The sequence below is a fragment of the Heterodontus francisci genome, chromosome X (genome assembly GCF_036365525.1).
Source record: "Heterodontus francisci isolate sHetFra1 chromosome X, sHetFra1.hap1, whole genome shotgun sequence".
Taxonomy (NCBI): domain Eukaryota; kingdom Metazoa; phylum Chordata; class Chondrichthyes; order Heterodontiformes; family Heterodontidae; genus Heterodontus; species Heterodontus francisci.
The window spans coordinates 15778623-15848629 of record NC_090421.1 but is presented as its reverse complement, the minus strand read 5'-3'; the positions used below and the strand labels follow the sequence as shown (position 1 = coordinate 15848629).

Genomic DNA, 70007 nt, shown 5'->3' with positions numbered 1-70007 from the left:
TAGTGGGGAATGGGGGGGGATGGGGAGTGGGGAATGGGGGGGGATGGGGAGTGGGGAATGGGGGGGGGTGGGTGGGGAGTGGGGAATGGGGGGGGGTGGGGAGTGGGGAATTGGGGGGAATGGGGGGGGGATGGGAGTGGGGAATGGGGGGGGTGAATGGGGGGGGTGATGGGGAGTGGGGAATGGGGGGGGTGAATGGGGGGGGTGATGAGGAGTGGGGAATGGGGGGGGTGAATGGGGGGGGGTGATGAGGGAGTGGGGAATGGGGGGGGTGATGGGAGTGGGAATGGGGGGGGTGATGGGGAGTGGGGAATGGGGGGGGTGATGGGGAGTGGGGAATGGGGGGGTGATGGGGAGTGGGGAATGGGGGGGGTGATGGGGAGTGGGAATGGGGGGGTGATGGGGAGTGGGGAATGGGGGGGGTGATGGGGAGTGGGGAATGGGGGGGGTGATGGGAGTGGGGAATGGGGGGGGTGATGGGGAGTGGGGAATGGGGGGGGTGATGGGGAGTGGGGAATGGGGGGGGTGATGGGGAGTGGGGAATGGGGGGGGTGATGGGGAGTGGGGAATGGGGGGGGTGATGGGGAGTGGGGAATGGGGGGGGTGATGGGGAGTGGGGAATGGGGGGGGTGATGGGGAGTGGGGAATGGGGGGGGTGATGGGGAGTGGGGAATGGGGGGGGTGATGGGGAGTGGGGAATGGGGGGGGTGATGGGGAGTGGGGAATGGGGGGGGTGATGGGGAGTGGGGAATGGGGGGGTGATGGGGAGTGGGGAATGATGGGGAATGGGGGGGTGATGGGGAGTGGGGAATGGGGGGGGTGATGGGGAGTGGGGAATGGGGGGGGGGATGGGGAGAGTGGGGAATGGGGGGGGATGGGGAGTGGGAATGGGGGGGGATGGGGAGTGGGGAATGGGGGGGGATGGGGAAGTGGGGAATGGGGGGGGGATGGGGAGTGGGGAATGGGGGGGGTGAATGGGGGGGGGGAATGGGAGTGGGAATGGGGGGGGTGAATGGGGAGTGGGGAATGGGGGGGTGAATGGGGGGGGTGAATGGGGGGGGATGGGGAAGTGGGGAATGGGGGGGGTGAATGGGGGGGGGATGGGGAGTGGGGAATGGGGGGGGTGAATGGGGGGGGGGGATGGGGAGTGGGGAATGGGGGGGGTGAATGGGGGGGGGATGGGGAGTGGGGAATGGGGGGGATGGGGGATGAGGAGTGGGGAATGGGGGGGGATGGGGGATGGGGAGTGGGGAATGGGGGGGGATGGGGGATGGGGAATGGGGGGGGATGGGGAGTGGGGAATGGGGGGGGATGGGGAGTGGGGAATGGGGAATGGGGTGGGGAATGGGGGGGGGAGTGGGGAATGGGGGGGGGATGGGGGGGGGAATGGGGGGGGGAGTGGGGAATGGGGGGGGGATGGGGGGGGGAATGGGGGGGGATGGGGAGTGGGTAATGGGGAGTGGGGAATGGGGGGGATGGGGAGTGGGGAATGGGGGGGGAGTGGGGAATGGGGGGGGAGGGAGTGGGGAATGGGGGGGGATGGGGGATGGGGAATGGGGGGGGAGTGGGGAATGGGGGGGGAGTGGGGAATGGGGGGGGATGGGGGATGGGGGATCGGGAGTGGGGGATGGGGAGTGGGGAATGGGGGGGGATGTGGGATGGGGAGTGGGGAATGGGGGGGAATGGGGGGGGGATGGGGGATGGGGGAATGGGGAGTGGGGAAGGGGGATGGGGAGTGGGGAATGGGGGGGGATGTGGATGGGGAGTGGGGAATGGGGGGGGATGGGGAGTGGGGAATGGGGATGGGGAGTGGGGAATGGGGGGGGATGGGGGATGGGGAGTGGGGAATGGGGATGGGGAGTGGGGGATGGGGATGGGGATGGGGAGTGGGGAATGGGGGGGGAGTGGGGAATGGGGGGGGATGGGGGATGGGGAGTGGGGGGGGGGATGGGGAGTGGGGGATGGGGAGTGGGGAATGGGGGGGGGGTGGGGGTGGGGAGTGGGGAATGGGGGGGGGGATGGGGAGTGGGGAGTGGGGAATGGGGGGGGGGAGTGGGGAGTGGGGAATGGGGGGGGAGTGGGGAATGGGGGGGGGAGTGGGGAGTGGGAATGGGGGGGGAGTGGGGAATGGGGGGGGGAGTGGGGAATGGGGGGGGGAGTGGGGAATGGGGGGGGAGTGGGGAGTGGGGAATGGGGGGGGGAGTGGGGAATGGGGGGGGGAGTGGGGAATGGGGGGGGGAGTGGGGAATGGGGGGGGAGTGGGGAGTGGGAATGGGGGGGGGAGTGGGGAATGGGGGGGGATGGGGGAATGGGGAATGGGGGGGATGGGGAATGGGGGGGGGATGGGGAGTGGGGAATGGGGGGGGATGGGGAGTGGGGAATGGGGGGGATGGGGAGTGGGGAATGGGGGGGGGATGGGGAGTGGGGAATGGGGGGGGGGATGGGGAGTGGGGAATGGGGGGGGGGATGGGGAGTGGGGAATGGGGGGGGGGATGGGGAGTGGGGAATGGGGGGGATGGGGAGTGGGGAATGGGGGGGGATGGGGAGTGGGGAATGGGGGGGATGGGGAGTGGGGAATGGGGGGGGATGGGGAGTGGGGAATGGGGAATGGGGGGGGATGGGGAGTGGGGAATGGGGAATGGGGAATGGGGAGTGGGGAATGAGGGGGGGATGGGGAGTGGGGAATGGGGTGAGTGGGGAATGGGGGGGGGATGGGGAGTGGGGAATGGGGGGGGATGGGGAGTGGGGAATGGGGGGGGATGGGGAGTGGGGGGGATGGGGAGTGGGGAATGGGGGGGGATGGGGAGTGGGGGGGATGGGGAGTGGGGAATGGGGGGGGAGTGGGGAATGGGGGGGGAGTGGGGAATGGGGGGGGATGGGGGATGGGGAATGGGGGGGGAGTGGGGAATGGGGGGGGGAGTGGGGAATGGGGGGGGATGGGGGATGGGGGATCGGGAGTGGGGGATGGGGAGTGGGAATGGGGGGGGATGTGGGATGGGGAGTGGGGAATGGGGGGGAATGGGGGGGGATGGGGGATGGGGGATGGGGAGTGGGGAAGGGGATGGGGAGTGGGGAATGGGGGGGGATGTGGGATGGGGAGTGGGGAATGGGGGGGGATGGGGAGTGGGGAATGGGGATGGGGAGTGGGGAATGGGGGGGGATGGGGATGGGGAGTGGGGAATGGGGATGGGGAGTGGGGGATGGGGATGGGGATGGGGAGTGGGGAATGGGGGGGGAGTGGGGAATGGGGGGGGATGGGGGATGGGAGTGGGGAATGGGGGGGGGGATGGGGAGTGGGGGATGGGGAGTGGGGAATGGGGGGGGGTGGGGAGTGGGGAATGGGGGGGGGTATGGGGAGTGGGGAGTGGGGAATGGGGGGGGGGAGTGGGGAATGGGGGGGGGAGTGGGGAGTGGGGAATGGGGGGGGAGTGGGGAATGGGGGGGGGGAGTGGGGAATGGGGGGGGAGTGGGGAATGGGGGGGAGTGGGGAGTGGGGAATGGGGGGGGAGTGGGGAATGGGGGGGGGATGGGGAATGGGGAATGGAGGGGATGGGGAATGGGGGGGGGATGGGGAGTGGGGAATGGGGGGGGATGGGGAGTGGGGAATGGGGGGGGGATGGGGAGTGGGGAATGGGGGGGATGGGGAGTGGGGAATGGGGGGGGGATGGGGAGTGGGGAATGGGGGGGGGGATGGGGAGTGGGGAATGGGGGGGGGGATGGGGAGTGGGGAATGGGGGGGGGGGGATGGGGAGTGGGAATGGGGGGGGGGATGGGGAGTGGGGAATGGGGGGGGGGATGGGGAGTGGGGAATGGGGGGGGGATGGGGAGTGGGGAATGGGGGGGGGGATGGGGAGTGGGGAATGGGGGGGGGATGGGGAGTGGGGAATGGGGGGGGATGGGGAGTGGGGAATGGGGGGGATGGGGAGTGGGGAATGGGGGGGGATGGGGAGTGGGGAATGGGGGGGGATGGGGGGATGGGGGAGTGGGGGAATGGGGAATGGGGGGGGGATGGGGAGTGGGAATGGGGAATGGGGGGGAATGGGGAATGGGGAGTGGGGAATGGGGGGGGGGGATGGGGAGTGGGGAATGGGGAGTGGGGAATGGGGAGTGGGGAATGGGGAGTGGGGAATGGGGGGGGGATGGGGAGTGGGGAATGGGGGGGGATGGGGAGTGGGGGGGATGGGGAGTGGGGAATGGGGGGGGATGGGGAGTGGGGGGGGATGGGGAGTGGGGAGTGGGGAATGGGGAATGGGGGGGAATGGGGGGGGGATGGAGAGTGGGGAATGGGGGGATGGGGAGTGGGGAATGGGGAATGGGGGGGATGGGGAATGGGGAATGGGGGGGGATGGGGAGTGGGGAATGGGGAATGGGGGGGGGGATGGGGAGTGGGGAATGGGGGGGGATGGGGAGTGGGGAATGGGGGGGGGATGGGGAGTGGGGAATGGGGGGGGATGGGGAGTGGGGAATGGGGGGGGATGGGGAGTGGGGAATGGGGGGGGGGATGGGGAGTGGGGAATGGGGGGGGGGGATGGGGAGTGGGGAATGGGGGGGGGATGGGGAGTGGGGAGTGGGGAATGGGGGGGGGGATGGGGAGTGGGGAATGGGGGGGGGATGGGGAGTGGGGAATGGGGAGTGGGGGGATGGGGAGTGGGGAATGGGGGGGGATGGGGAGTGGGGAATGGGGAGTGGGGGGGATGGGGAGTGGGGGGGATGGGGAGTGGGGAATGGGGGGGGATGGGGAGTGGGGAATGGGGGGGGATGGGGAGTGGGGGATGGGGGATGGGGAGTGGGGAATGGGGGGGGATGGGGAGTGGGGAATGGGGGGGGGATGGGGAGTGGGGAATGGGGGGGGGGATGGGGAGTGGGGAATGGGGGGGGGATGGGGAGTGGGGGAGTGGGGAATGGGGGGGGGATGGGGAGTGGGGAATGGGGGGGGGATGGGGAGTGGGGAATGGGGGGGGATGGGGAGTGGGGAATGGGGGGGGGATGGGGAGTGGGGAATGGGGGGGGATGGGGAGTGGGGAATGGGGGGGGGATGGGGAGTGGGGAATGGGGGGGGATGGGGAGTGGGGAATGGGGGGGGGATGGGGAGTGGGGAATGGGGGGGGATGGGGAGTGGGGAATGGGGGGGGGATGGGGAGTGGGGGAATGGGGGGGGATGGGGAGTGGGGAATGGGGGGGGATGGGGAGTGGGGAATGGGGGGGGATGGGGAGTGGGGAATGGGGGGGATGGGGAGTGGGGGAGTGGGGAATGGGGGGGGGATGGGGAGTGGGGAATGGGGGGGGATGGGGAGTGGGGGATGGGGAATGGGGGGGGGATGGGGAGTGGGGAATGGGGGGGGGATGGGGAGTGGGGAATGGGGGGGGGATGGGGAGTGGGGAATGGGGGGGGGATGGGGAGTGGGGAATGGGGGGGGGATGGGGAGTGGGGAATGGGGGGGGGATGGGGAGTGGGGGAATGGGGGGGGGATGGGGGAATGGGGGGGATGGGGAATGGGGGGGAATGGGGAATGGGGGGGATGGGGAGTGGGGAATGGGGGGGATGGGGAGTGGGGAATGGGGAATGGGGGGGGGGATGGGGAGTGGGGAATGGGGGGGGGATGGGGAGTGGGGAATGGGGAATGGGGAATGGGGGGGGATGGGGAGTGGGGAATGGGGGGGGGGATGGGGAGTGGGGAATGGGGGGGGGATGGGGAGTGGGGAATGGGGGGGGATGGGGAATGGGGGGGGAATGGGGAGTGGGGAATGGGGGGGGAATGGGGAGTGGGGAATGGGGAGTGGGGAATGGGGGGGGGATGGGGAGTGGGGAGTGGGGAATGGGGGGGGGATGGGGAGTGGGGAATGGGGGGGGGATGGGGAGTGGGGGATGGGGAGTGGGGAATGGGGGGGGAATGGGGGGGGATGGGGAATGGGGGGGGGATGGGGAATGGGGGGGGAATGGGGAGTGGGGAATGGGGAATGGGGGGGGGATGGGGAGTGGGGAATGGGGGGAATCGGGGGGATGGGGAATGGGGGGAATCGGGGGGATGGGGAATGGGGGGGGGATGGGGAATGGGGGGGGGATGGGGAATGGGGGGGGGATGGGGAGTGGGGAATGGGGGGGGATGGGGAGTGGGGAGTGGGGAATGGGGGGGGATGGGGAGTGGGGAATGGGGGGGGATGGGGAATGGGGGGGATGGGGAGTGGGGAGTGGGGAGTGGGGAATGGGGGGGGGAGTGGGGAATGGGGGGGGAGTGGGGAGTGGGGGGGGATGGGGAATGGGGGGGATGGGGAATGGGGGGGATAGGGAGTGGGGAGTGGGGAGTGGGGAATGGGGGGGGAGTGGGGAGTGGGGAATGGGGGGGGAGTGGGGAGTGGGGAATGGGGGGGGAGTGGGGAGTGGGGAATGGGGGGGGAGTGGGGAATGGGGGGGGGATGGGGAGTGGGGAATGGGGGGGGGATGGGGAGTGGGGAATGGGGGGGGGATGGGGAGTGGGGAATGGGGGGGGGGATGGGGAGTGGGGAATGGGGGGGATGGGGAGTGGGGAGTGGGGAATGGGGGGGATGGGGAGTGGGGAGTGGGGAGTGGGGAATGGGGGGGGATGGGGTGGGGAGTGGGGAATGGGGGGGGATGGGGAGTGGGGAGTGGGGAATGGGGGGGGATGGGGAGTGGGGAGTGGGGAATGGGGGGGGATGGGGAGTGGGGAGTGGGGAATGGGGGGGGGGGGATGGGGAGTGGGGAATGGGGGGGATGGGGAGTGGGGAGTGGGGAATGGGGGGGATGGGGAGTGGGGAGTGGGGAATGGGGGGGATGGGGAGTGGGGAGTGGGGAGTGGGGAATGGGGGGGGATGGGGTGGGGAGTGGGGAGTGGGGAATGGGGGGGGATGGGGGAGTGGGGAGTGGGGAATGGGGGGGGATGGGGAGTGGGGAGTGGGGAATGGGGGGGGATGGGGAGTGGGGAATGGGGGGGGATGGGGAATGGGGGGGGATGGGGAGTGGGGATGTGGGGAATGGGGGGGATGGGGAGTGGGGAGTGGGGAATGGGGGGGGATGGGGAGTGGGGAATGGGGGGGGATGGGGAGTGGGGAATGGGGGGGGATGGGGAGTGGGGAGTGGGGAATGGGTGGGGAGTGGGGTATGGGGGATGGGGAATGGGGAATGGGGGGGGATGGGGAGTGGGGAATGGGGGGGATGGGGAGTGGGGAATGGGGGGGGATGGGGAGTGGGGAATGGGGGGGGGATGGGGAGTGGGGAATGGGGGGGGATGGGGAGTGGGGAATGGGGGGGGATGGGGAGTGGGGAATGGGGGGGATGGGGAGTGGGGAATGGGGGGGGATGGGGAGTGGGGAATGGGGGGGGATGGGGAGTGGGGAATGGGGGGGGATGGGGAGTGGGGAGTGGGGAATGGGGGGGAGTGGGGAATGGGGGGGGGATGGGGAGTGGGGAATGGGGGGGGGGATGGGGAGTGGGGAATGGGGGGGATGGGGAGTGGGGAATGGGGGGGGGGATGGGGAGTGGGGAATGGGGGGGGATGGGGAGTGGGGAATGGGGGGGGGATGGGGAGTGGGGAATGGAGTGGGGAATGGGGGGGGGATGGGGAGTGGGGAATGGGGGGGGGATGGGGAGTGGGGAATGGAGTGGGGAATGGGGGGGGGATGGGGAGTGGGGAATGGAGTGGGGAATGGGGGGGGATGGGGAGTGGGGAATGGGGGGGGATGGGGAGTGGGGGAATGGGGGGGATGGGGAATGGGGGGGGATGGGGAGTGGGGGGGGGGATGGGGAGTGGGGAATGGGGGGGGGGATGGGGGGGGATGGGGAGTGGGGAATGGGGGGGGGGATGGGGGGGGATGGGGAGTGGGGAATGGGGGGGGGATGGGGAATGGGGGGGGATGGGGAGTGGGGAATGGGGGGGGGGGGATGGGGAGTGGGGAATGGGGGGGGGGATGGGGAGTGGGGAATGGGGGGGGGGATGGGGAGTGGGGAATGGGGGGGGGGGATGGGGAGTGGGGAATGGGGGGGGATGGGGAGTGGGGAATGGGGGGGAATGGGGGGGGATGGGGGAGTGGGGGATGGGGGTGGGTGGGGGGGGATGGGGAGTGGGGATTGGGGGGGGATGGGGAGTGGGGATTGGGGGGGGATGGGGAGTGGGGAATGGGGAGTGGGGAGTGGGGATTGGGGGGGGGATGGGGAGTGGGGAATGGGGGGGGATGGGGAGTGGGGAGTGGGGAGTGGGGAATGGGGAGTGGGGAATGGGGGCGGATGGGGAGTGGGGAATGGGGGGGGAGTGGGGAATGGGGGGGGGATGGGGAGTGGGGAATGGGGGGGGGGAGTGGGGAATGGGGGGGGGAGTGGGGAGTGGGGAGTGGGGAATGGGGGGGGATGGGGAGTGGGGAATGGGGGGGGGATGGGGAGTGGGGAATGGGTGGGGAATGGGGGGGGATGGGGAGTGGGGAATGGGGGGGGGATGGGGAGTGGGGAATGGGTGGGGAATGGGGGGGGGATGGGGAGTGGGGAATGGGGGGGGGATGGGGAGTGGGGAATGGGGGGGGGATGGGGAGTGGGGAATGGGGGGGGGATGGGGAGTGGGGAATGGGGAGTGGGGAATGGGGTGGGGAATGGGGGGGGGATGGGGAGTGGGGAATGGGGGGGGATGGGGAGTGGGGAATGGGGAGTGGGGAGTGGGGAATGGGGGGGGGGATGGGGGGGGGATGGGGAGTGGGGAATGGGGAGTGGGGAATGGGGGAGGGATGGGAGTGGGGAATGGGGAGTGGGGAATGGGGGGGGGATGGGAGTGGGGAATGGGGAGTGGGGAATGGGGGGGGGGGATGGGAGTGGGGAATGGGGGGGGGGATGGGAGTGGGGAATGGGGGGGGGGGATGGGGAGTGGGGAATGGGGGGGGGATGGGAGTGGGGAATGGGGAGTGGGGAATGGGGGGGGGATGGGGAGTGGGGGAGATGGAGAGTGGGGGAGATGGGAGAGTGGGGAATGGGGGGGGAGATGGAGAGTGGGGAATGGGGGGGGGAGATGGAGAGTGGGGAATGGGGGGGGGAGATGGAGAGTGGGGAATGGGGGGGGGGAGATGGAGAGTGGGGAATGGGGGGGGGGGGAGATGGAGAGTGGGGAATGGGGGGGGGGAGATGGAGAGTGGGGAATGGGGGGGGGGGAGATGGAGAGTGGGGAATGGGGGGGGGGGAGATGGAGAGTGGGGAATGGGGGGGGGAGATGGAGAGTGGGGAATGGGGGGCGGGGAGATGGAGAGTGGGGAATGGGGGGGGAGATGGAGAGTGGGGAATGGGGGGGGGGGAGAGATGGAGAGTGGGGAATGGGGGGGGGGGAGAGATGGAGAGTGGGGAATGGGGGGGGGGGAGAGATGGAGAGTGGGGAATGGGGGGGGGGGAGAGGGAGAGATGGGAGAGTGGGGAATGGGGGGGGGGGAGAGATGGAGAGTGGGGAATGGGGGGGGGGGAGAGATGGAGAGTGGGGAATGGGGGGGGGAGAGATGGAGAGTGGGGAATGGGGGGGGGGGGAGAGATGGAGAGTGGGGAATGGAGGGGGGGGGAGATGGAGAGTGGGGAATGGGGGGGGGAGATGGAGAGTGGGGAATATGGGGGGGGGGAGATGGAGAGTGGGGAATGGGGGGGGGGAGATGGAGAGTGGGGAATGGGGGGGGGGTGATGGAGAGTGGGGAATGGGGGGGGGGTGATGGAGAGTGGGGAATGGGGGGGGGGATGGAGAGTGGGGAATGGGGGGGGGGATGGAGAGTGGGGAATGGGGGGGGATGGAGAGTGGGGAATGGGGGGGGGGAGATGGAGAGTGGGGAATGGGGGGGGGAGATGGAGAGTGGGGAATGGGGGGGGGAGATGGAGAGTGGGGAATGGGGGGGAGATGGAGAGTGGGGAATGGGGGGGGGGAGATGGAGAGTGGGGAATGGGGGGGGGGAGTGGGAGTGGGGAATGGGGGGGGAGATGGGGAGTGGAGAATGGGGGGGGGAGATGGGGAGTGGAGAATGGGGGGGGAGATGGGGAGTGGAGAATGGGGGGGGGGAGATGGGGAGTGGGGAATGGGGGGGGGAGATGGGGAGTGGGGAATGGGGGGGGTGGGGAGAGTGGGGAATGGGGGGGTGGGGAGAGTGGGGATGGGGGGGGTGGGGAGAGTGGGGAATGGGGGGGGTGGGGAAGAGTGGGGAATGGGGGGGGTGGGGAGAGTGGGGAATGGGGGGGGTGGGGAAGAGTGGGGAATGGGGGGGGGGTGGGGAGAGTGGGGGAATGGGGGGGGGGTGGGGAGAGTGGGGAATGGGGGGGGTGGGGAGAGTGGGAATGGGGGGGGGTGGGGAAGAGTGGGGAATGGGGGGGGGTGGGGAAGAGTGGGGAATGGGGGAAGAGTGGGGAATGGGGGGGTGGGGAAGAGTGGGGAAGGTGGGGAATGGGGAAGGGGGGGGAAGAGTGGGGAATGGGGGAGTGGGGAATGGGGGGGTGGGGAAGAGTGGGGAAGAGTGGGGAATGGGGAAGGGGGGGGAAGAGTGGGGAATGGGGGAATGGGGAATGGGGGGGGGAGATGGAGAGGGTGGAATGGGGGGGGAGATGGAGAGGGTGGAATGGGGGGGGAGATGGAGTGGGGGATGGGGAGTGGGGGATGGGGAGTGGGGAATGGGGAGTGGGGAATGGGGAGTGGGGGGATGGGGGGAGTGGGGGGAGATGGAGAGTGGGGAATGGGGGGGGGGGGAGATGGAGAGTGGGGAATGGGGGGGGGGAGATGGAGAGTGGGGAATGGGGGGGGGAGATGGAGAGTGGGGAATGGGGGGGGGAGATGGAGAGTGGGGAATGGGGGGGGGGAGATGGAGAGTGGGGAATGGGGGGGGGAGATGGAGAGTGGGGAATGGGGGGGGGGGGAGATGGAGAGTGGGGAATGGGGGGGGGGAGATGGAGAGTGGGGAATGGGGGGGGGGGAGATGGAGAGTGGGGAATGGGGGGGGGAGATGGAGAGTGGGGAATGGGGGGCGGGGAGATGGAGAGTGGGGAATGGGGGGAGATGGAGAGTGGGGAATGGGGGGGGGGAGATGGAGAGTGGGGGAATGGGGGGGGGGAGAGATGGAGAGTGGGGAATGGGGGGGGGGGAGAGATGGAGAGTGGGGGAATGGGGGGGGGGGAGAGATGGAGAGTGGGGAATGGAGGGGGGGGAGATGGAGAGTGGGGAATGGGGGGGGGGAGAGATGGAGAGTGGGGAATGGGGGGGGGGGAGAGATGGAGAGTGGGGAATGGAGGGGGGGGAGATGGAGAGTGGGGAATGGGGGGGGGGAGATGGAGAGTGGGGAATGGGGGGGGGAGATGGAGAGTGGGGAATGGGGGGGGGAGATGGAGAGTGGGGAATGGGGGGGGGGAGATGGAGAGTGGGGAATGGGGGGGGGAGATGGAGAGTGGGGAATGGGGGGGGGTGATGGAGAGTGGGGAATGGGGGGGGGGGAGATGGAGAGTGGGGAATGGGGGGGGGGGAGATGGAGAGTGGGGAATGGGGGGGAGATGGAGAGTGGGGAATGGGGGGGGAGATGGAGAGTGGGGAATGGGGGGGGAGATGGAGAGTGGGGAATGGGGGGGTGGGGAGAGTGGGGAATGGGGGGGGGTGGGGAGAGTGGGGAATGGGGGGGGTGGGGAAGAGTGGGGAATGGGGGGTGGGGAAGAGTGGGGAATGGGGGAAGAGTGGGGAATGGGGGGGTGGGGAAGAGTGGGGAAGAGTGGGGAGTGGGGAATGGGGAAGGGGGGGAAGAGTGGGGAATGGGGAAGGGGGGGGGAAGAGTGGGGAATGGGGAATGGGGGGGGGGGAGATGGAGATGGAGAGGGTGGAATGGGGGGGGAGATGGAGAGTGGGGAATGGGGGGGGGAGATGGAGAGTGGGGAATGGGGGGGTGGGGAGAGTGGGGAATGGGGGGGTGGGGAGAGTGGGGAATGGGGGGGGTGGGGAGAGTGGGGAATGGGGGGGGTGGGGAAGAGTGGGGAATGGGGGGGTGGGGAAGAGTGGGGAAGAGTGGGGAATGGGGAAGAGTGGGGAATGGGGGGGTGGGGAAGAGTGGGGAATGGGGAAGGGGGGGGGAAGAGTGGGGAATGGGGAAGGGGGGGGGAAGAATGGGGAATGGGGGGGGGAGATGGAGAGGGTGGAATGGGGGGGGAGATGGAGAGGGTGGAATGGGGGGGGAGATGGACAGGGTGGAATGGGGGGGGGAGATGGAGAGGGTGGAATGGGGGGGGGAGATGGAGAGGGTGGAATGGGGGGGGAGATGGAGAGGGTGGAATGGGGGGGGAGATGGAGTGGGGAATGGGGGCGGGGAGATGGAGAGTGGGGAATGGGGGGGGGGAGATGGTGGGGAATGGGGGGGGGTAGATGGAGAGTGGGGAATGGGGGGGGGGAGATGGGGAGTGGGGAATGGGGGGGAGATGGGGAGTGGGGAATGGGGGGGGGAGATGGGGAGTGGGGAGTGGGGAATGGGGGGGGGGAGTGGGGAGTGGGGAATGGGGGGGGGGGAGTGGGGAATGGGAGGGGGGAGTGGGGAATGGGGGGGGGGAGAGGGGAGTGGGGAATGGGGGGGGGAGATGGGGAGTGGGGAATGGGGGGGGGAGATGGGGAGTGGGGAATGGGGGGGGGAGATGGGGAGTGGGGAATGGGGGGGGGAGATGGGGAGTGGGGAATGGGGGGGGGATGATGGGGAGTGGGGAATGGGGGGGGGAGATGGGGAGTGGGAATGGGGGGGGGGAGATGGGGAGTGGGGAATGGGGGGGGGAGATGGGGAGTGGGGAATGGGGGGGGGAGATGGGGAGTGGGGAATGGGGGGGGGGAGATGGGGAGTGGGGAATGGGGGGGGGAGATGGGGAGTGGGGAATGGGGGGGGGAGATAATGGGGGGGGGAGATGGGGAGTGGGGAATGGGGGGGGGAGATGGGGAGTGGGGAATGGGGGGGGGAGATGGGGAGTGGGGAATGGGGGGGGGAGATGGGGAGTGGGGAATGGGGGGGGGAGATGGGGAGTGGGGAATGGGGGGGGGAGATGGGGAGTGGGGAATGGGGGGGGGAGATGGGGAGTGGGGAATGGGGGGGGAGATGGGGAGTGGGGAATGGGGGGGGGAGATGGGGAGTGGGGAATGGGGGGGGGAGATGGGGAGTGGGGAATGGGGGGGGGAGATGGGGAGTGGGAATGGGGGGGGGAGATGGGGAGTGGGAATGGGGGGGGGGAGATGGGGAGTGGGGAATGGGGGGGGAGGTGGGGAATGGGGGGGGGAGATGGGGAGTGGGGAATGGGGGGGGAGATGGGGAGTGGGGAATGGGGGGGGAGATGGGGAGTGGGGAATGGGGGGGGAGATGGGGAGTGGGGAATGGGGGGGAGATGGGGAGTGGGGAATGGGGGGGGGAGATGGGGAGTGGGGAATGGGGGGGGAGATGGGGAGTGGGGAATGGGGGGGGGAGATGGGGAGTGGGGAATGGGGGGGGAGATGGGGAGTGGGGAATGGGGGGGGGAGATGGGGAGTGGGGAATGGGGGGGGGAGATGGGGAGTGGGGAATGGGGGGGGGAGATGGGGAGTGGGGAATGGGGGGGGGAGATGGGGAGTGGGGAATGGGGGGGGAGATGGGGAGTGGGGAATGGGGGGGTGGGGAGGGTGGGGAGAGTGGGGAATGGGGGGGTGGGGAGGGTGGGGAGAGTGGGGAATGGGGGGGTGGGGAAGAGTGGGAGGGGAATGGGGAGGGGGGGAAGAGTGGGGAATGGGGAATGGGGGGGGGGAAGAGTGGGGAATGGGGAATGGGGGGGGGAAGAGTGGTGAATGGGGAATGGGGGGGGGAGATGGGGAGTGGGGAATGGGGGGGGAGATGGGGAGTGGGGAATGGGGGGGGGAGATGGGGAGTGGGGAATGGGGGGGGGAGATGGGGAGTGGGGAATGGGGGGGGGAGATGGGGAGTGGGGAATGGGGGGGGAGATGGGGAGTGGGGAATGGGGGGGGGAGATGGGAGTGGGGAATGGGGGGGGGAGATGGGGAGTGGGGAATGGGGGGGGGGAGATGGGGAGTGGGGAATGGGGGGGGGAGGTGGGGAATGGGGGGGGGAGATGGGGAGTGGGGAATGGGGGGGGGAGATGGGGAGTGGGGAATGGGGGGGGAGATGGGGAGTGGGGAATGGGGGGGGAGATGGGGAGTGGGGAATGGGGGGGGAGATGGGGAGTGGGGAATGGGGGGGAGATGGGGAGTGGGGAATGGGGGGGGGAGATGGGGAGTGGGGAATGGGGGGGGGAGATGGGGAGTGGGGAATGGGGGGGGAGATGGGGAGTGGGGAATGGGGGGGGGAGATGGGGAGTGGGGAATGGGGGGGGGGAGATGGGGAGTGGGGAATGGGGGGGGGGAGATGGGGAGTGGGGAATGGGGGGGGGAGATGGGGAGTGGGGAATGGGGGGGTGGGGAGGGTGGGGAGAGTGGGGAATGGGGGGGTGGGGAGGGTGGGGAGAGTGGGGAATGGGGGGGTGGGGAAGAGTGGGGAATGGGGAAGGGGGGGGAAGAGTGGGGAATGGGGAATGGGGGGGGGGAAGAGTGGGGAATGGGGAATGGGGGGGGGGAAGAGTGGTGAATGGGGAATGGGGGGGGGAGATGGAGAGGGTGGAATGGGGGGGGGGGAGATGGAGAGTGGGGAATGGGGGGGGGAGATGGAGAGTGGGGAATGGGGGGGGGAGATGGAGAGTGGGGAATGGGGGGGGAGATGGAGAGTGGGGAATGGGGGGGGGAGATGGAGAGTGGGGAATGGGGGGGGGGAGGAGTGGGAAATGGGGGGGGGAAGAGTAGGGAATGGGGAGGGGGGGAAGAGTTGGGAATGGGGGGGGGAAGAGTAGGGAATGGGGAGGGGGGGGAAGAGTGGGGAATGGGGAGGGGGGGAAGAGTGGGGACTGGGGGGGGGGGGAGATGGAGAGTGGGGAATGGGGTGGGGGGGGGAGATGGAGCGTGGGGAATCGGGAGGGGGAGACGGAGAGTGGGGAATGGGAATCGGGATTGCAGGTCAAGGGAGAGAGGGGGACTCGGAATGGGACAGATAAGGGGCTTGTGGGGATTGTGTCTCAAGTGCATGGCATGAGTGTGGGACCAGCATTACTGTCAGAGCCAGGAACAGCAGCAGTAATGTGGTGAGTGGGAGTGGCACCGAGAGGAGAGCAGTCAGTGAAGAGTGAAACCTAGAGACTTTATTGTGAGTAAATGGTGAGAGATTTTTTCTAGTGGTGGGTGAATGGACAAGTAGGGGAAGGTGTTTGAGGATTCTCACTGGAAGAAACAAGAAGGAAAGTTCAAGGGCTGTTAGGCTATGTGGTTCTTCGCCACATATGGCTATTGGAATACAGACTGAAACTTCATTTCAGAAGGAAATGGGATAAATATTTGTAAAGGAGAAATATGATAGGATCTGGGGGAATGTGGTTACACGAGAGCTCCAGCACTGGGGGTCGAATGGCCCCCTCCTGTGCTGTAATTTTTAGAATTCTATGAAAACTTTTCTTTTAAAAATCTGAAACCAGGGTGTGGTTTTGAAACGATTGGTGCCAAGTTGAGTTTGGGACGATGTGTCCTGTGAGAAATGCCCCAAACACCAAGCTTGCTGCCCTTTGTGCGATCTCTTGTTTTTATTCATTCATGGGATGTGGGTGTCGCTGGCCAGGCCAGCATTTATTGCCCATCCCTAATTGTCCTTGAGAAGGTAGCGAGCTGCCTTCTTGAACCGCTGCAGTCCATGTGAGGTAGGTATACCCACAGTGCTGTTAGGAAGGGAGTTCCAGGATTTTGACACAGTGACAGTGAAGGAACGGCATATGTAGTTCCAAGTCAGGATGGTGTGTGACTTGGAGGGGATCTTGCAGGTGGTGGGTGTTCCCATGTATTTGCTGCCCTTGTCTTTCTAGTTGGTCGAGGTCGCTGGTTTGGAAGGTGCTGTCTAAGGAGCCTTGGTGTATTGCTGCAGTGCATCTTGTAGATGGTACACACTGCTGCCACTGTGTGTCGGTGGTGGAGGGAGTGAATGTTTGTAGATGGGGTGCCAATCGAGCGGGCTGCTTTGTCCTGAATGGTGTTGAGCTTCTTGAGTGTTGTTGGAGCTGCACCCATCCAGGCAAGTGGAGAGTATTCCATCACACTCCTGACTTGTGCCTTGTAGATGGTGGGACAGGCTTTGGGGAATCAGGAGGTGAGTTACTCGCCGCAGGATTCCTAGCCTCTGACTTGCTCTTGTAGCCACGGTATTTATATGGCTACTCCAGTTCAGTTTCTGGTCAATGGTAGCCCCTAGGATGTTGATAGTGGGGGATTCAGCAATGGTAATGCCATTAGATGTCAAGGGGAGATGGTTAGATTCTCTCTTGTTGGAGATGGTCATTGCCTGGCACTTGTGTGCCTTGGTTGAGGACAGTCTGTGCTCACTGCTTTTGATGTGTGAGGTCCAAGTACAAATTAGGTCTGACGGAGGCTCCCAGTTCACATTGAACCAGAGTCCAAGGAGATAGGGAGAGATGGGGCCTATTGAAAGTGGCATAGACTGATGATCCTGACTACACCTTGTGCAGTACAGGGGGATTCTGACTATGGTTTCAGGGTGAGTAACAGCCGGTTATGGGATTACTACTAGTTACAGGTAGGATACATCTATTACTACCTGTTACATACAGACTATCAGTGAGTTATTCTGTTGCTGTATGTTATGAGAGGCATCTGAGTTAACAGTATTATTTATCAGTGCAGTTTTAGTGAGTTACCATGAGTTACTGGTGGAATCAATATTCCTCCCAGCCCTGGTTTCCCCGTCTATGAATCGATCGCATGTATTCAGGTTCCCTCCCCCGCTCACCTACCACAACCCGAGCCACAGAACCTGCTCTCTCTGACTCAACCTGTTCACAAATTGAGATCTGGCTTTTCCAGAGGCCCCAAGCCCTGGAGTTAAAATTGCACTTAGAACTTGATTTTTTAAAAAAATTTTACAGCTAATTCTGGTTCGATAAACTTTTCGGGACAACTTCTACATATATTTGGTGGATTGGAGGAGGTGCAGTGCCTGCCTTCTCTGTTCGAACTTTGTACAAGTACTGAAAATGAGACTGCTTGCAAATAATGTGTGCTGATTGGCCACAAACAGAAATGAAAAGTTGCTTTTTCTCTTGCAGGTCAGTCACCATTTCCAAGTCAACAAACTCCAAATCAACTGATGCCCAGTAACATGCCAGTTGGCATGCCTGCGAACATGTCTGGTAATATGGCTGCTGGTATGCCTTGTGCTGTGCCAGCCGTTATTGCATGTAGCATGGGTAGTGTCATCACAGAAAATGTTCCAACTAACCTCCCTGCTAGCATGCCAAACCCAGTGCATGGTCATATACCCAGTAGCATGTCTGGGGGCATTACTGGCAACATGTGTACAGGGTTGCCAGCAGGTTTGCCAGTAGATCTACCTAGTTCTATACATCCTAACATACCAGGAAACGTTATCCCGCCCTCCATGTCTCTAACTTCCACCCCAGCGTCGGCAGCTGCCCAAAGCCCTGCTATTGTAGCTGCCATGCAGGGTAACGCAAGTCCATTGCCAGGTGAGAAGTGATGCTTGGCATTTTATTGTTGTGGTTGTATTAGATTGTAAATATACTTAAGAAAATGGTTAATAAGGCATACATGATCCTGAGATTGATAAATAAATGTTAAATTAAATGAATAGAGGCATAGAGTACAAAACCAAGTTATGGTAAACACTGGTTCAGCCTCAATTGGAGTGTTGTGTCCAATTCTGGGCATCGCAGTTGAGGAAGGATGTGAAGGCACTGGAGAGGGTGCAGATACGATACTTGCCCAACTCAAAGTAAGGCTATATTAAATGCATAAGAGATCTATAGGAGTGCAATTATCTCAACTGCACAAAGTAGGGTTCTTTTTTATGACCTAAGTTAGGCCTAAGATAAAATCCCAGTCTCAAAGGATGTCAGCATTGGGTTTCCACCGAGCACAAATTTGCTCATTTCTGCAATATTATTTGAGTAAGAGCGAGGGAATGATCTGGAGAGGGTCCTTCCCATACTGCTGTAGGCCATCTATCTGGAGCATGAGGAAGGCACATAAACTCTGTTTCTGTTGAGGCTACTTGGGTAGGAGAAAAACAAAATCAAAAAGTAATTAAAGGCAGGTGGGATAGGAGGCAGCAGGTTAGATGCTCTCACACTCTGGGACTGGGTGGTACAGTGGGTTATCACACTGTCCTTTCACACTCTGGGACTGGGTGGTACAGTGGGTTATCACACTGTCCTTTCACACTCTGGGACTGGGTGGTACAGTGGGTGATCACACTGTCCTCTCACACTCTGGGACTGGATGGTACAGTGGGTGATCACACTGTCCTTTCCCACTCTGGGACTGGGTGGTACAGTGGGTGATCACACTGACCTTTCACACTCTGGGACAGGGTGGTACAGTGGGTTATCACACTGACCTTTCACACTCTGGGACTGGGTGGTACAGTGGGTGATCACACTGTCCTTTCACATTCTGGGACTGGGTGGCACAGTGGGTGATCACACTGTCCTTTCACACTCTGGGACTGGGTGGCACAGTGGGTGATCACACTGTCCTTTCACACTCTGGGACTGGATGGTACAGTGGGTGATCACACAGTCCTTTCACACTCTGGGACCGGGTGGTACAGTGGGTGATCACACTGTCCTTTCACATTCTGGGACTGGGTGGCACAGTGGGTGATCACACTGTCCTTTCACACTCTGGGACTGGATGGTACAGTGGGTGATCACACAGTCCTTTCACACTCTGGGACCGGGTGGTACAGTGGGTGATCACACTGTCCTTTCACATTCTGGGACCGGGTGGTACAGTGGGTTATCACACTGTCCTTTCACACTCTGGGACTGGGTGGTACAGTGGGTTATCACACTGTCCTTTCACACTCTGGGACTGGGTGGTACAGTGGGTGATCACACTGTCCTCTCACACTCTGGGACTGGATGGTACAGTGGGTGATCACACTGTCCTTTCCCACTCTGGGACTGGGTGGTACAGTGGGTGATCACACAGTCCTTTCACACTCTGGGACCGGGTGGTACAGTGGGTGATCACACTGTCCTTTCACATTCTGGGACTGGGTGGTACAGTGGGTTATCACACTGTCCTTTCACACTCTGGGACTGGGTGGCACAGTGGGTGATCACACTGTCCTTTCACATTCTGGGACTGGGTGGTACAGTGGGTGATCACACTGTCCTTTCACATTCTGGGACTGGGTGGCACAGTGGGTGATCACACTGTCCTTTCACACTCTGGGACTGGATGGTACAGTGGGTGATCACACAGTCCTTTCACACTCTGGGACCGGGTGGTACAGTGGGTGATCACACTGTCCTTTCACATTCTGGGACCGGGTGGTACAGTGGGTTATCACACTGTCCTTTCACACTCTGGGACCGGGTAGTACAGTGGGTGATCACACTGTCCTTTCACATTCTGGGACTGGGTGGTACAGTGGGTTATCACACTGTCCGTTCATACTCTGGGACTGGGTGGTACAGTGGGTCATCACACTGTCCTTTCACACTCTGGAACTGGGTGGTACAGTGGGTCATCGCACTGTCCTTTCACACTCTGGAACTGGGTGGTACAGTGGGTCATCACACTGTCCTTTCACACTCTGGAACTGGGTGGTACAATGGATTTTCACACTGTCCTTTCACACTCTGGGACTGGATAAGGGTTTCAGTGACGGAGAGGCTTGTGAGATGGACCATGTTACTGAAGAGGAAGTAAGTAGTTTGGGTGAGGGATAGGAGACAGGGTTTGGAACTCAGCTGAGAGTCAAGCAGAACATTAAAGTTTGGCAGTGTGGTTCAGCGTTAGCAACTGACTAGATAGGGTGGACTGGGAGGTATCAACACATTCAAGGAGCATTGAGAGGAAGGGGAGATTGAGTTGGGGTGGTAATTGGAGAGAACAGTAAAGGTTACGGTGTGGCTGCACGTTATTTGCAGTGTCAGCTCGCCCAGGGTATTAGTTGAGGGGTCAAGACTCTCAGGGAGCAGTAAACAATCCCTCCTCATCCTTCGCGACCTGTCTGCAGCCTTTGACATGGTTGACCACATCATCCTCTTCCAACACCTCGCCACTGTTTTCCAACTGGGTGACACTGCTCTCACCTGGTTCCATTCTTATCTATCTAATTGTAGCCAGAGAATCACCTGCAATGGCTTCTCTTCCTGCTCCCACACCGATGGCCTTCTCCTAGTTCTCATCTACATGCTGCCCTTTGGTGGCATCATCTAAAAACATATACTTTCCACATGTACGTTGACGACACCCAGCTCTACCTCACCAGCACCTCTTTCGACTCCTCCATTTTGCTAAATTATCAGACAGCTTATCTGATATCCAGTACTGGATGAGCAGAAACTTCCTGCAATTCAATATTGGAAAGACCAAAGCCTTTGTTTTCAGTCCCCACTCCAAACTCAGTTCCCTAGCTACTGACTTCATCCCTCGCCCTGGCAACAGTCTGAGGCTGAACCTTGGTGTCATATTTGACCCTGAGATGAGCTTCCGACCTCATATCTGCGCTAGGACCACCTATTTCCACCTCCATAACATTGTCTGACTTCACCCCTGTCTCAGCTGATCTGCTGCTGAAACCCTCATCCATGCCTTTGTTACCTCGAAACTTGACTGTTCTCACATACTCCTGGCTGGTCTCCCATAAACTTGAGGTCATCCAAAACTCTGCTGCTCGTGTCCTAACTCACACCAAGTCCCGTTCCCCTATCAACCCTGTGCTCGCTGACCTACATTGGGTCCCAGTTAAGCAACGTCTTGATTTTAAAATTCTCATCTTTGTTTTCAAATCCCTCCATGGCCTCGCCCCTCCCTATCTATGTAATCTCCTACAGCCTCACAATCCTCTGAGATATTTGCGCTCCTCTAATTCTAGCATCCGGAGCATATTCGGTTTTAATGGCTCCACCATTGATGGCTGTGCCTTCAGTTGCCTCAGCCCTAAGATCTGGAATTCCTTCCCTACACCTCTCCACCTCGCTCTCCTCCTTTAAGACACTGCTTAAAACCTACCCCTTTGACCAAGCTTTTGGTCACCTGCCTGAATATTGCCTTATGTGGTTTGGTGTCTAATTTTGCTTTGTAACGCTCATACGAAAATACAAATTAGGAGCAGGAGTCGGCCACTTGGCCCTTCGAGCCTGCTCTGCCATTTAATATGATAATTGATGATCTGATTGTAACCTCAACTCCACATTCCCGCCTACCCCGATAACCTTTCACCCCCTTGCTTATCAAGAATCTATCTACCTCTGCCTTAAAAATATTCAAAGACTCTGCTCCGCTGTCTTTTGAGGAAGAAAATTCCAAAGACTGAGACCCTCTGAGAGAAAAAATTTCTCCTCATCACTGTCTTAAATGGGCGACCACTTATTTTAAACAGTGACCCCTAAGGGTCCCCCGCAAGGGAAACATCCTTTCCACATCCACCCTGTCAAGACCCCTCAGGATCTTGTATGTTTCAATCAAGTCGCCTCTTACTCTTCGAAACTCCACTGGATACAAGCCTAGCCTGTCCAATCTTTCCTCATAAGACAACCTGCCAATTCCAGGTATTAGTCTCGTAAACCTTCTCTGAACTGCTTCCAATGCATTTAAATCGTTAAATAAGGAGACAAATACAGTACACAGTACTCCAGATGTGGTCTCACCAATATAATAAAAGCAAAATACTGCGGATGCTGGAAACCTGAAATAAAAACAAGAAATGCTGGAAACACTCAGCAGGTCTGGCAGCATCTGTGGAAAGAGAAGCAGAGTTAACGTTTTGGGTCAGTGACCCTTCTTCGGAACTCAAATCCATTTGCCAGATCTTTGCCCACTCACTTAAGCTGTCTATATCCCTTGTAATCTCCTTATGTCCTCTTCACAACTTACTTTCCTAACTATCTTTGTATCATCAGCAAATTTAGCAACCATACCTTCGGTCCCTCCTATGAAGTGCCTTGGGATGTTTTATTACGTTAAAGTGCTATATAAATACAAGCTGTTTTTGATCTGGGGAGCAGAAGGGGAATCACATGGAAGATATGATTTTGGAGAGGGCATGTTTGGGATGGTGGGGAGGCAGGTTGAGAAACTACACTGTTTAATCAATTTTCTTACCATGTTTTTTTCTCCTTTTAAATTAAAAGCAGAAAACTTAAAAACTTTGCTGAGAGTTTTGGCCTGAAGGGTAACTTAGCAACAAAAATTAAGTTTTTTTTAATCTAAACTGGACAGGCTGTCATCACTTATTTATAAAGGCAATTATTAACCTGTTGTAGACTCTAATTGGTGTACTGCTTCTCATTTCCAAAAACACATTCATGTGTTTGTCTTAACTTGAATAGCCTGTGATAGGTAGCTGATGTAACAATGTGATGTGCAACCCAGACATCTAAGCTATGTTGAACCCATGTGAAACCTTTGGACCACTAGAGGTGTCCAGGACTCATTAATAGCTTAGTCGCAGACAGTGTTTTTCTGGATCATTGGCAATGGTCATCCCAGCTTTAGAAGGACTCTCTGTTACTGAATGTGAGCAGTGATTTTCTGCTGTGGATTTTGCATCCACTGGGAAATAGGCTGTTTTGTAACACCCTCATTTTATTTACGTCACAAGAAGTCAGAAAAGGAGACCCTCAGCTCTTTCTGAAGTGTTACTGTGAGACAGCCATTCCTATCATCCTCCCTTTGGTTTTAAATACCCACTTGAGGAACTATAACTGGCCTTGAGTGAAAATACACTCTGCTATGTCCGTCTCATTCTTTAACAAGACATTGATTTATTTTCTAGAGCAAGGAGCTACAATGCAGACAGAGGTGATGGCAACCCCATCAGCAGCAGTCCCCCCGTCACAATGAGGTGAAACATCTGGAGCAAGACACAGCATTCTATCTAGAATGAATATGATGTTCCTAAGTGTACCAGTGTGAAGAGCAGTTTGGGTGGATATGCTGAGACGTTCTCTTTCTCAAGTTTAATGTGGTTAAAAGAAACAACAATTCTGATCATTAGTGGAGGTGATTCTGATGTCAGTATTGTAAGAGGTGATGTGTACACTGGAAAGTGACAATGCTACACAGCCCAATGTAAAACTCATTGTATAATATTATGCTATATTGCTAACACCATCCACACTCTCAGTTTCAACAGCATCTGATATCTTTTGAAACTAACTAGGTTCCATTGCAAATATACCAAACTGTCATCATTAATCTGGGTGAGCATGCCCCTATTCTTTGTTCAATGCATTGTTCACGTTTGCTATTTTCCATATTGTGTCGATTGTGAAATCTTATTGTGCCAATTTGGGGGGAATTTGATGTTGAGAAGTCAGTAGCTGGCTGTGGAACTTTTTATTTTGTTCTTGCTTTACAATCAGCAGTTTACATACTAAGTATTTCTGCCTTTGGTCCTGGTCCATTTTATAAGTGTGGTAGATATTGTCAGGTTGGGCGAGGGCTAAGCCAAAAGTTTGAAATTCCAGGTTTTGCCCATGTGGAATACCGTACTTCAATACTTTGTCTTCCTTATTCATTCAGCAGGTTCCAAGATCATTGTGGTAGAATGTGAGATTAGGGCAAAGCAGAAGGAAGGCTGACCAGTGGCCCAGGACAGGAAGGTGTGCAAGTAGGGCCGGGACTGGAGCTTTAAATCTGAACTTTCAGTGTCGAATCCCTGGAAGAAGAAGGTTTTCAGGCTTAAAAGCACCTCATTCCAGTCCTGTTTCCAAAGCCTTTTCTGACTTTGGCAAAGAGCTTAGCTTCCTTTGATATTGATTGGCTGAACATATTCCTGTTTCATTTTAGTTAACTCATTTCAGTGGAAAGAGTTCTTGACTGTTACCGGTGCCAGTGAGATCCTCTGACAGATGATGGCATTGCTTCTCAGTGGTGTCTGTTCCTTTGTTTTCTAGTTTCTGTTCTCACGAGGCTGAAGAGAACCCTAATGTTGGATGTTTGTATTGTTGGGACTTTGCCCAAACCCAAAATTGGAACAAATGCAGACTGAGAGAGATCTTCCTGGGTCTTCACCTGAACGTTCCACCTGAGTGAACCAAGCACTAGACAGTCAGGTGACTGAGAGCACAGACCCGGGGAAAACTCCCCTTCTATTTCAGGTTATTACATTTTTTTTAAATCTGGGCAGCTTTTGTAGCCGATCTTCCTGAAAGCAGTGTGATTTCAAACAGTGGAGAATGTACCAAACCTCCTGATGTCGCAGTGATTCTTTTGTGTCCTAAGTATTGTGTAGGTTAATAAAGGTTGGTTGTTTCATGGCTGGTTGAATTAGTGATAGTAACCATGGAGGGATGTGCTGTTTCCAGGGGAAGATTGAGGCCAATTGTGCTGATATTGGGTGCTGGGCATTGCTATGTGTAGAGAGGGGTCCCAGGGTATCTTAGACCACTGTCAAGAAAGAAGTCACCAATGAATTTGTTCAGAAGAGAGACGTGAATAAAAGATCACACGATTCAAATCCAGCTTTTATATTGCTCATAAAATTTAATGATTTACACAAAAGTTTTGGGTTTTTACAGAGTGGCGTAAGGAATTACCTGTTTAAATATTCAGGTCCTTTTTTGTATTAATGTTTTCTCAAAATGCTGATAGTTTAGACACCGAGAGGCAGTTGGTCAAATCACCCCACCTCCATCCATAATAGCGAAACCTTTGCACGGCCCAAATATGCAATTGCTCAACTCCATGTTATTGGGCAGATTGCAGGAATTGGCCTCCTGCTGTTTCATCCAGAAAAGTATCAATTTTAAAGATGGTTTTCTTTCTCTGAAACAAAAATGGGGAGTTTAATCTTGTAATGAGATTGTTTTGTAAATTCCACTGATGGGATTATTAGAATGGAGTGACATGATTGTCATTGGGTTTAACTCGTAGAAATACATCCAGTTCCCTCCACGCTCCCCACCGCCCCCCCCACCTCCACTACGCACACAGACACACACACAACCCTCCCACATACACACACACACACACCCATATGCAAGCACAAATATATACACATAGACCCACAAACACACACGCAGAGATGCAAACACACAAGCTTAGAGACCCACGCACATACGCAAACTGTTTAAAAATACATATCTATATAGGTTAGAGTATTGCTTGCTGTCCTGTAGCCACAGCTTTCTGTTTGTATTATCTGGAATGGGCAGTTACTTATGCTTGAAAATGATTGAATTCTTAATATTTTACTATTGACCTGCTACAGTTACTATATCATTATCAGTCCTGCCCAGTCTTTCCTAATGTCAATGCCATTGTTAGACAGTTAGCATAGTGGAGAACAGCTTCTCCTGTACTGTAATCTGGAATTAGAAGCACCAGACCTATAGTGGCCAGTCGTTGCTCAGGTGCTGGATGGGGAATTGTCCTTCCAGTACTAGTGAAGAAGAGTACCAGAGGAATGAGCTCCTCATTACGCTGTAGAAATGAGTAGACGTGTCTGATCTTTCTATTTTGGGGATAATTCAGCCCCCTCTCCCTCCCCTGTAGCATTGGGGAAGTTGTAGCTATTCCGCTGGATAGTCACAGTAATACTAATGCAGTCATTTCCAAAGTGGTGCCAATAGTCACATGTTTGTTATCTGTTCTTCATTGTAAAACATTTTTGGAAAACAAGAAAGATGTATTGGATGATATCACAATGTTTGTTAGCCATTGAAGTATGGCCAAGGAATGGTGGGAATATGCGCAGCTTTACAGAGAATGTCTATTTTAGGAGTTCACTAGAATCATTTTCAGCGACTCCACTTCTCTCAGAAAAATCTTTCCTTCTTCATTCGATGTTTCAACCTGTCCTTTTGGAAACAAGTATGCACTCCCAGCCCACTGAAATTCAGCTGTTAATTCTTCTCATGCTCATCTGAATTGTTCCTGCAAACATTACGAAATGCTTTCCAAAAAAAGAATTTCAAAAATGAAGAAAATGAGGCCCCCAGACTGTGCCAATGTTGAGCTCTTTTCTCTGTCGCTGAAGGGGATAGAAATCTGTCAGATTCAGCATCTGGACTGAGATTAAATTAACAAGTAACATACCACATTTCAGTCTTGCCTTTCTACCAACAGAATAGTCTTATCCTTTTGTTTACGCTTTTTTTCCAGTTCTAGAAGCTTATAATGTTAAACAATTTTAGTTACACTTAACATGACTAGCGCTGGTCACATGAAGTGAGATGCTATTCTCCCAAGCATGGAGTGGTTTCCCCTGTAACATCTCCTGGTGATAATCTGTCTTTGTGTCAAAATTTCAGAAATAATCCAGTGTGTTTTCTTATTAATCTGTTCCTCCCACCATTTTAATAAGCAAGGTTGCAGTTGACTGAATGATGTAGGTAGCTCCACAAGCAGCATAGAAGCCCACTGTTCTGTGTATGGTGAGATTACCCATTCTCATTCAGAAGGTAGGTGTTGTGTAACCACTCGGCCGTCCATGGAAAGGCAGCAGTGATTTCTGGATGTGTCCGCTCCAGTCCTGTCCAGTACATCCAACCCAGTAAAAGAGCAGTGGAGCATTTAATATGTTTCCTTTAGCTTTTACCACCAGGCGAAGAACAGTTGATAGCGAATTGACGGCCCCTTTGATACCAGCCTGATTCTGCAGCATTGAATGAGGCTCCTGACTGATTCAGCCAAGCACCTCATAAAGGGCAAAATGGCGATAGGCAGGATTGGTGCAGGAAGGCAGCCTACCGCACTGGGTGAACTGAGTTCAAATTGACCTTGATATCTTCAAATACCAGAGGTGTTACTAACAATGATGTTATGTGGGAATCGCATGGCTGGGGGTCTGGCCTGCGTACACTTTTTGTTTAAAATGTGGCTTTTTATTGTATATTTGCTCATTTCTATATTAATATTTTACTATTTTTACGTTGGAATCACCCATTTGTGCACTATGATGGCCTGCATCTATCTGTGCTGTACATTCCCTGTCCTCAGCACACTACAAATTAGTTTTTTTTAAATAGCGTTTGAAGCTGATTTTTGAAACAAAGCAGTGTTTTGTGATTCATCAGATGGATTGTAACTGCCCCTGGAGTCATCCAGACTGACTCCCATTTTATCACCTTATTAGAAGCTTCCTTCTACATTCAAATAATTCATTATACATTCTGAAAATCGCAGTATTATCTGAACATTTTCACAACCTCTGCTGGAATTCATTTCAATGGGGTGTTAAGGAATCCATTTTGTTTTAAACTATGAAAATATCTGAACTGAAGACTGTAGCAGCCGATCATTGTGGACAGGTGTATCTGTTACAATAATTTGAAGTCTTCCTTTCACCGATTTTAATGGGGAGTGAGGTGTCACCTTTGAAACTTACCTTCTGACTCATATTGCCCAAGAAAGTTTGAATCATTTTAATGTGTTATGACAGTCAGATGTTAACACTGAGTATCTAAGTGTAAAACAAATTCTCGTCAAGCCCTTAAAAATGGACTGTTCTTTTTACAAATTGACATTTCAATTGTAACGTTTTGTCAAAATGTATTTAGTCTGTAACTCTGTAGTCTCTATAGCTTTCGCTATCATGGGAAACTGCTAACAAATAAACTGTACTTATTAAATATCAGAGCAGTACTGTATTTATTTTATGGTCAAACACCAAGTTCCAAGGAATGTTAAATTTGATCTATTATTTCCTCAATTGTCATCCCACAGGTTTCCAGTAATGGTTACTGTAGTTTCTGGCCAGACCTGCCCTGTAGCTGGGAAGCTTTGCTGAGCTTGGTGTAAAGATGGATTTACTTATAGATTGTTTATGATTGCGAGGATTTTAGTTCCATTTTTTTCTCACGTCTCTCTCTATCTAATCGCTTTACTTGTCCAAATCTCCAGCATTTAAATCCCTAGGTGTCAAAACTGAACTGTTTGAAACCTTCAAATCAATAATATCTCATGCACCATTCTAATTAGCAGATTTCTACAAAACAAGCATAAATCTAATTACGCAGTCAAAACTCAAAATACAAGTCTTGATTTACAGGAGATCAATGGTGGCATGAAAAACTGAGTCTTTTTCATCAGAATAACAACTTCTGTAGTGTCCTTATGTAATAAAACATCCCAAGGCACTTCACAGAGACATTATAAAACAAAATATTCCACACTGAGCCACAGAAAGCAATGTTCAGTCAGAGGTAGGTTTTAAAGAGTGTCTTAAAGGAAGAAAGCAAGGTAGAGATTTAGGGAGGGAATTCCAGAGCTTGGGGCCAAGGCACGGCAACCAATGGTGGAGCAATTAAAATGCTCAAGAGGCCGGAATTAGAAAATTAGTTAACTTGGAGGATTGTGGGGCTGGAGGAGATAGAGAGGAGCGAGGCCATGGAGGGAGCCAATATAGGTCAGTGAGCACAAGGGTGATGGAGGAAATGGGACTTGGTGTGAGTTAAGACATGGGCAGCAGAGTTTTGGATGACCTCAGGTTTACGCAGGGTAGAATGTGGGAGACCAGTCAGGACCGCATTGGAATAGTCAAGTCTAGAAGTAACAAAGGCATGGGTGAGGGTTTCAGCAGCTGAACTGAGACAGGGCAAAGTCAGACACTGGATGGAGGTGGAAATAGGTGGCCTTAGCGATGGCATGAATATGAGGTTAGAAGCTCATCTTGGAGTCAAATGTGACAATGATAGTGTTTAAAATTATGAAGGAATGGAATAGGGTAGATACAAGCAGACTGTGTCTGCCAGTTGAGGGTCAAAAAAAAAAAAACTTGCAGTTATACAGCATATTTCCAGAGCTCCGGACATCCCAAAGCACTTTACAGCCAAGTACTTTTGAAGTGTTGTAGAAAATATGGCAGTCAAATTGCACACACCAAGTTGCCACAAACAGCAATGAGATAATGACTGAATAATCTGTTTTCATGATGTTGATTGAGAAATAACTATTGGCCACGACACCAGGTCTTTATTAGCCGAGGCACAGAAAATAAAAGCTGGGCGGTTATGCTGGAACTGTATAAAACACTGGTTAGGCCACAACTGGAGTACTGCATGCAGATTTGGTCACTGCACTATCAGAAAGATGTGATTGCACTAGAGAGGGGACTGAGGAGATTTACGCGGATGTTGCCTGGACTGGAAAATTTTAGTTATGAGGAAAGATTGGATTGGCTAGGGTTGTTTTCTTTGGAACAGAGGAGGCTGAGGGGAGACCTAATTGAAGTGTATAAAATTATGAGGGGTCTAGATAGAGTGGATAGGAAGGCTCTATTCCCCTTGGTTGAGGGGTCTATAATCCAGGACATAGATTTAGTACAAGAGGTAAGGGGGGGTTAGAGGGGATTCAATGGGAACTTTTTTCTCCCAGAGGGTGGTGGTGACCTGGAACTCACTGCCTGAAAGGACAGTGGAGACAGAAATCCTCATAACATTTAAAAAGTACTTATATATGCACTTGAAGTGCTGTAACCTACAAGGCTACTGACCAAGAGCTGGAAAGTGGGATGAAGTCGGATGGCTCCTTGTCGGCCAGCGTGGACATGATAGGCCAAATGGCCTCCTTCCATAGAGTCAGCCATTTACAGCACAGAATCCCACCATGGTAGCTGGTGGAATTTATGTTCAATTTGTTAAATATTTAAAATAAAATCTAGAATTGAAAGCAAGTCTCAGCAATGGTGCTACAAAATTATTATAAAATCCATCTAGTTCACTAATGCCCTTTCAGGAAGGAAATCTGCTGTCCTGACCTGGTCTGGCCTACATGTGACTCCACACGCACAGCCATGTAATTGACTCTTAACTGCCCATCCCCAATTGCTCTCTAGCAAGCCACTCAGTTGTCAAGGGCAACTCAAGATGGGAAACAAATGCTGGCTTTGCTGGCAATGCCTACATACATCCCATGAAAGAATACAAAAAAAAATTCTAATGAAAGTTCACCGACCCGAAAGGTTAATTCTGCTTCTCTCTCCACAGATGCTGCTAGACCTGAGTATTTCCAGCATTTCTTTTCGTTTCAGATTTCCAGCATCTGCAGTATTTTCCTTTTATGCTTCCTTCCTCATTGGGCCAGAAACATACTGAGCAAGAAAATTCTCCTGAACACACTTCCTCTCTCTGCCCCTTTACTCTATAATTATCCTAATATAGATTGGGATAGTAGTCTTCCATCACTGCTACTTCCCCTAAATTCCACCGTGGAAGTTTGAACTCACTATGACCAGGTACAAGTTAAGGGCCCGTTTTTCTGCAGCCTCTTAAACCAGTCCTCAATACTGCTTTGTACCTCCAGTGAGAGTAGGCATCAGTATGTGAAATTGTAAGTGCAAAGCTTCCCATTCCATGGGAGGAACAGTAAAAGACAGAAGTAAAAAAAGAGTCAAGTAAAATCCATCCCTTTTCCCATACTTATGTTGGCCAATAGTACAGCCCCCCACCTCCATCAGTATTGCTATAACACTGCCCTCCCAAAGTGTCACTCTGCACATTGGTTACAGAAACCCAGTGGGTTTTATCTGTAAGGCAGTAGAAGTTCACTTCACTGAGCTTGCACTAAACACAGCCATAAAAAGTCATGAACAGTTCAGGAAAAAAAATGATCTGGTAGTTATCAATGTCACAAAGAAAACAGCTTGAAGGGTGAAGAATGTTGGCACTATACTGGGCTCTCCTCTAACAGCAGGCTGCTCACTTTCTTTTTAAACTAGAGTCAAGTGCAGAAATTTGAATTACTCTACAGCAGAGAACATTAACTCTTCATTCAAGTCCTGGATTGTATCCCTCTCCCCCTCCATATAAAGTCTCCTACCCGTAGTCACAACCAAACTTACCAGCTCCCAAAGCCTCACGATTCCCCTACTCTCACTCACCAAAATTATTACCATTTTTCAGCACCAATACCTTCTACACCCAACCTTGGGGAGAAACTCCCCCAGGACACTGGAGAGAACCCCTTTGCTTCAAATATTGCCTTGGGATCTTTAAAAACCACTCAAGGAGGGACAAAAAGCTTTCAGTGAACAATTCCCCCAAAAGATGACACATTCAGCACTCATTACCTAGTTAACATGCCTGGGTCCCTGGAGCGGAGGCTTGAACCCTCTGACTCCAAAGCAAGGCAGCAACCGCCAAGGCAGGGCTGACAGCTATTTGAATTGACAGTTTCATCACTGACTCTCCAATATTTTATTCCTCACTACACCAATAGTTGTTATGACCAGGTCTTCTCTCCACCTCCTGAATGTGATCAAAAGCTGTAAGCAGCACTTCTGCCAACAGCATCTTCAGGTCACTCACTTCTGCCAGAAATATTACCAGTTTACTGTACCAGAGTTTTGAAAAATATTTCCATTTGACAGAGGCAGGTAAACAAGCTGGAGACACAAGTTCATGGTGAGGTTTTATTACATGAAAAGCAATGAAATACAGAAGATAACTTAGGATTAAAAGGTGTGCAGATACGATCTGTGCAGAAGCCACAAACTTAGAACCACCTTCCCTTTTTGACTCTGAGGCATCCAAATTCCTCTTACTCCAATCAGCCTTTGTACAAGATTTTTTTTGGGGGGGGGGTAGGGCATCTCAATTAGAACCACATGGGCCACTCATTCCAACTGAGAAGATCCAGAAGCCTGCAGTGCATCAGACAATAATTTCCTCTCGATACCTATTCAGCTCCCATCACCCTCCAGATGGACTCCATGCATTAGATTCCCATTCTCTGGTCTGCGTGTGTGTTGATAAATACAAACAGAAGATAATTCATTTGGAAAGGGGTTTGTATAGGGGTGGAAAAGGCACTTAAAATTCAGGTAGAAAAGAGAACCATCAGCCGCTCATCACCATTCGGACCAGCTCTGTGAAGGAAAAGAAAGTAGTGTTAAATCACGACCATTGAGACAAGTGCAGAATTCAAGAAAGGTTCCGACTAAACCTCAATTTTATGATAAAGCAACCGGAAATCCAGGGGGAAAAAATTATATGCAAAACATGTTTTGCATATAGACAGGCAGCAAAGGGAGTCACATGCAAAATAGGACAGAATCATCCCAATTTACTATAACAAGCATCAAGATTGATGTGAAAAACTGAGCAATTTCTTTTAAGGGGATATATTATCTTAATAATTAGTCACTGGCTGAAATAGTAATCGGAACCTTTCGGAACCCCACCCCACGCTCCAAAGTATAACTGCAGAATCTATTGAGCAGTAGGTCTAGAAGTCAGTTTTCCAGTTTGCACTAACTACAGAAACAGCAGAGAAAAAAAAAAAAAAAACAGCAGCTCTCGACCGTCGGGTTGGCAAAGCCTAGCTGGATAAAAGAATGCAGGCATGTCAACTTACAGCAATACATTAGATACCAAAGAAAGACCATTTTATCCAAATGATCTCAATCAGCTGTTAGGAGCATTTGAAGCTCCCGTTTGCTAGCTTTGTGCCATTATTGGTTTAATTCCTTCCTTTATCAGTCACTGAAGTTATGCAGGTGTGGGGAAGATTAGGATCTTTGCCAAAGGGACCACGGGCATCAGTTGTTATTTACTAGTCCCTCTGAAAAGACTTGGGTTGGTAGTGTTGTCAATTCAAGTCATTTTTGACGGCGATTTTGGCGCAATAATTTTTTCACCAAAAGAGATATCAGATGGTGATAGAGAGCAAGTTTCAAAGGCAAACACTGAAATGAGACCATCTAACAGGCCTGCACAAAGCAGTCACAATTCAAATGGTTTTCCTTTAGTAGCAGAAATTCAAGTATAGTTGAGAACCAAAGATTACTCCCCCATCCCTGCCCTCCCCCACTACCAGTAATACCTAGAAGCCACATGCAGAACATGCCAAAGGAAAGAAAACAGGACAAAAATTGGCAGGGAAAAAAAAGGATGTGTCAAGGTGGCGTACCATGGGCTGCAGTCACCCAGACATGATGTGCCTGACAAAAGCTGTCAAAAGGAAGAAAAATGTTAAACTAAATGTGAAAAAAAGCGCAAATGCAGTTTGAATCAAGTATTCGACATGAAGTCAAGAAATGCAGGGGATTTGGAAATTTTTTTTAATCTTTCACAGGACATGGGCATTGCTGGCCAGGCCAGCATTTATTGCCCTTGAGAAAGTGGTCAGCTGCCTTCTTGAACCGTTAGTCCTTGAGGTGTCAGTACACCCACAGTGCTGTTAGGGAGGAAGTTCCAGGATTTTGACCCAGCGACAGTGAAGGAATGGCAATATAGTTCCAAGTCAGGATGGTGTGTGGCTTGGAGGGGAATCTTGCAAGTGGTGATGTTCCCATGCGTCTGCTGCCCCTAGTCCTTCTAAGTGGTAGAGGTTGTGGGTTTGGAAGGTGCTGTTGAAGGAGGCTTGGTGAGTTGCTGCAGTGCATCTTGTAGATGGTACACACTGCTGCCACTGTGCGTCGGTGATGGAGGGAGTGAATGTTTGAGGATGGGGTGCCAATCAAGCAGGCTGCTTGGTCCTGGATGCTGTTGGAGCTGCACCCATCCTGGCAAGTGGAGAGTATTCCATCACACACCTGACTTGTGCCTTGTCGATGGTGGACAGACTTTGGGAGTCAAGAGGAGAGTTACTCACTCCAGAATTCCCAGCTTCTGACCTGCTCTTGTCGCCAGGGTATTTATGCAGGTGGTTCAGTTCAGTTTCTGGTCAATGGTAACCCCCAGGATGTTGATAGTGGGGGATTCAATGATGGCAATGCCATTGAATGTCATGGGGAGATGGTTGGATTCTCTCTTGTTGGAGATGGTCATTGCCTGGTGCTTGCATGGCACAAATGTTACTTGCCACTCATCAGCCCAAGCCTGAATAATGTTCAGGTCTTGCTGCATACGGACATGGACTGCTTCAGTATCTGGAGTTGCGAATGTGCAATATTCAGCACCAAATCAGCAAGCATCCTCACTTCTGACTTTATGATGGAGGGAAGATCATTGATGAAGCAACTGAAGACGGTTGGGCCTAGGACACTACCCTTAGGAGCTCCTGCAGTGATGTCCTGGAGCGGAGATGATTGACCTCCAGCAACCACAACCACCATCGTGCTAGGTATGACTCCAACCAGTGCAGAGTTTTCCCAGATTCCCACGGACTCCAGTTTTGCTCGGGCTCCTTGATGCTACACTCAGTCAAACACTGCCTTGATGTCAAAGGCAGTCACTCTCACCTCACCTCTGCAGTTCAGCTCTTTTGTCCATGGTTTGAACCAAGGCTGTAATGAGGTCAGGAGCTGAGTGGCCCAGGCAGAACCCAAACTGAGCATCAGCAAGCAGGTTATTGCTAAGCAAGTGCCGCTTGATAGCACTGTCAATAACACCTTCCATCACTTTGGCCGGGTTGGATCTGTCCTGCTTTGTGTACAGAACATACCTGGGCATTTTGCCATCTTGGGCTGATGCCAGTGTTGTAGCTGTACTGGAACAGCTTGGCTAGGGGTGCTACTAGTTCTGGAGCTCAAGTCTTCAGTACTATTGTCAGGGTCCATAGCCTTTGCAGTATCCAGTGCCTTCAGCTGTTTCTTAATATCATGTGGAGTGAATCGAATTGGCTGAAGACTGTGATGCTGGGGACCTCAGGTGGAGCATGGATCTTCCACTCGGCACTTCTGGCTGAAGATGGTTGCAAATGCTTCAGCCTGGTCTTTTACAATGATGTGCTGGGCTCCTCCATCATTGAGGACAGGGATGTTTTTGGAGCCTCCTCCTCCTGTTAATTGTCCACCACCATTCACAACTGGATGTGGCAGGAGCTTCAGATCTGATCAGTTTCAAACAGGCCCCAATTCTTTCAGTAAGAACAGTTTTGAAGGCTCATTTCATTTAAAGTTCATGTGGAGGAGCTGAAAACAAAAAGTTTCTCCTACATCATACTGTAATGGTCATTGGAACTTTTAGGATCATGATATTCAAGCTACACTTGTTCTACTTGCAAATAGAGACTTGGAATTATGAAGACTATCTCAGCTATCAAAATGACCAAGTAGATAAGAGTGGTTCAGAGTCACTGAGACCAGAAGCTCCCAGGTTCAGTCCAGAGTCTTACCCCATGTCAACCAGAACGATAGCAGCAACACTACAATCTGTCTCATGCCGATGGGCTATGGGTGGGGAGGGAAGCGAGGCAGAGTTGCTGTTCAGAATCACAACCAAACCTTCCTGGGACATGCACCTGTGACTATTGGATGACAGGATCAGGCCCATGTGAAAGGCCCAAAATAGCCTCCCAACACTTGAGCAGGATCCAGGGGAGAGTCCTTCTTTCAGGGAAAGGAATTTATTTATTTATTTATTTTAAAGTTAGTCTCAGCCCTATATTAATTTTGAACTGTTGGTACATGGTCACAGGGCCATACGGAGTTCTTGACTATAGAATGCCCATGCAGACAAACACATTTCTAACTTGCACTATCTGCAAGCACTTGGGAAGGAGGGGTCCATACCAGTTAAAATAAATTTACAGGCAGTGCACAGTTCCAAGCTGGACTGGAAGTGTTCACTGTTTCTCTCTCCACTGGTGCTGAGTATTTCCAGCATTTTCTGTTTTTATTGCAGATGATGTGGGGCAGGGGTGGGGGTAGGGAGAGGGCAGTAGCAGAAGGGGGAAGAGGGATTCAGAATGTAAAATCAAGAAAACAACTTCCACTAGCCAGTAACTCGAGGGGAAAAATTTAAGATCACCATCAAAAAGATGGAAGAAAGGGGTTAGGAGTGTTTTTACATTGGACAGACCAGAAACAGAATTTTATCACTTTTTTAAAAAAAAAGGGAAGTAGATAAATATTTAAGTTTTTTAATAAACAGATGAGAAAAAGCAGGGAGCAGAACCAGGCGAGAACTCTCAGAGCCAGCACAGCACAAAAGGGTTCATGGGGAAAGGACAGGGGGAGTGGGATAACACTGTGCTGAGGTGATGGGCTGAAGTGGCCTCCTTCACTGCTGTAAAAATGCTGCAGTTTTTCTTACATTAAACATTGCTTTATAGAAGCCATACTATCTGCCAAAAGGCAGTGTGGGGTTAAATGTGGACAGAAATGCTTAGTGTGTGATAGTAACACACCATCCGTTTAAGAGACACCACAGATCGTGAAGGATAAAAAAAGGTAACAAACTCTTCCAAAAAAAAAATATTCTAATTTTTCAATAATTACTCAATTTAACATCCAAACACATTACAATGTGTCACAGGGGAAACTAGTTAATGGTACATTTCGGATCAATAATCAGGAGATTCTTCAGTGAATGTACTCCTGGATAGAGGAGGGGAGGATAAACTCAGTAATCATTTAAACACTCGGATTTTACAGTTGTAGTAGTATAGAGGCTTCCTGGGTGGATGAACTAAGAATGGCCAAAAAACCTCCCTCATCTAGGAATATAGTTATCAACTACCATTTGTAGTATTGCTCCTACTGTTGAGACAGTTTGGTGTGTGCTGCCAGTTTGCTCTTTCTGGCTTCCAGTCTGCATGCAGTTGTAGCCTGAAGCCAATGCTTGCTATTTTCTGGTACCACCAGGACCACTGATCTACTTCAGCAGCATTAACCCCATTTCTGTACAACACCATGTTTCCATGAATGTTTCATACAGGCACACCTATACTATACAACTACTTTTTGCAGTTAAACGATAGCAAAATTAGAACCATTCCATCGGGATCAATGATCAAAGTGGTGGGCAAACATTTAGTAACTGGTCCCATGCAGCTCATTGTTTAAGGTAGAGCCTGGCACTTACCCTCATAGTTGATGCAGCCATTGGCATCCTCATGACCAGCCAACAGAGTCTCCACTTCTTCCTCAGTCATCTTTTCACCTAGAAAACACAGACACATCTGCTGTAATTCTAAAAAAAAAAAAAATGGAAAACCTGAAAAACACTCCAGTCAGATCTGTTGAGAATAGTTGGGTAGGAACCTCATCATAACCAAAGAAAATAAAACAAAAAGGACAGGATGAAGCTGACAAATCATCCATCAGGCAGAAAGATTGGACAAGGAGGAGGAATTTACACTGCATCTTAGCAGAAAAACTGGTTCAGTCCAAGACTACGGCCAGGGAGGTAGATGTGAGGGAACAGAGTTTGAAGTAACCTACCCAATGTTTAGCTGGATTAAATTGTAGCTGATCCCAGACAAGTGGAACAGCGTGTATGTGGAAGTTGACCACATGAATGTGGATGTCACTAGGGAGCAAGTAGCGGAGGAAAAAGGGGCTCACAGATAGGTCCTGGGTAACTTGGGTCAATGGTGACGGTAGAAAGGGCTCTGGCCATGACTGGAACCAGGCAAGGGCAATCCCACTGAGCTGGTCAACAGAGGAGATGTTGCAGGAGGATGGCATGGTCGACCATATCAAAAGGCTGCAGAGAGGATGAGCAGGGACAGTTAATATCAGTTAGTCGGGAGGATATCATTTATGACTAATGAGGGCTCTTTCAGTACTGTGGGAGGAGTTGAAACCTGATCGGAGAGGTTCAAACATGGAGCTGCAGAAGAGATGGGCACAGGTTACGGAGATTGAAACTTGTTAAGTTTTGTTATTGAGCCGAGAGACCAGACCAAACCACGTCAGCACTGAACCAAGAGGTGCGAGACACAGAATCAGTAGCATTGCCCCCAGGTTAAGCACAACCAGAACTGCAGAGCAAAGAAAAAATATGTTTAATTTAACTAGTAGAGTAGATAATGGGGAGCCAGCAGGTGTATTATACTTGGATTTCCAACAGGCATTCAATAAGGTGCCACACAAAACGTTAATAGGAAAGATAAGGGCTCATGGAATTGGGGAGTAATATATTAGCATTGATAGAGAATTGGTTAAGACAGGAAGCAGAGAGCAGGGATAAACGGGGCATTTTCAAGTTGGCAGGCTGCAGCTAGTGGAGTGCCACAAGGATCAGTGCTGGGACCTCAGCTATTTACAATCTATATTAATAACTTAGAAGAGATAGAGAGTAACGTATCCAAGTTTGCTAATGATGCAAAGGTAGGTGGAAGTGTAAGCTGCGAGGAAGACACAAAGAGGCTGCAAAAAAATATAAAAAGGTTAAGTCAGTGGGCAACAAGGTGGCAGAGTATAATGTGGGGAACTGTGAGGTTATTCACTTTAGTAGTAACAGAAAAAAAAAACAGGACTTCTTTTTGAAAAAGGTGCAAAATTTGTAAATGTTCAGAGGGACTTGGGTGTATTTGCACAAGAAACCCAGTTAGCAAGCAGGTACAGCAAGCAAATAGGAAGGCAAATGGCATGATGGCCTTTATTGCAAGGGGACAAGGAAGTTTTGCTACAATTGTGCAGCACTTTGAGTGCACACCAGGATTACTGTGTGCAGTAATGATCTCTATATTTAAGGAAGGATATCCTTGACTTGGGAGGGGGTACAGCGAGAGTTCACTAGATTGGCTGAGTAAATTGGACCTGTACTCTGGAGTTTAGAAGAATGAAAGGTGATCTTGTTGAAACATACAAGATTCTGAAGGGGCTTGACAGGGTAGACAGAGATTGTTTCCCCTGGCTGGGGAATCTAGAACACAGGGGCACACAGTCTCAGGATGAGGGGTCAATCATTTAGGACTGAGATGAGAACTTTCTTCACTCAGAGGGTTGTGAATCTTTGGAATTCTCTTTCCTAAAAGGGTTGTGTATGCTCCATCATTGAATATATTTAAGGCTGAGACAAATGTTTGATCTCTCAGGGAATCAAGGGATATGGGGAGCAGGTGGGAAAGTGAAGTTGAGGCAGAAGATTAGCCATGAACATATCGAATGGCAGAGCAGGCTTGAGGGATTGTATGGTCAACGCCTGCTCCTATCTATGTTCTTAATGGAAACCTGAAAAAGCAGCCACTCCTAGCCATGAATCGTTCATTTTCCCCACACCTGCTGTAACATGAGTGCAAGTGCCAATTTAAGTTAAATTATGGGATGTTTTCTGCTTCAAGGCAGTAAAAATGCAATAATCTCATAGCTGGCAAACAAGAGTTTGGACTGGAATTCAGGTTCAGAGGCGAAAGGACAACTAAACCAATCAGGAAACGGGTCTGATCCATCAACACTAGTTATGCTGATTTCGGATCTGCACGGTAACACAATCAGATAAAAATAAAGCCTTGTAACATCCTCCAGAATTCCACGTGGTAATATTACCACAGGGCCACAAGACATCACATTAAACATTACCAAGAGTGACCAACACATGGCGTAGTTCAGCACCCATGACTGTGCCATTGCCTTCCTTATCAAAGACTCGCAGACCCTCGACAAAGTCTTCAAAGGTTCCTGGTTCCTTGTTTCTTGCAATGTCCTGAAGCTTGGGAAGGAACTGCTCAAAATCCAGAGTTTTCACATTCATGTCTGAAAATGAAAAAAAAAAAAAAATTACTTGTCCCATTTGCGATTTTCCCACTAGATTAGTTACAAACATCTCAAACAGCCGAGCCATTTAGTGCTCGCCTGATGGGTTACTGTCAGAATGGATAGGCAAGCATTTTGTTATCCAATTAAATCAGAACAAGATCAAGTCCATGCAACAAACTGCAAACTTTAGAACAAAGCCATCAAAAACTGAGGCATGTATTTGCCTTGGATGAAGCAATTTCCACCCCCCCCCCCCAATCAAGTATTTATCCAAATTCCCCTTTGAAAGTTACTATTGAATCTGCTTCCAGCACCCTTTCAGGCAGTGCATCCCAGATCAAAATGTGCTAAGTTTAAAAGTAATATCTAATTCCTCCCCCCAGTCTTTTTTTTTTTAAGCCAATTATCTTAAATTGGCATCCTCTAGTTACAGGCCCTCGTTAGTGGAAATAGCAGATAGGGAGAAAGTCAAAACTTCATACAATTTTGAACACCTCTATTAAATCTCCCCTTATCCTCCTTTGCTCCAAGGAGGACAATCCCAGCTTCTTCAGTCGCCACACAACAGAATTCCCTTGTCCCGAGTAAATCTCCTCTGCACCCACTCCCAAGGTCTTGACGCCCTCCCGATCACAGCATTCTGGTCCTTACCTTCAGGCTTTGGGTTCCCAAGGACTTTCAAGACTTCAGCATTGCATGGATTCTGGCCAAGAGCACGCAGGAGATCACCAAACTGGCTGTAGCCAATTCTACCTCCACCAATTCGGTCATAGAGGTAGAATGCCTCTTTGAATTCTGCAAAGAAAAATGTTCACTTAGAACGTACAGATTTAAAGAGCAAAATTAGGTTTCCTGGGATTGAGCAGTCTAGTACAAGGGAGACATTGATACAAGATTAAATGCAAGTGATTTAGGGCAGAGGAGAGAAACTTTATATAAACAAAGTTATTTTGAAGCAGAGACCATAACATTCAGTAATAAGTTAGATAGAAAGTTGAAGGAAAGGAATAAAGGGATATGGGAACAGGGCAGGAACATACGATTAGGACTAATACATGTGTGGGGAATAAAGACGAACACAGACTGGTTGAGGCAAATGGACCAATTCTACATTGCAATAAGGCAACACATACCAAGAACAAAGTAACTGGGGAGGCCATTTCACACACTCCCCCATTCTGGAAGCCACAGCAGCTCCATTACCTGGCTAGACTGTGGAAGACAGTCTTGTACTTTTTTTTTTGCAAAGAGAAGGAACTTGCATTTATATAGCGCCTTCGCAACCTTGAGAAGTCCCAAGATGTTTGACAGCCAATGTGGTGAATAGTGTAAATAAAAAGAAAAACGCCAGCCCCGAAACATTAACCGTTTCTCTCTCCACAGATGCTGCTAGATGTGCTGAGTATTTTCTAATTTTATTTCAGGTTTCCAGCATCTGCAGTTTTGTATTAGGCGAAAAGCATAGATGCATTTAAGGGAAAGCTAGATAAGCACGAGGGAGAAAGGAATGAAGGATACGCTGATAGATGTGTCGACAGGACAAGAGAGGGGTCGGAGGAGGCTCCTGTGCAGCATAACCACCACTTGTTGGGCCAACTGGCCCGTTTCTGTGCTGTAAATACCATCATTCTATGAAAGTACTAGTCACTACTATAATGTAGGAAACTTGTGAAGTCCCACAAACAGCAATCAGATAAATGACCAGATAATCCATTTTAGTGATAACAGCTGAAGGATAAATAAAAATCAACAAGGATACTAGAGAACTTCCTTGCTCTACCTTGAGCAGTTGTGGAATCTCACGTCCAGAGCACAGGCAGGGGTTCGTGTAACAGCTCACCCAAAGGACGACACCTCGGACAGTACAGCATTTTTACTGGATGACGTGAGCACATGTGTAGTGGTATTTGAACCAACAACCTGATGTTGAGGGGAGAATGCTCCCCGTGAGACCTGTCTGCTACCAGCGAAAGCACATCATACAGCCGGAGAACGTGTGGCGTACCCACTTTACTACAGGGCCAGCTCCATGACATCAGTAGGATTTAGTTTGGTAAACTGAAAGGAATATTTCCAGCAGTTTCTAGCAGCTGATGTTCAGTTATTGAATTAAAGCAAACAAAGACACACCCACCCACTGAGGAACATCGACTGGAATAGGGAGACATCAGCTCACTTTTTATTTACATTATGTTAGGTCACCTGCTTGGTGTAGAACAATACTTTAAGGATCCCCAGTCCATGTAAAAGAAAAATCTCAATTTCAGTAAAACACAAAGCAAAGAATATTAACACAATATATGGATGCAGGCAGGAAACACTGAGCGAGCGAGTGAGTGAGCGGGCGAGCGAGACTGAAACGTCAACTCTCATCAGAACTGGGAAAAATTAGAGATGCAACAGGTTTTAAGCAAGCATATGTCACTTATTACTTAAAGTCTGGTTCTGGGGAATGAGATGGGTCAGATGGGTCAAGGGGATCAAGTGTCAGTAGGGTAACATTTAGGGAAGAGTGATCATACTGAAGGAATTAAGGGAGGAAATTGCAGAAGCACTGGCCATAATCTTCCAATCCTTCTTAGATTCAGGGGTGGTGCCAGAGCTGGAGAGGGACCTGGGGGTATACGTGCACAAATCAAAGGTGACAGGGCAAGCTGAGAAAGCAGATGGTAAGGCACCCAGGACCCTGGGCTTTATAAGTAGAGGCAGAGAGTAGAAAAGCAAGGAAGTTGTGGTGAACCTTTATAAAACACTGTTCAGCCTCAATGGGAGTATGGTGTCCAATTCTGGGCACCACACTTCAGGAAGATTATGAAGGCTTTAGAGACGGCACAGAAAAGGTTTACAAGAATGGTTCCAGGGATGAGGGCCTTCAGTTACGTGGATAAGTTGGAAAAGTTGGGGTTGTTCTCCTTTGAAGTGAGGGAGATTTGATAGAGATGTTCAAAATCATGGCAGGGCCTGAACAGAGTAGAAAGAAACTGTTTCCATTGGCAGAAAGGGTTGGGAACCAGAGGACACCGATTGAAGGAAACCAAAGGTGACATGAGGAAAACTCTTTAAAATGCAAAAAGTGCTTAGAATCTGGAATGCATTGCCTGAGTGTGTGGTGGAGGCAGATTCAATTGTGGCTTTCAGAAAGGAATTGGATAATTAACTGAAGCAAAAATATTAGCAGGGCTACAGGGAAAAGGCAGGGAAGTGGGACTAGCTAGATTTTTCTTCGCGCTGGCACCGATACGACGGGCCAAATGGTCTCCTTCCGTGCTGTAACTATTTTATGAATAATTCATGTGTCGGAATACTGTATCAAGACTCCTGGCTTCATCTTTCAGGCTCCAGTTTCTTCTATTATCCAAGTCATCAATAATAAAGCAGCAACTTAATGGATAAATGCGCTGTAAAAGGGAGCCGCCGGAACTGCAAATCAGTCGTGACCCGAACTTGCAGCACAAGGAGCTGCTGCTCTCTGTCCCGGTGCAAGCAGTAGGGCGGCAGCCTGTGTGGGGAATGTGGGCTGGGCCCGGGCCGCTGTCTAGGAGTACACTGAGTGAGGCGATCTTTGTCCTTATTTGGAGTTTCTGCCGTCAGCCTGGTCTGGGGGGAGGGGAGCTACAGTATGAGCGGAAAGGCGCGGCTTCCGGCTTCTCCAGCCAGTAAAGTGGGCAAGCAGGAGTGTAAACCTCAGGGTACAGCAGTGCGAGAGGGCGAGGCTCCGGGCCTGCATCAGTGACTGAGGCCGCCAGTTTGTTCCCCATTCCGGGAAGAAGCTCAGGCTTTAACCAAGCTGCTGCTGGGGTTCATGGAATTTGGACAACACCAGCTAAGAAACTGCCCCATCTCCAGATTAAAACAAAGACACAACTTACCGGCGATCTGATCTTCCGTGAAATCACACTGCAAAGAGAACACACAAGAAAACCCAATGTTACAAAGCGGATAAAGAGACAGAAACGGGTCCTGCCATCAGACTCACTCACTATCCCCATTATTCCCTCCTCACTCACCATTCTGCCTTGCTCCCGCTCTCACTGTAACACTCAGGTCGATCCCACTCGTTTCTAATCTTTGTGGCCTCATCATCAGAGACTGACAGCTCTCCTCCTCCAATCAGAAGGACGCCCGCATTCCAGAGACTCTGAACCCTCCAATCGGAGACAATCTGTCAGTTTCTCGTTGGCCAATGAGCAGGAAGCGGCTTTGGTATGGCTGGCATCGCTGATCTCATCGCGACAAGCCTGAAACTGGGAAAAGTACACAAGCAGTGGGAAATCAGCAATGTTACGTGAAGATAATGACAGTAGGGAAGATGGGAACCCTTAGTTTCAAATCGAGTAGAAACGAAGATGAATATAAAATATAAAAAAATATATGAAATAAAAACTGAAATGCTGGAAACTCAGCAGGTCAGGCAGCATTTGTGGAGAGAGAGACAGAGTTAATGTTTCAGGTCAGTGACATTTCATCAGAACTGAAAGGTGCTAGAGATGAACAATTTTTAAGCAAGTGGCGAGGCAGGGAAAAGGGAGGGATAACATATGGTGCAGGCAGGAGTGATGGTGATAATTCAAGACAAGAACAAAAGAATAACAATTGTTACAGCACAGCAGGCCATTCGGCCCATCGGGTCTGTACTAGCTCTCCAAATGAGCAGTTCACACTCAGTTCCATTCTCTTGCCTTCTCCCCATAACCCTGCACATTCTTCCTCTTCACAGAACTGTCTAATTCCCTTTTGAATGCTGCAATTGAACCTGCCTCCACCACTCTCAGGCAGTGCATTCCAGACCTTAACCACTCGCTGCCTGCTGTCGCTTTTGCTTCCCTTACCAATTACTTTAAATCTGTGCCCTCTCATTCTTGATCCTTTCACAAATGGGAACAGTTTCTCTCTATCTACTCTGTCCAGACCCCTCATGACTTTGAATACCTCTATCAAATCACCTCTCAGCCTTCTCTTCGCGAAGGAAAACAGTCCTAACTTCTCCAATCTATCCCCAATACTGAAGTTCCTCATCTCTGGAACCATTCTCGTGAATCTTTTCTGTACTCTCTCCAATGCCCTCACATCTTTCCTAAAGTGCGGTGCCCAGAATTGGACGCAATACTCCAGCTGAGGCCAAGCTAGAGTCTTATACAAGTTCAACATAACTTCCTTGCTCTTGTACTCTATGCCCCTATGAATAAAGCCCAGGATACTGTATGCTTTATTAACCACTCTCTCAGCCTGTCCTGCCACCTTCAATGACTTATGCACATATACCTCCAGGTCCCTCTGCTCCTGAACCCCTTTAGTACCCTTTATTTTATATGGTCTCTCCACGATCTTCCTACCAAAATAAATCACTTCACATTTCTCTGCATTGAACGTCATCTGCCACCTGTCTGCCCATTCCACCACTTGTCTCTGTCCTTTTGAAGTTCTACATTATCCTCCTCACAGTTCACAATGTTTCCAAGTTTTGTATCATCCGCAAACTCTGAAACTGTGCCTTGTACACCAAAGATGAGTGCACTGGCAGTGTAAATAGTTAAAGCAGAACAGCAGAGGGGAAGGAAGCATGACAAATCTGGCAAAGAGGCGAAGGCTCCCATGACATAAGAATGTGCTGCAGAAAGGCCGATAGAGCCTGAGTGTATGGACCCCCTCGCCACCCATGTGCCAATAGGGGACCCACAGAGATCCAGCCAAGTATTGATGCACCAACAGGGGATTTCCCCCCCCCCTACACCACCACCACCCTCCTCACCACCACCTTCCCCAGCCATGTACTGATACGTGACCCACGCCACCCTAACTGCCCCAGCTGTGTACTGATAGGGGACCCACACCACCTTAACTGCCCCAGCCGTGTACTGATAGGGGACCCAAGCCACCCTAACTGCCCCAGCCGTGTACTGATAGGGGACCCATGCGACCCTAACTGCCCCAGCTGTGCACTGATAGGGGACCCACGCCACCTTAACTGCCTCAGCCGTGTACTGATAGGGGACCCACGCCACCCTAACTGCCCCAAGCGTGTACTGATAGGTGACCCATGCCACCTTAACTGCCCCAGCCGTGTACTGATAGGGGACCCACACCACCTTAACTGCCCCAAGCGTGTACCGATAGGGGACCCACGCCACCTTAACTGCCCCAGCCGTGTACTGATAGGGGACCCACGCCACCCTAACTGCCCCAAGCGTGTACTGATAGGGGACCCACACCACCTTAACTGCCCCAGCCGTGTACTGATAGGGGACCCACACCACCTTAACTGCCCCAAGCATGTACTGATAGAGGATCCCCAACCCCCCGCAATTCGTGTACCAATAGGGGACCCCCCACTGCCCCAGCTGTGTACCGATAGGGGATCTCACCCCCCCCCGAGCCATGTACCAGTAGGGGACCCCATCGCCCTAGCCATATACTGACAGGAATCCCCACCACCAGCCACGTACCGATAGGGGATCCCAACCCCCCGCACCAGCCCACACTACCCCTCGATTAGATAGCAGCCTTTAACTCGCTCTCGGGTATCTGTCATTCTAAATATAATCCCTCCAAATCCCTTGATTAGATTCCAGTCTGTAACTCACTCCCGGGTATCTGTTATTCTATATATAAACCACCTGAACCCCTCGATTAGATTCCAGTCTGTAACTCACTCCTGGGTATCTGTTATTCTATATATAAACTACCCAAACCCCTCGATTAGATTCCAGCCTGTAATTCACTCTCGGGTGTCGGTTATTCTGTATATAAACCACATGAATTCATGACTTCAGGCAAGGGTAGGCTTAGTTCTGTGAAATGGGTGGAAGCTGGATTGAAAGGATTCAACTAGGGAATTTCTGGAGAGATAAGCACACAGTGGGAGATGCTAACACATTATGGACCTTAGACAAGAAAGGGAGTTTGAGGCGGGATGATAGTTGGAAAGTTTTTGAGTAAATGGGTGTAGATAACGGTTTTGAAGGGATGTGGGACTGTGCCTGTGGAATGGAACTTTACAATGTCAGCTATCATGCAGGCCCAGAGTGGTTATTGAGTTATCAACAGTTCGGTGTGGAGGGGATTGAGGGAGCAGGAGGTGGGTCTCATAGAAGAGAATGGTTTGGTGAAGCCAAGGGATGGGGTATGAGTGAGAAATTAGAAAGTGATGACGGGCTGGGACTGGAGTGTTTGGGAGACAGGGATGAGGTATGGGACGGAGATGAGGAGGAAGGGAAAGAAGCTGCAGAAGCAACAAGTGAACTCTTCCATCCTTTCCACTATACTCTGGAAGCTCCGAGGCAAATGCTCAAGAGTCAAAAAGTCATTCATGCTCTAAATACGAAAAGCTGGGCCTCAGAGATCTGCATCACTAGCTTCAGCAGCTGGGAGGGAGGTCATCTGGCTTCCAAGCAGATACTTCCTGCTGCTCTGGCACCATCTCCTCCAGCTCTTGTTCACCTGTGCTCAGTATATCACCCAAGGTTCTCTCTTTAAACTGGCTAACTATGTCCAGTGGAATGGATGGCTCTGTGCTGGTGCTAGTCTGAGTCAGCCACCATAAGGTGCTAATGGGTTGCTCTTGGGAATGGCCAGCCAGAGCTCGTGGTCATGTACCTAAGGAAACAGAAAGAAGAGAGTCTCAACAGATGTCTTCAGAGGTAATTCATGAAGAGCTGCCTTTGCCAAGCCACTGGCGTGCATGGCATCACGTGTAGCAGTTTGGACATCAGTGCTTCTGGAAGTATTGTAGGATGTAGCATGCAAGATGGAGCAATGTGATAAAGACCCTGAGCTGGGGCCATAACTCCTGCTTCTGAATCCCCAGGCTCTCGTCAAAATGCAGCCCACTCTTTAGTGTCAGAGCTACTATGATGACAGTCTGCTGACATTGGTTGTTTGAAGCTTCTTCCTGTAAAACAAAAAGACATAGTCCAGATGGGGATATGTGCTTGGCATCAGCCTAACCCAAGTGTGTGAAGGTGCATTATGTGGAGAGGGTGAGGACAGAAAAAGCCAGTTTGCAGATGAATTTCACGAAGGATTTGTGTCTGGGCTGTCCTGGTCTTCTTGTGCAGAAGGAAGTGAGAGCTGGAAGGGAGATGGTGGGAAGAGCATGGTGCAGCTCCATAAGCAGCAATGGATAATTGCAGAGGAAGCAAAGGAAACAGATCGGTAGAAGGCATGATATAATACTAGTGCACAGCAGAAAGAGGAGGGTAAATATCAATCACCTACTGGCCTGGTGGTATTGTGGAATTTTTTCAGCCAATGAATTGAGGTTCTCTGAATAGTGCTTGAGGCTTCCAACATTCTGCCAATACTTTGTACCACTGTCTGCAGCCAGGACAATGGAAGAGAACCTCTCTTTCACATTCCAAAGCATCTCTAATGCTTTCCTGTCAAAGCAGGTTCACCAGTGCTGCCAACAACTACCAAGCTTGGTAAAGGTCCCACCAGATACAGTGAAATCTGACCACAGGCTCCAGGTCACTGCTCCAACTGCTCCCAAAGGTCAACTTCAGATCAACGGCTTACTTCCAGGAACTGTAGCCCTTCATGTAGCTATAGGGCTTATAAAGTAGATTTTTCTCTATCTAAGTTTTACTGGACCTGCGAGGAAGCAGCTGTTGCTGTGTTTCCTTCCCTGGGCTATCTGCATGTGTAGGCTTGGCCCCTGGCTGGATTATGCCCCTAGACATTAGGGAGACAATGCATGTGTCGCTGGATGTCGCTCAGATTCTGGGCCATTGAGATTGGGCCTTCTGGATACTGCTGGAGAGGAGCAGACAGAAGACCAAAGTGCTTCTAGTTGTTTTGGAGGGTGTTGAATAAAAATTTTATACTTGCCTAATGAATCTTTAGCCTGTCCCCAGGACCCTCACATACCTTCCAGTCTGTGACAGTTCCAGGGCAGGTCCCTCTGCTGTGTGGAGCACAGAGAAATGAAGAATGATGGGGGAGGCCAGGAAACCCAGGTGTAAACACAGCTACATTCACAAGGGAAACCCCAGGAAATTCCAGGGCAGGACATTGGGGGCAGAGAGTTGATCTAACATGTTACTTCACTGTATAAATTGCATCTTCCACCTATCTGCCCATTCCTCTAATCTGTCTATGTCTTCCTGAAGTCATTTCTGCTCCTCACTGTTCCAAACCCCCTATTTTTATACCATCAAGGTCCAGAGAAGAGGAGAGAAAAGACCAACTATGTAATAATGGCCTCCTGCAATAGTCTCACAGATCAGAAAAGATGTACACAAGTGATGCTGTTCCTTCTGTACAAAGCTCCAATCAGTCTTGGTCACAGCATCTAATGGCATATTGAATGACTCCAGAGTTTTCTCCCCGTCACGTGGCCCATTCCAGGTATTGATCACTCTGTGTGAAGTAGTGTTTCCTGTCATCAGTCCTGAACTTGCCTTTTCCTTGTTTACGTTCAGGATGAACCTTTTCTATCCCACTTTGTATCATATCTCTCTATAAAGGCCCCTCTCATTCACTTCCTTTCAATGTTGAATGCAACTGTTTCTAACCTTTCCTTATAACTCACCTCCACACTAGGGATCAGCCCCATGGCCCTTATGTGTATCCTTTCCAAGGCTCAGAATTTTCCCTTGAGCCTTGGTGACCATAACTGAAATAAGTTCAAGCTGCAGCCTGACCAGAACACTGTAAAACTTCAGCATGATGGCCTCAGACTTAAACTCTAATGATCTGGTAATATAGCTCAGCATTGTTTGTTTTGCTAATTGCTGCTCTGCATAAGTCAGCATAGCATCTACCGTCACAACATTTCCTTTCACCTCAAGTGGTAAGTTCTTGGATGTAGCAATGCATTTTGCATCTCTGGTGAGGTAAGGGTGAATTTTCTCCCATATTTGCTTCTTTTGATTTCAATCTTCAAAGGTTGGTCAATCTCCAAGTCATCACGTGGTGGGTCCAAGATTTCAACCTTCTCTGATGAGGTGACACACATTACCAGAGCTTGAGAGACCGACTATTAAATTGTATTAATATGCAGATTTTCTTGGCTTGTCTGGGTTAATCCCACCACCATCTCTGTCAGATCATGCTGAGCCCCAAAAGGATGCACTCGTCTCCTGGATAGAACTAGGTACTCATTTCAGCTTTATATCTTTTTATTTTGGAATACTCACTTCTTCCTCAATTACACCTGGATATGGTATTCTACATGTTACACTTTTCCTCCTCCCTGCATCCTCACTGTGTTAAAATCAAGACCCATTTCACCATCTTCTACAAAAAGTCATAATTTTCCAAGACCTCCAATCAGTGGAATTTCTCACCCCCTCAGTCTTCCCTTTCTCTTGTAATCTGCAGGCTTTTAAACCCAAGTTTTGTATCAACTAGTTACTACTTCTTGATTTATCTCATCTTATCTCCTATTCATTTCATCCTCAACGTGTCCTGCACTAGGGGTTTTAGCTGCCAAACTTGCATTCCTCAGTAAAAATAATCTCTGCTGTTTGACACTAAAGAGGATTCGAATCCTTCCATGTAACAATTTTTTTTAAATTGGCAGACAACCACAGCTCAAAAGAGCAGGAGAGAAGTTGAGGTAATGAAATTGGAAGTAGCGACTATTTGAAGCAAAGCTTCAGTTTAAAAGGCTAGGAACAAAGGAACATAGGAACAGGAGTAGGTCATTTAACTCCTCAAACCTGTTCTGCCATTCATTGAGATAATGGCTGATCTAACATAAATTGCTGTTTGCAGAAGAGAATTCCAAACTTCTACCACCCTTTGTGTATAGAAGCGTTTTCTAATTTCACTCCTGAAAGATCTGGCTCTAATTTTCCGACTATGCCCCCTAATCCCAGACTCCCCAACCAGTGGAAATAATTTCTCTTTATCTACCCTTCCTGTTACTGTTAATATCTTGAAAGCTTTGATCAAATCACACCTTAACCTACTAAATTTCAGGGAACACAACCCTAGTTTGTGTAATATCTCCTCATAATTTAACCCTTGGAGTCCAGGTATCATTCTGGTAAATCTACGCTACATTGCCTCCCATGCCAATATATCCTTCCTAAGGTGTGCTGCCCAGAACTACTCAGTACTCCAGACGTGGTCTAACCAGGGCTTTGTATAGCTGAAGCATGACTTCTACCAGAGCAAAATACTGCAGATGCTGGAAATCTGAAATAAAAGCAGGAAATGGTAGAAATACTCAGCTGACTTGACAACATTTGTGTTGAAAGAAAGAGATAATGTTTCACATCGACAACCCATAGTCAGAATGTTCTACGCCCTTGTATTCTAGTCTTCTAGATATTAAGGCCAGCATTCCATTAACCTTTTTCATTATTTTCTGTACCTGTTCATAACATTTTAATGATCTATGTACCTGGACCCACAAGTTTCTACAGACCTCCACTGTTTCCAGCTTTTCACCACTTAGAACATATCCTGTTCTATTCTTTTTAGGTCCAAAGTGGATAGCCTCACATTTGCCCTTACATTGAAATCCATTTGCCACTGTTTTGCCCACTCACTTAATCTATTGATATCTCTTTGTAATTTTATGTTTCCCTCTACACTGTTTACAATCTTTGTGTTGTCAGCAAATTTGGATCTGTGGCTTTCCATCCCATCATCGAAGTCATTAATAAATACGGTGAATACACAGATCCTTGTAGGACATCACTACTCACATCCTGCCAATTACAGTACCCGCCCATTATCCCTACTCTCTGTCTCTTTCCACTCAGCTAATTTCCTAACCAGGTCAATAATTTGCCTTCAATTCCATGATCTTCAACTTTAGCTAATGGTATCTTATGAGGAACTTAATCAAATGCCTTCTGGAAGTCCATAAAAATAACATCCATAGATAATCCCCTGTCCCCTACTTTAGTCACCTCTTCAAAAAATTCAATCAGATTCATCATGCATGACCTACCCTTTACAAATCCACGCTGATTCTCTTTGATCAGCTGTAAATTTTCAAGGTGTTCAGTCACCCTAGCCTTAATTGCAGACTCTAGTAATTTCCCAACAACAGATGTTAGGCTAACCAGTCTAGAATTCCCTGGTTTCCCTCTCTCAGCTTTCTTAAATAGCAGAACGCATGCACAATTTTCCAATTTAAAGGAATGATTTCTGAATTGGGAGAACTTTGGAAGATTATAGTTCGAGCATCTGCAATGTTCTCACCTACTTCCTTTACAACTTCGGGATGGAAACCATCTGGTCCTGGGGATTTTTCACTCTTTACTGCCATTGTTTTCATTACTGTTATTTTGCTGACATTAATTTTGTTGAGCTTCTTTCCCTGATTCAATATTAGTTTCCTTGGGATGTCCAATATGCGGGTACTTCCTCTACTGTAAATACTAACGCAAAGTAATTATTCTACATATTCGCCATTTCCTTATTTTCATTGACAATATCACCATTATCAGTTGTCAAGGGGCCCATATCGCTCTTTCTCCTATTATAATTGTAAAAGTTTGTGTGTCGATTTTGATATCACTTGCAAATTTCTTTTCATACACCCTTTTTATAGTTCTGGAGAAAGGCAACACTGAGGGAGGTGAGGAAATCCATAATTCTGAAGTCCTGAGTAAGATGGTACAGTAGGAGAGGGTGTAATGAGTCTTGATTTCAGCATAGTTACCAACCACTTGCATTTTGAGCAACAGTCAGGATTTTGCATCCCTGATTGCACCAGTCAGTATCTCTAATGCATGTGTCTTGACAATTTTTGGGAGTGTTACAACCAAGGTGGGAGGAGTACACTGTCTTTTCTAGTTCCACCTCTCCACAGGTCACAACATATATTTTAAATGTTTACCCAGTTACCGATACTGTCAATCATGTACTCTACTCGTTATTCCAGAATAAAATACACCAACTACGTTTCTTTAATAAACAAAATTATCAGTTTATTATAAAACAAGACTTACCCATTAATGAAGAAAAGCATTAACACACAGATTGAAATATGAAAGTTCCCTTTTAAAATACCCCCACACACTGGGCTCATCAAGGCATGTGACCTCCAGTAAAAGTTGTTTTCAAACAAGACCTCTCAGTGACCCTTGTAAAAAAAAAACATGGAATCGTTTCAGTTTTAAACACAAGTCCTCAAAAGATATTGAAAATTGGAAGCACTTTCATAACAGGAGCTGAAAAATCATCTCCAGAAAACCTTGCTAGTTTTTTCTTGTGTACATGCTATGTGACACATGTGTAGAAGAGATAACTCGGAATGTATTATGTAATGATATAAGGAGCTGCTGCACAGTTGTGTCCAGCAAGGGAGTTTTGGTAGCTCTGATGCAACAATGTTGATTATGGAAATTTTTCTGTGTTCCAAGTTAAACCCAATAGTTGATTTAATACTGAATAGTCTATATATAAAATGAACACAGCATTGCTGTAGTGAACTCATCAGACTTTTCAAAAATCCTTTTCATTAATAAGGCTAAAGCATATATTACTAAGTCAAACAATCTGTTACAACATGAGGGCTTGCCTTAGATGTTCTCCCAGTCCAGTGTCTTAAGTTCAGGAGTGTCCCTGCACCACACAAAATATCTAACTATACATCATTCCTAGACATGGAGTCAGCTTCCAGATGTCCAATGGCAATATCTAGTTCCATCTCCTCACCATCTTTCTCGACCCTTCCACCTGTTTTCAGGCTCCGATGTGACATTTAATCCTGGATGAGCTGCAATTTCTTCCAGTTAAAGATTAGGAAGACTGAAGCCATAGTCTTTGCCATCCACCACAAACTCCATTCCTTTACCACCCATTCCATCTCCCTCCCTGGCCATTGTCTCAGGTTGAACCAGACTGTTCTCAACCTCAATTTTCAACTAATAAAAAAAAAAGTGAAATTGAAAACTAGTCTCAGTAATGGTATCATGAAACAATCATTGATTGTTGAAAACCCATCTGGTTCACTAATGTCCTTCAGGGAAGGAAATCTGCAGTCCTTACCTGGTCTGGCCTAAATGTGACTCCAGCCCCACAACAATATGGTTGACTCTTAACTGCCCTCTGAAATGGCCTAGTAGCCACTCAGTTATCAAGGGCAATTAGGGATGGGCAATAAATGCTGGCCTTGCCAGTGACACACACATCCCATGAAAGAATAAAAAACCTTGGTGCCCTATTTGCCTGAGGGGCAAGACTGAGCTGAGCTTCCAACCCAATATCCTCTTCGCCATAAAGACTGCTCACTTTCATTTTAGTAACACTACCCATCACCACCCTTGCCTCAGCCCATTTGCTGCTGGAACTCTCATCCCTGTCTCTGTCACTTTCAGACTTTACTACTCTAATCCTCCACCTTCTATAAACTTCAACTCATCCAAAACTCTTCTGCCTGTATACTAACCTGCACTAAGTTCTGCTCACCCATCAGAGCTGTTCTTATCGATCTACACTGACTTCTGACCTCGCAACACCTCAAATTTAACATACCCAACCTCACGTTTAAAACCTTCCATGGTTCCTCCTCATGATTATAACAATACTGGCTTCTTTATCTCTCACTAAAGGCACTAACTATATTGTCAATAATACAAATATTCCTATCTTTGCAGTCGGGGGCCTTCATGTGCTTCCCCTGGAATGTAACTGATGGAATATTTGGGGGGGGGGAAGTGGGGTGGTCTGCAGGTTAAGTCTGCACCCTACTGCACTCCCACTGTAACTACCTTTCTCTGAATGTCATACTTAAGACTGTTGGGTTTGAGTTGTAGAGAGAGAACATTGAACCGTGGAATATAATTCCAGAACTCTAATGAGAAATCCTAAACTTTAACCAAATGTAAAGAAACTAAATTGATTTAGTCACCTTGTAACTGCGGCTTAGTCAGGAATTATCCTGACATTGTTCCTGTATTCCAATTCAACGTCCGTTCCGAGGGGAGGGACGGAGAAGCGTGGAAGAGGAGGGGAAAACAGGAATGTTTCCCCCCCCCCTCCACCCCCAGCAATGGAGGAGAATGCGAAAGGCCTAACACCCCCGGAGAGGGAGAGTCAGAGGTCCATCATCCCTGGGGAGGGATGAAACCCGCCCCCTGAGGGAGAGGTTTTGTCAACTGTCGGGTGAATTTTTCTGGCATCGATTTTTCCCGCGCGGGCCGACCGTTGGTCACGTGGTGCGGCCTCAGGCTGCAGTAATCGAGCGTGAGGAGCGGGCTTGGCCTCTCGCTGGGGCTGGGCTGAGAGCAGCAGCACTGGGAGGCGGAGATGGCGGGTAAGTCGAGTTTTGTAGCTGGCGGGGGGAAGCGCGGGCTGGCGGATCTTGGCCGCTCCGTGTATCGGGGCGGGGAAGTGCCAGATGTTGAGCCCGGGGACCGGCACCTTCCCCGGCTGAGTCTGAGGAAGTTTTTTTTTGGAGGGCTGTTCCAGCCTGACAACATGTCCGTGTTTGAACTACACCCGGTGGCGGGGATTCTTTTCCTGTTTCTGTCTTGCTGTCTGGACTGTAATATTTCAGTGTTTGAAGTTCGCTTTTCCTCATTTAATATTAAGATTTGCATTTCCCGACCTCAGGACGTCCCAAAGCGCTTTACAGCCACTGAAGTAGTTTTGAAGTTATGGCAATGAAGTTGCGCACCGGAAGATCCTTTCCAACAGTGAAATAATGTAACGGGTAATTTATTTGATCGAAATGATGGTTGAGGAATAAATATTCGCTGGGGAGAACTCCCTGTTCTTCAAGAATGCACAAGTACACTGGGGCAAATGACTCCTGTCTGTGATGTTTATGAACAGTGCCATGGGATTTAGACCATGCAAAATTGATGGGCAGCCTGCCCCTTCTTGTGATGACTGCACACTTTACTGCCCCAGCCATGGGGCTCTCTCATACCAGCAGGAACGGACTCACTGGTTTAATTACATCCGACCAAGTGACGTTCTTACTTCTACCTGGAAGTATTGACTTGAACTCATTACTTTCCAACTCAGACAAGAGTGTTGGAATGTTCTCAGAGGGTAGTAGAGTCATAACTGTTAATTTAATTATTTTGCTAGTAGGAGAACTGTAAATGTGCAATTGTAGAACATACGTCCAGGATGGCAAATGCTGTTCAGCCACTGAACTTGTCCTGGTAGAAATTACCCAAGACTGACATTTGATTTCCCATATCTACCTGTTGGCTGAGCATCTCTACATTCAAATATAATGTGGGTCCAGGCTTCAGGTTAGATACACGTGCATCAATCGAACCTTTATTTATGAGAAACCCCAAACATTTGAGCAAAACACGTGACACAGACCACAGCAGTATGAACACATGGTTCTGAGGCCATTTTTAACTTACAGGACCCATAAGTTATCTTTATCCTGGGAACAGAGTCTGTCTTTCTGTGGAGGATACACTGCAACTCCCAGTCTTGGTTTAGACCCTCTACTTTTATACCCTTTATCATACTTACATGACTGTCAGCATGTCTTACTGTCTGTATTCCCTTTTGTTTCCCCACACTTCGAGAAATCACTAGGAACCTAGCAGTTCCCAAGCATATTCTTTTAATTGTGTGTCTTTCTTTGTCTCTGTCTTTCTTTCTCTCTCTGTCTCTCTCTCTATCCCTACCTACCTTCCCATGCTAGAAATCTGCCATCCTTACCCATTCTGCCCTACACGTGACTGAATGTGGTTGACTCTTAACTACCCTCTGAAATGGCCAGGCAAGCCACTCAGTTGTGTCAAACCACTACACTAAAAAGCACTGTGGGTGTATCTACACCACATGGACTGCAGCGGTTCAGGAAGGAGGTTTTCCACCACCTACTCGAGGGCAATTAGAGCTGGCAATAGAAAATGCTGGCCTTGCCACATACCAAGAACGGACAAAAAAAGGTTCACCTTGATTTAGTGCTACGTGTCAAGTCAACAAACAGACTTGCCTGGATCTCTGATCGTCCTTATCTCTTTAATTGAGGGAGAAAATTAGCTCTTTGTGTGAAGGGGAAATCACCCAATTGCAGGATTACTTAGCAGTTTTAAGAAACTGTGGTTTGGAGATTAAATTATGCTTAACGGACAAAGCTGAGAATTCACACTACACCATAACGAATGGTTGGCAGTATTGCACTTACAAACTTATTGAATCAATCCAGCTTAGCTACAAAGACTTCTGCTGCTCTGATGAGCCCTTTTCATATCAGTCCATTATGTTCATTTAGTCTGATCCCTAACATCTGTGTATGTTTCTGTCTGGTGAGAGTGGGGGGAACCAGTGGATGTATATATTTGGACTTTCAAAAGGCATTCAATAAGGTGCTACACAAAAGGTTGTTGCTCAGTATAAGGGCTCATCAGGTTGGGGGTAATATCTTAGCATGGATGGAGGATCGGTTAAAGGACAGAAAACAGTAGGAATAAACGGGTCATTTTCAAGTTGGCATACTGTTACTTGAGGGGTGCCACAAGGATCAATGCTGGAGTTTCAACTATTTACAATCTATATTAATGACTTAAGAAGATAGGACCCCGAGTTCAATGTATGCCAGTTTGCTGATACAAAGTTAAGTTTGAAAGTAAGCTGTGAAGAGGACACAGACTGCAAAGGGATATAGACAGGTTAAGTGAGTGATCAAGAAGATGGCAGATAATGTGGGGGAATGTGAGGTTATTCACTGGTAGAAAGAACTTTTTAAAATTGTTTTTTAAGTAATGAGAAGCTATTAAATGTTGGTGTTCAGAGGATTTGGGCGTCCTTTTACACAAAAAACAAAGTTAACATGCAGGTACAGCAAGTAATTAGGAAGGCAAATGATGTTGGCTTTTATTGCAAGGGGGTTAGAGTATAAGTGTAAGAAGTCTTGCTGCAAGAAAAGGGCTTTAGTGAGACCACACCTGGAGTACTGTGTACTGCTTTGGTCTCTACTTAAGGAAGGATATACTTGCCTTAGAGGGAGATCAACAAAGTTTCACTAGATTGATTGCTGGAGTGAAAGGATTGTCCTTTGAAGAGAGATTAAATAAATTGGGCCTATACTCTCTGGAGTTTAGAAGAATGCAAGGTGATCTCTGTCTGAAAGGGTCTAGCAGGGTAGATGCTAAGAGGCTGTTTCCCTGTGGCTGGAGAGGGTAGAATTAGAGGGTATAGTCTCAGAAATGGGGGTTATCCACTTCAGACTGAGATGAGAAATTTCTTCTTTAAGGGTTGTGTATCTTTGGAATTCTCTACCCCAGAGTGTGGATGCTCAGTTGTTGAGTATCTTCAAGGCTGATATAGACAGATATTTGGACTCTACGGAATCGAGGGATATGGGGAGTCAGTGTGAATGTGGATTTAAGGTTGAAGATCAGCCATGTATGGTGGAGCAGGCTTGAGAGGGCGTATGGCCTACTCCAGCTCCTGTTTCTTATGCTGTGAGTGGTGTAGTGGTAATGTCACTGAGCTAGTAATCCAGAAGCCTAGGCTAATGTCCTGGGGACACAGGTTCAAATCCCACCATGGCAGCTGGTGGAATTTAAATTCAATTAATTAATAACAAATCTGGAATTGAAAGCTAGTCTCTGTAATGGTGCCATGAAACTATCATCAATTGTCGTAACAACCCATCCGGTTCACTAATGTCCTTTAGGGAAGGAAATCTTCCATCCTTACCTGGTCTGGCCTAAATGTGACTCCAGCCCCAATGTGGTTGACTCTTAACTGTCCTAGCAAGCCACTCACTTGTCAAGGGCAATTAGGGATGGGCAACAAATGCTGGCCTTGCCAGCGGCACCCACATCCCATGAAAGAATAAAAGAAAACCAACTTCGTCATGCTGGTGTAAGCAGTAGGGTAAATATGTCCTTATATAATAGATTATAAATCTTATCTGTCTGCTTTTTTCATTGTATACATTTCTATGTTCATAATGGAAACTGCCCATATAAACTTGTCATGTTCAATTACATCCTCCCCTCTCCCCCGGTGCTAGACTGCTTTCACTGGCAGGAGGGTGTAATTACAGCACTAAGTTTCCTTAAGCATCTGCCATTATAAATGTAGATATTGCAATATAAACAGAAGTACCAAGCGTGTGACTTTAAAATGGAGACTGAATAGCATCTTCAAGCTCAGGGCCAATTATCCCCTGGCCTTTGACCTTATCTCACGTGAAGGCTACATTTGGTCTTCACTCTGCTATGCCGTAGGAGACTGATTCTAACTTTGGACATATTTTAATCCGAACATATATTTTTCTTGCAATTTATAAATTGCATGTAAATTGTTGAATGGCCCATGTGTGTGCAAGAATGTAGAGTGTGACTCTGCATGTCTCTATTTCTCCCACTTATTCTTGACGTGGGTGAATGAACCTATTGTTTTTCCTTTTACAACAATCTCACAGTGATGGTTATATTTCTGGCATTAGTCCACAAATTACCAGATTTATTTAACTGAATTTCACAACTTATCATGCTGGTCCAGTGACAGAACTGTGTACACGTGTTGTCTCAGGCTTCTTTCTTCCCCTTGTCTCCCTGCTGTCCCCCCAACCACACTCCTTCAAAATTCGTTTCTATCTGTATTTGTAAGCTAAATGCAATAAATAGAATGTGGAAATGATCCTATGGAAGAATCATTGTGTAAAAGTTCAATCATTCCTATATCTGTACTTGGCTGTTCAATTGAATCTGCTTTGTTTTAATATCTCTGGTCATCTGCAGCTTTTGACTGTAGAAGTCAGGGTCAGGAGCCAGTCAAGTTGGGGAAAATGAATTAATTGGGTACAGTACACTAAGTTGGCCTGGGTTAAAACTATTATACTTAAGAGTCATTGAAGCATTGTAGGAAATGGGTGAGGGAACATTCTGTATGCGAGACTTGAATATAACCAGCCCACGTCCCATAGCATCATCTTTAGTAAAAGCAAGGTTGGAGGGTGAGGATAGTTGGACCAGCGCCTTATATGGTCCTTATTTTAAAGTCATTGTTCTGTCCTTGTTTTTACACTTTCATCTTATACCACTTATACAGTCAAATAGTTAAAATCAATTTTTCAGTTTGAGAAATAAGCCCTTGTAACTTGCTAAAGATGGGAGACCTAGAGTCACAGTAGCGTAGAATGGTTACAGCACAGAGGGAGACCATTCAGCCTGTCGAGTCTGTGCCTGCTCCCCCGCCCTTTCACTGTAGCCCTGCAGATGTTTTTTTCTCTTCAGGTAATTATCCAGTTCCCTTTTGAAAACTACAGTTGAACCTGCCTCCACCAGACTCTCAGGCAGTGCATTCCAGATCCTAACCACTCACTGCATAAAGTTTTTCCTCATGTTGCCTTTGGTTCTTTTGCCAATCACCTTAAATCGGTGTCCTCTGGTTCTTGACTCCTCTGTCAAAGGTAGCAGTTTCTCTCTCTCTCTCCTCTGTCCTGACCACCCCCCCCCCCCCCCCATGATTTTTGAACACCTCTATTACCTGATCTTCTAGCTCAACTCCACTTTACTGCTCGATCCCCATATCACTTGTTTCCCTCAACAGCCAAAAATTCATTGATCTTAGCCTTAAATATACTCTGAGTGAACATCCACAGCCCTCTGGGGTAGAGAATTCCAAAGATTCACAACCTTCTGAGTGAGAACATTTCTCCTCATCCCAGTCCGAAGTGGATGACTCCTTATCCTGCGACTCTACTGTCAACCTCTTTAAGGAGAACAGCCCCAGCTTCTCCCATCTGACCTTGTAACTGGAAGTCTCTCATCCCTGGAACCATTCCTGTAATTTTTTCTGCACCCTCTCTAAAGCCTTCACATCCTTCCTAAAGCATTAACAAAAACCTGGCTGCAGACTGGGAGAAGAGGAAAATAAATATATTGGGATGTAATGTATTTAAAAGGATGGATAGTAAAGGTAAGGAAGGAGATCGAATGAAAACATTGGTTAAATAGGGAATACAGACAGCAGTGGGGGTTGGCTGCAGTAGAGAGGGAATGGGACAGACACGGTCGAAGCTTAAAGATTACAAAGGATTTGCTACATTCTTGGGTGTGTTACAGATCTCCAAATTATGACAAGGAATTTGAAGAGACCAGCCAGAGTAGAGAGATGAAAGAGGAATAACAATTTAAGATTTTAAACTTCCAATTTATGATTGGGACAGAGAGGGAGTAAATGAAAGAAAGGGGTTTGAATTCCTGCAATGTGTACAGGACTCCTTCCTCAAGCAATGTTAGTTGGCCTACAAGGGCAGAGGTGTTTCCCGATCTGGTTCTGAGTAATGAAACAGATCAGGTAGATGAGTTAAATGTGGCCGAGTGCCACCTCCGGAATTGTGATGAGGCTTAAGATCCAACAAAAATGAAAATAGTCTGTATGAAACCTAGGATGACAAATTGGATTAGGGCAGATTGTGGAAAGGTGAGGCGTGAGCTCACTGAGAGGAGGTGGACTGTACAGCAACAGTGGAATGTTCTTTATTGAAAAAAATGGCAAAGGTACAGAATAAGTATATTCTAATGAAGATTGGTTTTCGGATGCTGTGAAGAAATAGAGTGTAGGAACTAAACTCAAGATGAGGACCTAATGGAGACTGAAATCACTTTGAAAGAAAATGAACAAAATATGAAAAAAATCAAGGCGTTCAAAGCAGGATATGGACAGCTAAAGGGAGTATGAGGAGGGGAAAATTGAGGAATATCAAAAGGAACAGTAAAATAATAGTGCATCAGTGAAAAGAGAATTGTTAAAAGCAAGGTGAGATGCCTGAGAGGAGAGGATTGTCAATTTGTACATGATCAGAAAATGGTGGAGGCATTTAATAAATACTTTCCAACAGTCTTTAGTGAAGAGGAGGATATCGGAGAGGAGGTGAATCCTGAAGTGGTTTAGAGTTAGATGATGATGGGTTAAATGGAAATGTTGGCCAATGGCAGATGAAGCAGCAGGGCCTGATGGGACGCATCCTCAGATCCTGGGTCAGGAAATTGCAGAGGCTGTAGAAATGATACTTCAGAGCTGTACTGAGTGAGGATGGGTGACAGAGAACAGGAATGTGGCCAATGTAAGATCCCTTTTTTTTAAAAAAAAAAGGAAGAACTAATTGAGGTACTTCCAGGCCAGTTTAACATCTGTGACAGGGAACATTTTAGCCTCTTTAAAGATGAAATTACCAGGTACCTAGATAAAGAGAAAACATTTAGATGCAGCCAGCATAGATTGCAAAAGTGACAATCGAGTTTGATAAACCTCATAGTATTCTTTAAGGAAGTAACGGACATGGTAGATGGGGAATGCAGTGTTTGTATTGTATATGGGCTTTAGGGAAGCTTTTGACAAGGTACCACATGGGAGAGTGTCAGAGAAGATGAAGGGGTATGGAATTAGGGGTTGGGCAGCAAATTGGGTTACAAAATGGTCGTCAAGGCGAGAAATTACGGACAGTTTTTCCAGAGTGGTTAGAAGTGAGTAGTGGTGTTTGACAGGGTTCCCTTCTGGAACACCTCTGTTCACTGTATATCAATGATTTGGATATAAGCTGATGAGAGAGTGGTGTCAAAATGGGAGGTATAATTAATTTTTCGGCAAACTACAAAGGGATATTGATGAGGGAATGGGCAAAAAATGTCAGACGGAATTCACTGTCAGTAGGTGTGTATTTTGCATTTTGGTGAAGAAACAGCAGTAATGATACTCTGAGTGCAAGTAGGCTCAGTGCTGTAGAAGAGCAGAGAAATTTTGGGGGAACAAGTTCACAGGACATTAAAGACAGCAAGCACCTCAGATTGATGAGCTGTAACATATTATAAGAGGTATAGAATATTAAAACCACGAGGTAATGATAGGCCTGTAAGACCTCAGTTTGAGTACTGTGTGTAGTATAGAAGGATATTGAGGCTTTAGAGAGGGTATAGTGCAGATTCACTAGGATGCTGCCTGGGATGTGGAAATAGAGATATGAAGAAAGACTTGAAAAATTTAGTCTTTTGTGTTAGAACATTGGCAATTATGGGGTGATATAATAATGTTTTAAATTTATGACCAGATAGAACCAAACTGTTTCCTGTTGAGGGATCCAGAACAAGAGGTCATAGATGGAAGATTAAATGGAAAAGACTTAGAACAGAGGGTAGGAGAAACCTCTTCACACACTACATGTCATCTTCAGGGTTAGAGGGTGTAGGAGAATTGGACAAGGGTGCACAGATGTAATTTAGTCCCCATTTTGAAGTTGGCCATTCTGTCCTCCGTTTTATATTTTACATTTTAGGTTCCTGTGTCCACAGTTGTACCCTGGAGACTCATGCTGTAATTACACCCTCCTGTCAGTGATGGTGCTGCAGTGCCATTATTGTGGGAAGGGTGTAATTAGCGTGACAAATTTATACAGGTAATTTACTTTATGAACAGCGACAGTGCTGGCCCAGAATAGGCAGATCAGGGCTGAGAGGCAGACTGGGGCCATGAGCAATGTGCTCAGCCAGTGGTGTAAGCCCTAGAGGCAGGCAGGAGGATAACAATGGCTCGGCACAGGCCTGCTGTTGAAAAGCAACATTTGTTTAAGATGATGGGACAGAGTGGAGATGTGAAAGGCGGATCAGGGCCATAAGTGGGGGGGGGGGCGGGTGTCAACCAGCAGAGTGGACAGAAATGGAAGACACCAACAACAGGCCACAGGCTGAGCGGGAAGCAATGTAGATTAGTAACAAGCAGCCAGTGTTTGTATGGAGGCAGAACAGGGGCCCTGTTACTGGAATCAAATGGGAGAGGGGGCGGTGGAAGAGCAGAAAAATAGAGCAAATAAATCCAAAATATTTTTTAAGGTACAGATTAAGCTTTTAAAATGAATTTATCCCTTTTGTGATGGCCAAAAGTAACCAAGTTCATGAATCTGGAACGATTCTATTTCAGTGTCACCTACAGCTGTCGCAAACAGTTACAAACCTAAAATGTAGCTGGAATGTTAAAAACCCCATCGGAATTGTTGCATTGGGTGCGGGGGGAGGGGAAAGCTGCAACATGTGTATTGTTTTACAATGGTTTGGCTTGTCTCTCTCTCTGTCTTCAAAAGTCCTACGTTGGCGGTGGGGCTTTTCAATATTAATTGTGTCCACATCTGTTGATTTCTGCCCTGACATGTTTTTAATAGAATTTTTCTCAGATATTAAACCCAGGATCTACCTTATCAGGTAGATGTAAAAGATATTACAGCGCTATTTCAAAGAAGAGCAGGGGAGTTCTGCTGGAGTCCTAGTCAACAATAATCCTTCACCCAACATTACTGCAAAATAATTATCTGGTCATGTATCTGTCAGTTTGTGGGAGCTTGCTGTGTGCAAATTGGTTGCCATGTTTCCTACATTACAACAGTGCTTTGGTTGTAAAGCACTTTGGGACGTCCGGAGGACATGAAAGGTGCTGTGTAAATGCAAGTTGGTTGGTTTTGGTTTTACAGTCCCCACCATTTATAACAAACCAGTTGGCGTCGATGCAATTTGCCCACTATCCACAGTGGATGCTGTAACTGAGAAATTTAAAATAGGTCTTTGGTTCAAAAGAGTATTCTCCTTCCAAAGCTCTCATGGATGTGTTGCAGTCAGGATCCTCATGCCTGATGATCCCTTGGTTTTCGTCAAGTGACACCTCGGCAAAAAAAAATATTTTTCCAAAAAGTGTTAAAAGGAGTGTTTGAGCTAAATATTTGTTGGGCTGATAGTTCTGCGTTCGACGTCCTACTAGATCTGAAGCATTTGTAAGCTTGGATTGGGAGTTCATTTTAACTACAGTAGAGACTACACAGTCTTGATTCCAGCCATTTTAAGGAATAAAAATGAAGCCATTTCAAAGTTTCTGAACTGTGAGTAGTGCTGCAGGGCGATGGCAACAGACAGAAGGTGAACCTAAGCAGTTACTTGAGCTAGTATGCTCGCTACAGTTTAAGTGCTGCCTTTGGAATTAATGCCTGTGGTAATGAGAAATGGTTAGTGCCACTCGTCCAATATAGGAGGCTTTCCAGGATAAGCAAGGACGGCTAAGTGGTGGGAACTGTATGAAAACTTGAAAAGTGCATTATGATGAGCTTGGAGCATTTTGTGGGCTAATTGTTGGTGGAAATTTGTTAATTGAACAGAAATTTAGCAAGCTCACTGACAGTGCACTCCTGGTACATGCCTGGAATGTGCATTAAAAAAAACCAACCACCTTTTGTCTGATTATTAGTCGGTTAATTTTAGTGAACCTAACCTGTTATGCTTGCTTGAAATCAGGACCATAAAGATGGCAAACTGCCGAGGATGGGAAAGTGGTGGTGGGAGGCATATGGAGGATGGAGGCCTGTTGCTTCAAAACGTGGCAGTTTGTGTTCCATTCTCCTGGGCTTCCCTCCCCATCAAAGGTGTTAGACCTTGCTCCCCACCATCCCCAGACTCCCAACAACCCCCAGTGTCCCGGGCTACCTCCTGAATCCTGCTGGACACCCAGAATCTCATCAGCCTTCCTACTTTCTCCCTGTCCGTTCCTAGATTCTGCAGCCCTCTCTGTGCTCAGAAACCCCTAGACCACATTCCCAATGTGCCCTAAACCTATGATTCCCCCTCTTCAAGTGCTTCTACAGCTTGGGCTGAATTTTACCCTCGTTGGACTGGAGCCGTCCACCGACTGAAAAGTCAGTGCCGAACCCACCTCCGCCTGCCCTGGGGTTTCAGACCGCATTTTACGGTCTCCAGGCCTTTAATTGATCTGAGGCGGGAAGCCCCGCCCAATGGAGCTGCTGGCCAATCGGTGGGCCAGCAGCTCTTAGTCCCAGCAGCAACACCAGGAGCAGTGGCCACTGCTGGGACGACACCCAGCTATTAAAAGGAAGGTGAAAGATGGCCCCAGAACGAAGGTAAGTTTTTGGTGCCTCGCCGGGGGTGATCGGTCAGGCTCCGGCAAGGCGGGGGTGGGGTGTGTTGGGGGTGGTTGTGGCATCAGGGGCAACCCTCCATCAGGCACAGGGTGCCTGACCATGAGGGACTCCCAGGCCATCAGAAAGCTGCCTGTTTTTGTTGGGCGGCTTTTCTCGGGCCTGGCCGGCCAAGGGTAAAATCCCTGTGGCAGCGGGCGGAGGCCATTAAGTGGCCGTTAACCGGCCACTTAAGGGCCTTGATTGGCCTGGGGCAGGTGGGCCATTTTGCACTGCCGCCACCCCACGTACAGTGGCAGCGGGAGTGGGTCAGGAAGGGCACCTTGTGCCTCCCGCTCCATTTTACACGCACTCCCCCCCCCCCCCCCCCCCCCCCCCCCAACCAACCCGCTCTTTGGGGAGGGCGTAAAATTCTGGCCCTTGCAAACTTCCTCCCCCAATACCACTGGTTCCAGGTTCTGTCTCCCAGGCACGTCAGGCCTGGTCTCCGTATTCCTGGACCTCTTGAAACTACCTTCCAGTCCCTGGGAACCGACCTCAGTGTAATGGTAGATAGTGGGATCCCGTTCCATTGCTACCGGATGACGGGGCCACCCCTGGTGCTGATGTCAGTGTTCCTGGTAATGCCTCTGTTCTTTTAAAAATTTTGACAGTAGGTTGTTGTGTATATACATATAAAATGTAGCCTTGATAAGGACTGCTTACGCTTTGTCAAATTACAATAATTATCTCGATCAGGTGTTTGCTCTGCTAAATTTTTATGTCTGATTTTTCTTAGATCTTTTGAACCTGGAAAAGAAGTTAGCAGAATACAAGTGCGACACCAACAAGGCTATTCGGCTAAAGTTAGGTATGTGCTTCAAGCACAGGATCTTCTTGTGACTTGCACACTGCTCCCTTTATGCTTCAGACACTGAAGAAGGAGAGGCGATTGAGAAGGGGGTAATGCTATTGGCTTCAGCTGTGCATCTGTGCCAAATTGGTAACAGAAATGGGGTAAAAATGTTGCTGTGATGCTGGAAAGTAGTTTATTATTATGTTCAGTGACATGAACCAGTGTATAATCCTCATTCGGGTAGAACAATGCGTTTCTGACAGAATTCCTGGGGAAATACAATTTCTCTACATATTGAACTGTTATTGAACCATCGGGGGGTAGTAAAATCGGTTCAGCCATTTCTTTCTCCAAAGCAGAGAGTCAGCATGATGTGTTTTTTTTTCATATTAACAGTTCGCTTTGCGGAAGACCTGGAGGATGAGACCACAAGCTTCAGTCCATTATACAGTCACCAAGTGTTTGGAGATGAGTATGTGATTTATGTTAATTCTATTATATTGAATCCTGCTGACCGGGGTTCCATATCAAATATACAAAATGTTGCAAGATTTCACTGTTTTTGTTTGGTTTCTTTTTTTAATGCTGTGTTCTAGAATTGGCTGTTTTTGATTGCTTTGTACTTTTTTGTGGTTCTAGTTTGCCTGGTTGAGCACAGTATCAGCTGTGGCTCAGTGGGTAGCACTCTTGCCTCTGAATCAGAAGGTTGTGGATGAAAATCGCACTCCAGAGAGTTGAGCACATGATCCAGGCTGATACTCCCAGTGCAGTTCTGAGGGAGTGCTGCACTGTCTGGATGAAACATTAAACCAAGGCCCTGCCCACTCTCAGGTGTACATAAAAGATCACATGGCATTATTTCAAAGAAAAGTAGGGTGTTCTCCCCTGTGTCCCGGCCAATATTTATCCCTCAACCAACACCTAACGCAGATTATCTGGTCATTTATGTCATTACTGTTTGTGGAACCTTGCTATGCATAAACTTGCTGCAACAGTGACTACATTTCAGAAGTACTTCATTGGCTGTAAAGTGTGTTGGGACAGCCTGAGGACATGAAATGCGCTATAGAAATGCGAATCTTTAACTTTTTTTCTGTTTGCCACTGATTTTGATTAGTGAATGGTTTAGAGCAGTGCAGTTAGCACTTGATCTGTAAACCTGCTCACCTCACAGCTGGGAACAAACCAATCGACTCCATTTGTAGTTTTCTCATAAACCATAAAGGTGGTTTGCTCGCTGAAATTCAACATGTCTGGACAAGTAATGCAACAAAATATGGAGAACACAGCAAATGAGGAAGCAAATCTGTTCAAAGGTTAAATGCCAAGGATTCCCTACAATTATATTCGGGTCTGGCTAAAACTGCATTGGTCATAAAGCCTGCTTCAGTCATCTGAGAGGTTGCCGTGTATCCAGCTGCTTTTTTCAAGTGAGCAATGTTGCTCTCATTTGGTATGCAGTTATGATAGCTTGCCATTCCAAGCAAATCCCATACCTGATGTTTTACTTGATTATTTCCTACCCCGACCCCATCCTGAGTCCATTCTGCTAAATTGGTTGTTGCCTCTCGCCCTGTGATGCTCTACCACATTTTTATCATTGTTAGATTATCAATAAAATATATTACTGTGTCTCTCTCAAAAAACAGAAAATGCTGTAAATGCTCTTCAGGTCTGGCAGCATCTGTGGAGAGAGAAACACAGTTAACGTTTCAGGTCGCTGACCTTTCATCAGAACTGGCAAAAGTTAGAAATGTAATATGTTTTAAGTGAGTGAAGGCTGGGGGGAAGAAAATCAGAAGGGAAGGTCTCTGATAGGGTGGAGGGAAGGAGAGATTAAACGAGAAAAGGTTTCATGGCACAAGGCCAAGTAAAGAAACTGCCGAATAGCAGCCGTCCAAACACAGAAACAAACAAGGGTGGGTGAGCGAACCAGCAACAAAAAAGACATTTTAAAAATGGGGGCAGAGGTTATAATCTAAAATTATTGAATTCAGTGTTGAGGATGGCTGTAAAGTGCCCAGTTGAAAGATGAGGTGCTGTTCCTCAAGCTTATGTTGAGCTTCATTGGAACACGAGCACGCCAAGGACAGAAAGGTCAGAATGGGAGCAAGGTGGAGATAGCAATTGAAATGGCAAGCGACAGGAAGCTTGGGGTTGTGCTTGTGGACTAAACAGAGGTGCTCACTCCACCCTATCATAGACCTTCCGTTTTGTTTTTCTTCCTTCCTTCCCTCCCCCCCCCCACCTTTTACTTGCTTAAAACCTATTACATTTCTAATTTTTCCCAGTTCTGATGAAAGGTCATGACCTGAACCGTTAACTCTGTTTTTGTCCCCACAGATGCTGCCTGACCTGCTGAGTATTTCCAGCATTTTCTGATTTTGTTTCAGATTTCCAGCATCTGCAGTATTTTTCTTTTGCATTACTGTCTCACACCCTGGCTGTTCCCTCGGTACAGCCCTCATTTTCACTCCCTTAATTCCAAGGGACACAATTGAAAGGCAGACAACTGGTTTAGCCATCCACCACCCGATCTGGCTGGACCGCATAAAGCACCGTTGGGTTCTGCTCTCATCTACTAAAACTGCTCACTATTCCAAGATCATCCTGAATGCAAAGATAACCTGTGGCTTCTCTTCTCTACTGCAAACCATCTGATTAAACCCCTGTCCCCTGTCTCCTCCACCCTCACTTCTAACAATAAGTACAAGGAGCTCATGGACTTCTTCATCACTAAGATCGAGACCATTCGATCAGCTGCCTTTGCCCCATCACTCAGCTTTCGCTAGCCCACCAAGCCAGACATCCTCTCTGGCTCTCCCCTACCCCAGCCCTGAACACACTTTTTTTCTAGTTTGTCTCCTATCTCCCCTCATGCCAAGCTCATCTTGTCCACAAGACCCACCTCCTGCTTCCTTGAAGCTATTTCCACTAAATCTCTGGCCACCAGCTTCCCCATGTTAGCCAATATTAAAAGTGTTCTCTATTCTGGTGTTGTTTCTCCTTTTAAATCTGCTGTCAACACCCCTCTCCTCAAAAAACAACCCTTGACTCCACCGTCCTTGCAAACTACTGTCCCATCTTCAACCTCCCTTTCCTCTCAAGTCCTTGAACATGTTGCCTCCCAAATCTATGTTCATTTTTCCTGGAAATCCATATTTGAATCCCTTCAATCAGGTTTCCACGCCTGCCACAGTACTGAAACCGCTCTTATCAAAGTCACAAATGGCATTCTAAGTGACTGTGACAAAGGTAAACTTTCCCTCCTCGTCCTTCCTGATCTGTCTGCAGCCTTTGACACAGTTGACACGCTATTCTCTTCCAACACCTCTCCACTGTCATCCAAGTTGGTGGGACTAGTCTTGCCTTGTTCCATTTTTGCACATCTAATCATACCCAGCAATGGCTTCTCATCTCACTCCTGCCTTATTACCTATGGTGTCCCCCAAGGATCTATCCTTGGCCCCTTTCTGTTTCTCATCTACATGCTGCCCCTCGGCAACATCATCCGAAAGCACAGCGTTAGTTTCCACATGTAGACCGACGACATCCAGCTCTACCTCACCACCACCTCTCTCAACTTCTCTATTATCAGACTGCTGAAGCAACATTCAGTACTGGATGAGCAGAAATTTCCTCCAATTAAATATTGGGAAGACTGAAGCCGTTGTTTTGGACCCCACCACAAACTCCATTCCCTTGATACCGACTACATCCCTCTTACTGGCAACCATTTGACTAAATCAGACTGTTTGCAACCTTGGTGTCATATTTGACCCCAAGATGAGCTTCCGACCATGCATTCACGCCATCACTAAGACCGTCTATTTCCACCTCCGTAACATCGCCCAACTTTTCCCCTGTCGAAACCCTCAACCATGTCTTGGGTTGTAGTCAATTCTAGAGGTAACAATGCATTCCTGGCAGGTCTCCCACATTCTACTCTCCATAAATTTGAGTGTCTTAACTGGC

At 49.6% G+C, this 70007-nt stretch overlaps 2 protein-coding genes and 1 long non-coding RNA gene across 4 annotated transcripts in view; 2 read left to right on the top strand and 1 right to left on the bottom strand.

Annotated features, from left to right (window-relative positions):
- Positions 1-17140: 17140 nt before the first annotated feature.
- LOC137358717 (uncharacterized) lies at positions 17141-27649 on the top strand. Its single transcript, XR_010971270.1, has 2 exons — positions 17141-17563; positions 22849-27649. It is a non-coding gene; the product is annotated as an uncharacterized lncRNA (long non-coding RNA).
- A 3765-nt stretch (positions 27650-31414) lies between these two features.
- On the bottom strand, positions 31415-43492 carry LOC137358539 (myosin light polypeptide 6-like). Of its 2 annotated transcripts, XM_068024475.1 has the most exons (7): positions 43395-43492; positions 43257-43284; positions 40039-40182; positions 39211-39384; positions 36767-36844; positions 32928-32968; positions 31415-31884 (listed from the first exon to the last, which is right to left on the bottom strand). In XM_068024475.1, exons 1-6 carry the CDS (start codon positions 43395-43397, stop codon positions 32940-32942), a joined length of 456 nt encoding a protein of 151 aa, XP_067880576.1. In that variant the 5' UTR covers positions 43398-43492; the 3' UTR covers positions 31415-31884; positions 32928-32939. The 2 variants fall into 2 exon arrangements, with proteins under 2 accessions (XP_067880576.1, XP_067880575.1); XM_068024474.1 differs by lacking the exon at positions 32928-32968 and having other exon boundaries at positions 43395-43488.
- A 10996-nt stretch (positions 43493-54488) lies between these two features.
- hat1 (histone acetyltransferase 1) overlaps positions 54489-70007 on the top strand; it is a 232113-nt gene continuing 216594 nt past the window's right edge. Inside the window, exons 1-3 of the mRNA XM_068024473.1 lie at positions 54489-54607; positions 65976-66047; positions 66429-66504. Of these exons, the coding sequence (XP_067880574.1) occupies positions 54601-54607; positions 65976-66047; positions 66429-66504 (155 nt within the window). The 5' untranslated portion in view covers positions 54489-54600. The remainder of the gene's footprint in view (positions 54608-65975; positions 66048-66428; positions 66505-70007) is intronic.

Excerpts from the sequence above, each read along its gene's own strand:
- LOC137358539 (XM_068024475.1), bottom strand. Across the intron at positions 40,183-43,256 it reads CACGGAAGATCAGATCGCCG|AATTCAAAGAGGCATTCTAC; the intron begins GTAAGTTGTGTC and ends TTTTCTTTGCAG. Across the intron at positions 39,385-40,038 it reads TGGGAACCCAAAGCCTGAAG|ACATGAATGTGAAAACTCTG; the intron begins GTAAGGACCAGA and ends TTTCATTTTCAG.